The following is a 72,089-nucleotide window of genomic DNA, read 5'->3' as shown; positions in this document are numbered from 1 at the left end:
GTGGTTATGTGTCCTTTTGAGTCCAACTCAAGGTCCAGCTTACTGACCGGAACTCATCTTTCTGGTCACTGATTCCCCAGATTACCCATCATGTCTAAAATGTGTGTGTGTGAGTATAAAAGTTTTACTAAATGCACCATTTTAGCCATACTTATAAAAGTAAAATAATATTTGTAAATGCCTCACTTGGATCTAATATCTATGAATGGATGCCTACCGATCGACTCTGATTCCTTTTGGTTCCAACTGCAGGCAAATTAGTCATATTTACCAAAAAAAAATCTTTGTTAGGGAGACAGCAGAGCCTTTGATAGTGTCAAGGAACCACATTCAAAACCTCCTGGTCAGAAGAGAGAGAAACGGCTAACAAATTATTCATCCGATACAGTCACACTCCACTGCAGCTTTCACAACAGAAGTAGTTTCACATCCTGGAAAAAAATATGTAATTTCTGTAAGTTTGTTATTAACTGCTGTTAATGATTGAGAACTGACCAGTCCCCAAAATGTGTGAGAAAGGTTGAAATGCATTAAAATTCTGTTCCAGCAGCAGATTTGATCTTATAATGTGGTCTACGGTTTCAAATTTCATAATGATTTCTTTTCATGTAGCCTTTTGATATTTATGAAAAACAGACTGGATTTTTGTTGATCACCGATCAACATTTATGCTCATTAAAAAGTCACATTTTGCTTTTCAGAATCAAATGAGAAAATGATTAAGAACTACATTAAAAAGAATGAGGGGTCTGCAAATGGGGTAATGATTAGGTCAATCTCATAAAATTAATAAATAAATAAATTTGGCTTGTAACAATACAGAACCCTTTTATAAGGTTCCATAAATAACTATGCTGTAAAAGTGCTATATAGGGGTAACCAATTAGTTGGTTTTATTTTTTATTGACATGGCAAATTGTAGCAAAAACAACAGTGCTCTAAAGTTATTATAGCTGAATACATTAATAAATAACAATTGACATTGAACATGATATAGATGTAATGAAGACCAAGTTCCAGTGAAATATCTTAACCTATAGATATGATGTCTTTATGTCCATCATTTTGTGTGATAGTTTCTTTCTGCAGATGATGAGGTTATGGTACAGCATCTGAAATACACAATTGAGTTAAATGTGTCTTTTCCATTTGTTTATGTAATAACAGTTGTTTATGAAGTCCAAAATTAGCAAAAAAAAAATAACAGTATGTGAGCCCTTTACTGTGTTGAAAGGAAAAAGTGAGATAAAGCCATGGGATAGCATTAGTGTTTTTTTTGTGACTGAGTAGGCTATGTTTATACATAATGTAATTTTAAAAATATAACAATATTGATCATAAATGTAATATCTTTGTTACTTAGTGGAGAGAGGAACAGAGCTTCACAAGTACATCTGTTAAACTAAAAAGAGAAAAAGACATGATTGTTAGGAAACATAGACATTTTAAGAAATAAATAATTACCTGTTGCCAGTGTGTAATTGGATGGCTGAGCTTCAAAAAATCAATAATGACTCATTATTAATAAGGTGACTTTAACAGTTACCGATTTTAAAAACAAAAAGGCAGGAATAAAGAACCCTAAACAAAAAAAAAAGACCCATTTCAGCATAGGGTTCTTCAGAACGATACTACTACTACGTAAAGAACCTTTTTTTTTTTTACAGTGAAGGAACACAAAAACCAACCAATAATAACAAATATAACGATTCATTAATTATTATTTTTTTCAGAGGGGGCTGCCGCCTTTTATTCTCAAGTAAAAAACGCATAATTTAAGATTAACAATTTCAGACATACAAAGCAAATACATAAAATTAAGCAGTACAAATAAATGTGTGATATTTAAAACACAAAACAGTCTATTATTGTTATTAAATGTCTATAATGCAGTATTTATTTATCGTGTTTAAAGCTTTTATTTAAAGCTAATCATGGACACAAGAAATGAACTGTGTAACACTGTGACATGTTTTTTTGCCTAGCCGATACAAAAGTAAACTAATACCAAATTCTTCATTTATATTAGCATATTCACAAACGAGTAAATAACATTTGCATAATGTGCAACAGCCAATGACCATGAAGTCAGCTCCGCCCACCAGGAACGTGGAACTACTTCCTTCAGCAGGTGCGCTCGTGCACCGGACAACTGCAAAACTTTGCGTAAAGACACTTTAGTCTCATGTGCTTCCGTCAACTTCGTTTCTGTTAATTTCACACGTCTATTTACCGAGGCCGCGAGGATTTTCACCGAGACCGGATTGATGTTTACCGACATGGTGTCCAAGTTGACATCGCTTCAGCAGGAGCTCCTGAGCGCCTTGTTGGACTCGGGGGTCACTAAGGATGTGCTGGTCCAGGCGCTGGAGGATTTATGCCCGTGTCCCGCCGAATTCGGAATAAAAATGGAAAAACCCTTGTCCCCGGCTAGTGCCAACGGTGGCAGCGACTCCAACGATTCAAAGCCGGTGTTTCTGACACTGACCAGCGCGCAGGGGAAAGGCGGCAAACTGTCCGGTGATGAAGGCTCGGATGACGGGGATGACTTCGACACACCGCCGATCCTGCGCGAGCTGCAGTCTCTCAACACGGAGGAGGCGGCGGAGCAGCGCGCGGCGGTCGAGAGCATGCTGTCGTGAGTTATTAGATACAGATACTTGACTTTTCACTTCATTAACTAAATGTCATCTTATTAAAATATTAAATGCAAATAATGCAACGCATTAAATTACAATGTAGGCTATGACTTTTTTATTTCAGTCGCATTTAGAACAGTTGCGCAATAATGAGCAGCTCTATAATATAACCGCGTGCATGTCATTTCGCAGTAAAAACCTGCTATTTTTTTCCCTAAATCATTTATTTATTTTGTTTTATTTATGAAAATTTTCTTTTTGTTTTGCCCAATTTTTTTTAAATGAAATTATCTGAAAGCCTTGTGTTTCTTATTTCAGTAGTAGGCCTATTTTAATACTGTTTTAATTAGCCTACTAAATTATGCAATTTTAGGCTAGAAAAACGAATACATTTTTAATTTAAGCCAAAAAATTGTATAAAGAAGACAAGATAGGTATTGACGTAAAGTCAAAACGAAACCACGTGTAGTTGTTATTAATTTATTTCTATAAATCATCAACAGAAAGATACACAATGCCGTATGAATAGAGGGAAAAGATATCTAGTTATTCATTGTCCAAAGTTATAGTCTTAAATCAACATCCTCGAGCACACTAATGTGAGGGGTTATTTCCCCAAACAAACATTAGCGGATCCGTCAGACATTTTCATCTTTTTGTTTAAACTTGTTGAACCGATCACAAGCGATTTACTTGTTGTATGCCGAGTGCTCAAATTATTATTTCACAGGATTCTTACAATTATAATATTTATTATTTGTCGGCTACGTCAAATTAGAGGCATTTAAAATGATATAGGCTATGCTATAGCTATCAATGTCATGCATAGGCTAAATGGGGCCTATTATAACATTGTTATTTATTTCTTATTTTATTGAATGAATATATCCAGTTCTTCTATATACAATTATTAGTAAATAGTTATTAATCCAAAATAATCAACTCAGTATCGATTTAGGAGGGAAAATACTTTATTTCCTTTTTTGCTTTTTTTGGGTGGAAATTAAAATGTGTATTTAACATTTGAGACTAATAATGATTAACATTAATTGTTTTTATTATGTCTGAGTTACCTTTGAAATATTTTTGCTTGCTATTTTTATTTTTTAAATGAATATTCAATGTTATTGCATGTCAATTAGCCTATTTTTTAGACGTGTCGTGTGTAACGTTTATATATAAATATGTCTGGGCATTTCAAAACAAAAGGCATCATTTTACACAACCTGGCTAAAACACATAAACACGTAAAAACAATGGCGTGTTACCTGTGAATGCTGATAGTGGGTCGTGTCGTTGTCAGTGAGGACCCGTGGCGCGTGGCGCGGACTGTCAAAGGCTACATGCAGCAGCACAATATTCCCCAGCGCGAGGTGGTGGACGTGACGGGTCTCAATCAGTCTCACCTGTCGCAGCACCTGAATAAAGGCACACCGATGAAGACCACCAAACGAGCCGCGCTTTACACCTGGTATGTCCAGAAACAGCGCGAAATCGACAGACGTAAGTCAGCATCTGAATATAACGTTCAAATGTTTACCATGTCTAACGTAAGTTTGTTGAATATGCTTTGTTCCCCTTACAGGACACCACGCTTAAAAATAAATGAATCCCTTGATATATAAAACAATGCAGTAAATAATTATTTTATTTAGCCTATTATTACATTTGTTTAAAAATTATATTGCATATTATAAACGGTTACACTTTTTTTTTACGGTGTCATTGTTACGATGTATTTATATTTAAGTAGCCTACTGAGTAGTCTAGTATATAACTACATGTAGCTACTTACTATAGGGTTAGGGTTAATTGCATGTCATTATGCATAATTTACTGTTGTTACTATATGGTAAATACAAGTATATAAATGTTACCTTATTTACTTGTAAAACATGTATTGTTGTCTATTCCTGTTGCATTTTATTACATTACAAATACATACAGCATTACATACAATGTCTTTTATAAATGACGGTAAAACTTTATTTTATAGTATCCTTGTTACATATGTTACATTATTGTAATAACTACAAACTATGCATAATTACATGCAAATAACACTAAACCAAATCCCAATCCTAACCGTAAGCCTACCCCGTAATATTTGTTTTTAAAAAAAAATGCTGCCTTAAATTTTAAAGGATAATCAACTTGGATGTATAAGTCATTTCAACTTAAATTACATTAAACTGACTTTTAAAAAAATGAGTTAAAGCAATGTAAAAACATTTGTTGTCCTAATTTATTGATCAGGTAATTTTAAGTAGCCTACATGTAGTTAATTAATATTACAAAACTTAAATGCATAATTACACTGTAACACGGACACCTAAGTGTAACCTAAATGACCTACACCACATTTAATTAAATCTATATAAAAAGTCTTGGTAATACTTTACTTAAAGCCTTTATGTATTATAAAGGTATTCATAATGTACGTTGTAATACATTATATATTTTAATTAATAACTGTAACCACAGTTAAACTGCATTGTAATATTCACATATTCCTGTTACATCTGAAATTGGTTGTTGTTTGTCTTGTTTTAATGCATAATACTTTCCAAAGGTATATTATAATGTATTATAACTGTTGTTACAGTAATTCATGAGACCATACAATGCATTATAAGGTGCATTATTTATAAGGCATAATTATTGTATTACAAATACGTTTATAATGCATTATACATAAAAGCTTTTTTTGTGAATGTTTTTATTTAGTTATTTGTTAAATCCTCGTGTGTCTTAAACTTTGGTCTGATAATTTAGAAGATTATTTATTCAAAAATTTGTACACTGTATAATACATGTCGTTTTTTACTCGCTCTGAAATAGCCTACATTTATGAAGAACAGTCATTTTCAAGGTGAACATATGTAAATAAGCATAATTTATTAGTGCCACTGTGAAAGTATATGTATGTGTATGTATATATAATAATATATATATATTTAATTTAATTTAAATATATATATTACAAATGGGCTCTAATTTTCCATACAAAGGTGCATTGTATGTATAAATATATATATATATATATATATATATATATATATATATATATATATATATATATATATATATATATATATATATATATATATATATATATATATATATATATATATATATATATATATATATACACTCCGTCTGTAAGCCCCATACTTGGATCTAATATTATTACCATCCCCAAAATTACATCTTCATTATGGGCCTCCCCGTCCAAGCACTATCATGATTCTGCCTTACTCTGCCCCAATCGTGTCCCCCTCTTATTTCCGCAGAGTTCGACCGTGTTCAGGGCTCTGACCCCAGTGACTCAGGCAGTCAGGATCAGGTCCTGTTTTTTTTCCCAGAATTCAATCATACCGGACACAGTTCGGCCACTGCGGGAGGTTCTGGAGGACCAATCGGAGACGAGGGGGAGCCAGGCTCGAAGAGGATGAGACGAAACCGTTTCAAATGGGGTCCGGCATCTCAAGAGATACTTTACCAGGCTTATGAACGCCAGAAGAACCCCAGCAAAGAAGAGAGGGAGGCGCTGGTGGAGGAATGCAACAGGTATTGCTCTATCTCCATCTGTATTGTTGTCCGTTTCGGGGAAATTACACGGTGAACAATTGCGTCCACAGACATGCAACTGCAATTTAGTCTTATTAAAAAAAGTTTATATACAGATATTAATATCAGTTTTAGTTTTAGTAAAAAAATAAAATGTATTTACATTAAATATTTATACTTTAATAAAAAAGTAGTGCTAATCTTGTTTATATATATATAAACAAATTATATAATTTTTTTATGTTTTATCTATTTTTATGGCCCATTTTATAGATTACATACAATATATACTATGTCTTTTGTAAGTTACAGACACCACATTTATTTTAATGTTTATAAAATGTAAATGTTTTTATTTTTTATCATTTTTTATATTCTCATGTTTCTCAGACTTTGGTTGTGTAATTGTTTATTATTATTATTTATACTTTAAAACACAGTGGCACTCATGCATTAGATTTAGTTTGATTAAAAATATGTTTAATAATTACACCTCATTAATTAATTACATTTGTTTCTTTTTTTCCCCTTTTAGACAGTATAAGTTATACATTTTATTTGAACACATTTGATCTATTACAAACAGCAGTTAGTTATTTTTCGGGTTGTTTTCAGGGCAGAGTGTGTGCAGAGGGGTGTGTCTCCCTCTAAAGCTCATGGACTTGGATCTAACCTGGTCACGGAGGTTCGTGTGTACAACTGGTTCGCCAACCGGCGTAAGGAGGAAGCCTTCAGACAGAAGCTGGCTATGGACACGTACCCACCCCACAGCATGAACCCCCTGTTGTCCCATGTGTCGTCACACAACCACCACCATCACAGTACCTCCGATTCAAGTAAGATCTCACTGCTGTGTGCGTAATAATCACACAGAAAACAGAAGCACAGACTCTGTACACACCTGGTATTAACAAACGGGAAATGTTGGAAGTATTTTAGTATTATTTATAGCCTGTGCTATTATAGTTTTTAGTAATATTTGTCAATAATGTTTTTTATTTTTATTATTTTTAATATTACTTTGTAGGTTTAATTGAAAAGATTTTAGTTCAGTTTTTGTTTTTATTGATCTATTTCTAGCTAGTAATTTATACTTCAATTTAAATACATTTTTTCTTTATTTTTTTATCTAATATTTACACTTTATTTTTTTTATATATAGTTTTAGTTAATGATAATAACCCTGGTTCACAGCTGTATTTAAGCGTAATGGCCTGGTTTCACAGACAGGGCTTAGATTAAGGATAAGGCCTTAGTTAAATTAGGGCATTTAAGTAACTTTTATAAACGTGCCTTAGAAAAAAAAAACATTACTGGTGGGAATCTTTTAAGATATATTTTAAGATATGCCAGTGCAAGTTGCTTTCAGTTAAAAGAGCTCAAACATGTTGTGGGTCTGGGACTAGCTTAAGCCTTGTTTGTGAAAGCAGAGTTATGAGTGTTAATATCAGGTGTAAACAGGGTCACATATGGAGTAAGAGTGTGTGTGTGTTTCATTGGAATTCCTCCGTCCCATTGGTGTGAACAAAACACACAGCCACACCCGCAGACGCATGTGAGATACAAGGACATAAAATCTTTAAGGGTCAAACCAGGGTCAAGTCAAGGTTCGAGCTTTGTGTCTGGGAGGGTGTGTAACACAAATTTGCTCCCTCCGAAGATCGATAGCTTGTTGGAAAAAAAAGTATTTTAAGCCCAGAAGGATAATGCAGTAGCTTAAACCGATCATATAATAAAATCAAAATGCTTCGGCTTAACTTTTGGCAACTACAAAAAGACACTTTTTCTGCTGAAAAGCTGTAAACTGTCAGCCTGTGAAATGGACCGAATTCCACAGAATGTTTACAAATGGATTAATATTACGTCAAGCGAGTGAGTCAGAGAACAGTGTGTTTGCTCAAGCTGTGTGTTCTGCTACAGTCACTGACCTCCAACTGTTCAAAAGCTCTTTGATTGTATTTGTTTGCCCGGAGCAAGAAAATGCACAACATTTAGCATGATCAGTTTTCAGGCATATGTTTATGAGAATGCATTTAAGAAATAGACGGCCTCATAAAGGCCTTTCAGTGTTTGAACTGCAGACTCTTATCACTTTAGCTGCATTTACAACTACGCAACGAGGTCAAATAAAGATAGACAGAATCAGGTCAGTATGCGTCGACTGGCAGGTTTCTCTCCTTCTCAGCATTTTCAGTTACAAATTGGACATTTTTGTTGTCAAGGCATTAACTGTGGACATCATTACAGATGCGTTTCTTGTGTTTTCCGATTCAGAACTCAGGTACAGTCAACAAGGAACCAGTGAGGTCACTTCCTCCACGACCATCAGTCACCATGGTAGCAGCCAATCGGTATTGCAACAGGTGTCACCGGGTAGTCTGGACCACTGCCACGGCTTGTTATCGCCGGAATCCAAAATGGTAAAGAAAAAACTGTCACACCGTGCACGCTTTGACAAGTACGGGTCTACCTGCCCTTTTTTTCAACCATGTAATCGCAGAGATCAATGTACATTTTACAGACATGATTGATAAAGTCGCCTTTATTTGAAAACTGACTCAACTAGGTCAAAGAGAGCATTGATCTAGCATGTGCTTGTGCAGGCAGTCTGTTGAACACTGCAACCCTGCCTTTATTCACTTTTATGGCCCGTGTGAATTGCCCTACCCCCAATAAACATTTGTTATGTTATGTTAGTGCGCTCTCGACGTCCAAAAACAACGTTTTTCACCAGAGGAAAGGAACCACGTCCTTACTTGCAAAGTGTTTGTGTACCTTATATGTATTGACATTGTGTGTGTGTGTGTGTGTGTGTGTGTGTGTGTCCAGATCTCGGTCTCTGGTGGAGTCTTGCCTCCTGTGAGCACTTTGACCAACATTCATAGCCTGTCTCAGTCGTCTCATCATCATCAGCAAGCACAGAGCCTCATTATGAGCCTGGCCGCTCAAAGTGAGTGTATCACCATTTTATATCCTCCTCCTCTTCTTCATATCTTTGATCATAAACTCTGGGACGTACTATACACTGTAAAAAATATCCTATTAAATGTATGGTAAAAAAACTGCAGCTGTGGTTGCCAGAAATGAATACAGTGTTTCAGGTATTTCTAGATGGCATATTGGTGCTTGTATATATTCTTATTTTCCACTGTAATTATGAAGCAATTCATAGTTTTTCTTGCAAAAAACACAAATATGCAGTATTTACATATAATGCAATGTTAAACCGTTTACATTTTTTTACGGATATGGTAAGGTATCTTACCATTTTAGGAAAGGTGGTATTTGGACCTACACTGTCATTCATTTTTTTTCTGATTAGTCATCAAACGGAATTTCAAAAATAATTCAAACTCCAAACACTTTCCACTCCTTTCATTGGTATGACAAACAGATAGCCACGCCTCCAAACTCACGTCATTGGTTGAGACACTGTTGCTGGGCAGTACTATTCGGGACTCTTAAATGGAGCAATGTTTTGATTGCAGGAGCAACAGTCTGGATAAGCATCTTGCTGATCTAGTTAGATCTTATAAACATGTTTATAGCTAGCTACCTTACACATCTGGCTTAATGGCATTTAAAGGTCACTCTATCGCCCTCTGGAGTACTGGAGTGACTGACCACCACAGTAACACAAGAACATTTGATGCGTAGGTCAAGCATATGAGTCCATGTCTGCACACTTGCCTAAGCCAGTAAATGGACGTCATCCAATCATAACAGAGTTAATTTACTGTTTCATTTACAAGCCTTAAAGGTACAATAGCAAAATTCTAAAATGTGACAGTTCTGGTGCAAAAAGGACATTATAAATGGACTTAAAATGTGTGGATTTTGAAAAAATGTGGCTCCTTTAATTATTTTTTAATATATTTTTTATTTTATTGCAACATAACATGTTACAGAAATATTAGAGAATGTAAAAGAATACTAAACAGACAAAAAAAAGAAGATAAACAATTCATAGAAATTCCATATATGTGAAAAGTAGTACTGTGTGTGGGATCATAAATATCAGTGTTATTTTAGTATCATTGAGACACTATTATAGTTCTTTTTATTTTTATATGTTTCATTTTTATGTTAGTTTAGTACTAAAATGTTAGTAATTTAGTCTTTTTTGCCAATAAATTGTTTCTATATGTCTATGTAGTATAAAATATAGTCTATCTATATGTAATATGTCTATATCGTTTTTATACATTTTTATTACAGGTTTAGTTTAGGGTTTTTTTTAGTACATCAAGTGAAACTATATAAAAATAAGAAAAAATGAAAACAATGAGTTTAAGTTTTTTTATTTTATTTTTGTTAACTTTTATTATTTATTATTTCAAGTAATCAAGTAATTATTTCAAGTAATGAATAAATATATATATATATATATATATATATATATATATATATATATATATATATATATATATATATATATATATATATATATATATATATATATATATATATATATATATATATATATATATATATATATACTGTATATATACACTCACCTAAAGGATTATTAGGAACACCATACTAATACTGTGTTTGACCCCCTTTCGCCTTCAGAACCGCCTTAATTCTATGTGGCATTGATTCAACAAGGTGCTGAAAGCATTCTTTAGAAATGTTGGCCCATATTGATAGGGTAGCATCTTGCAGTTGATGGAGATTTGTGGGATGCACATCCAGGGCACGAAGCTCCCGTTCCACCACATCCCAAAGATGCTCTATTGGGTTGAGATCTGGTGACTGTGGGGGCCATTTTAGTACAGTGAACTCATTGTCATTTTCAAGAAACCAATTTGAAATGATTTGAGCTTTGTGACATGGTGCATTATCCTGCTGGAAGTAGCCATCAGAGGATGGGTACATGGTGGTCATAAAGGGATGGACATGGTCAGAAACAATGCTCAGGTAGGCCGTGGCATTTAAACGATGCCCAATTGGCACTAAGGGGCCTAAAGTGTGCCAAGAAAACATCCCCCACACCATTACACCACCACCACCACCAGCCTGCACAGTGGTAACAAGGCATGATGGATCCATGTTCTCATTCTGTTTACGCCAAATTCTGACTCTACCATCTGAATGTCTCAACAGAAATCGAGACTCATCAGACCAGGCAACATTTTTCCAGTCTTCAACTGTCCAATTTTGGTGAGCTCGTGCAAATTGTAGTCTCTTTTTCCTATTTGTAGTGGAGATGAGTGGTACCCGGTGGGGTCTTCTGGTGTTGTAGCCCATCCGCCTCAAGGTTGTGCGTGTTGTGGCTTCACAAATGCTTTGCTGCATACCTCGGTTGTAACGAGTGGTTATTTCAGTCAAAGTTGCTCTTCTTTCAGCTTGAATCAGTCGGCCCATTCTCCTCTGACCTCTAGCATCAACAAGGCATTTTCGCCCACAGGACTGCCGCATACTGGATGTTTTTCCCTTTTCACACCATTCTTTGTAAACCCTAGAAATGGTTGTGCATGAAAATCCCAGTAACTGAGCAGATTGTGAAATACTCAGACCGGTCCGTCTGGCACCAACCATGCCACGCTCAAAATTGCTTAAATCCCCTTTCTTTCCCATTCTGACATTCAGTTTGGAGTTCAGGAGATTGTCTTGACCAGGACCACACCCCTAAATGCATTGAAGCAACTGCCATGTGATTGGTTGATTAGATAATTGCATTAATGAGAAATTGAACAGGTGTTCCTAATAATCCTTTAGGTGAGTGTATATATCATATTTTTAAATGATATATATAGTCTAGTATAAAGGATTATTATTATTTGAATTATTTTCATTTTCAAATCTTTTAGAACAATTTGAACAATTAGTTATGACATTGACACGGTTTTTATATTTGGCCAGGTCTGGCATCTCCTCAGTCTCAGAGCGTGCCCGTCATCAACAGCGTTTCTGGACTCACCACCCTGCAGCCGATGCAGTTCCCACAGAACACCAGCCTAACGCAGCTGACCACAGCTCACCTCTCCCAGCAGCCCTTCACACAGTCGCACAGTAATTACCACTGCTTATCAAGGCAAAACATATTGTGATTCTGAACAACAATGTGCAAAACTCACATTCCGCTCGTCTTTTTCAGTGTACTCTACCAAACAAGAAGCAGCCCAGTTTTCCCATCCATCTCGATATACGACCATGGACACCAGCACCATCACACACCTGGGCTCCAGCAAGCAGGTCATACACTCGTTTCTTGTACTTTTTATCCACCTTACTTCTAACGTAAGAGCGGGTTCAGCCATTTGTAACTTGTACATAAACACTGGTTTGTAGTGCAAATAGTTGTACCGTTTATTCAATTTTGTTATTTTTCTAGTTATTTACCTATAGGCCCTGTTTACACCTGGCATTAAAGGGTTAGTTCACCCAAAAATGAAAATTCTGTCATTAATTACTTACCCTCATGTCGTTCAACACCCATAAGACCTCCGTTCGTTTTCGGAACACAAATGAAGATATTTTAGTTGAAATCTGATGGCTCTGAAAGGCCTCCATTGGCACAATGCACGGTTCACTCTCAAGACCCTTAAAAGGCACTAAAGACGTTGTTACAAAGTGCATCTAACCACAGTGGTTCTACAATAACTTTATGAATCGGCGAGAATAGTTTTTGTGCGAAAAAAACCCCTAAATAACGACTTATATAGTGATGACGATTTCAAAACATGGCTTCATGAAGCTTCGAAGCGTTATGAATCAGTGAGTCGAATGAGCAGTTTGGATCGCCAAATTTCAGCAGTTTGGCAGTTTGACACGCGATCCGAATCATGATTCGACTCACTGATTCATAACGCTTCGAAGCTTCATGAGGCTGTGTTTTGAAATCGTCATCACTATATAAGTCGTTATTTAGGGTTTTTTTGCGCACAAAAACTATTCTCGCCGATTCATAAAGTTATTGTAGAACCACTGTAGTGAGATGGACTTTGTAACGACGTCTTCAGTACCTTTTAAGGGTCTTGAGAGGAGTCTTAAGGGTCATTTAGGAGAAACTCTTAGTGGTAAGATAAAAGGTTTAGTGAATACGGCCCTTGGTGTAAACAGGAATGTGTCTGCCTCGTCTACTTGTGATCTGATCGACCACAACACATCTTATTACCTGGTGTAAACAGTAGAGGCTAATGCAAAACAAGGTGGTTACATTTTTATAAAGTGCTCAATGTTGCTATTTCTCTCTCTGCACATAAACAGTGTATATCTGTATTTGTGCTCATGATGGATAATCGTTACTCTCTGTTGTCATTGCAGTGTCCATTGCAGGCCTGGTGAACAAACGCAACCGAAGCGAGAACTTCCTCGGCAGCTTAGCAACAGCAGTCCGTGACCTCTGCATGTCTCAGTTACGTTGGTAACCTGTCAGCATGGAGAAACAATAGGAGCAGCACTGCCTCTGGATACTGCAACAAATGAAGAATAATGATTGATATATTACAGCTTTAAGCTATAATGGATGACAGAACAAACTGGCGGAACTCGCTAAGACGATTGAATACTGAGCCGAAGCTTTCACACCCATCGGTTTTAGGTGATGAAATCTTCAATGATACTGTACATACGGTTTAATGAGGAAATATGGTTTGTTGTTAAATACAAGGTCAAGTTTTCAGGCAAAGCAACAACAACAACAACAAAAAATAGTCAGTCGATCACGGATGAGATTTTGTTTTCCACGAGCATGTTTGAGATTTGAAATGTATCCCGTATTCTACAAGAAAATCATCACATTACTGTGTAAATTTTTCACAACATCAAAGTGGTCTTTCCATTTCAACGCATGGACTTGCACATACAAGTGATCCCAAAAGATGCTACAAATATAATTGCCTCTCAGGGATTGATTTCACACTACTCCATTGTAGCTAATATTATGAGAATGTGTATAACTGCCTAAAGGCTTTGCTATTTTTTATATATACATTTTGGAATCACCTCAATCATATTTATATTTGTGTAAATCGTACATAATACATTTTTGAAGAATACCTCCTGGCTTCAGTGCTCGTTTTTATTAGTTTAAGATGTGTTTATTTCTTTGATATTTTTTGGTCAAGTAATGTGCCATAGCAGAAAGATTCAGATTTCGGCCATGCTTTGCATAGAGAATGAGTTCACACACTAATGGAAACTTAGAGGTGTGAAGGAGGGGTGGAGACAGGACAGAGATGGGCAATAAAAGGGTGTGTATTTGTTTTCCATGCCCCATTAGGTCTATTTCCCTTGTTGTCTCACTGGTCAAAGGGCATGCAGGTATCATCTGAGGTCACTTTTAGGAAGTGAACAGGTGAAGTAATTTCCTTTTCGCTTCTCACATGACTTCTCTAGCATGTGATTGCAGTTTTTTTTCTCCATGGAAACTAAATTAACTAAAACAGCACCCTGGGGATTCATTTCTTAATGAAGCTAGTGCATGACTTCAAAAGTACACTGCACTGTTAGACCTTACCAGGCCTTTTTACAATAAAACACTGTCAACGCTGTTGCCAGTAATTTACTGTTAATTTTAATCGACTTTACAGTATGTTACTGTAAAAATACCATGCACTAAATTAAAACTCAAAGTGAAACTCATTTCATTTGCAGAAACCGACTGCCAACTGCCATTTAAATTTAAAAACTAATATTTATAATGTGCTAGTAATATTATTACTGTGAATTTATTTCATTTGAGTCCACTAACAAATATTTTAAATAAAGAGATTTTCACTGGATCAGCAATTACACAGTCACCGTCTGTTAAATAAAGCAACACGCAACATGTTTCTTGGTCTTCTGCTGGACTGAAGTACAGGCTCTACTCTTCAGCACAATGGTGACACACAAAAACTAAATTTTACAGTTAATTTTAAACAGTGTTGCCAGTATATTTCTGTTTTTTAACTTACAGTTTATTACTGTTAAAATACATTTAGTGGGTGTGTCATTTTATCTAACACCTTTAACCCTTTCAACCACACAGTAACATCCTGTGGTGTCCACACTACAAAGAGTAAAAGTAACATTCACCCTGGCTGAATCCAAAATCACCCCCTATTATTTGCCCTATTATTTGAGGGGACAGCCATTTGTAGTGGTGTCCAAAACCATAGTGGGCGGTATTGAGTGCACTCATTCAATCCCACAGTGTACAGCCAATCTACACTCAATGGCTGTCCGACTTCACATATTCGTTTTTATTCACTCCTTCAAGTGAACTATATTAGTGGATAACGTAGGGAATAGTGAATGAGGGCTTAGGGGGTGATTTTGGATTCAGCCCCAGTGTTGCAGTCAGATAATTAAAGGGTAACTTCAGTGATTTAGCATTAGGCTTTGTATCAGTAGAAACCCGGTAGTATATTCAAATGATGGTACTTTCCCCCCTCATATCCCCCTGAGACAAGAGAATTATGCATTTTATTTCTGGAAAAAATCCTCAGATGACACAAATATCGTCATTTTGCGTCATCGGAGGATTTTTTGGCCAGAGGCTAAAGACTACAGCCGCTAGATGGAGCTGTTCCGCATGTTATCAATCCGCCCATAGGGGATAGATCTCATGCACAGAATGTAAGACACAGACGGCCGCATGGACATTCATAACGGAGCAAAGTGAGTGTTTCAACTTTTCAATGAATTCCTGTGATAGTTTAGCTACCATATGCGATCAGAAAACGTGCCAGACTGGCGCTTAACGTTACCTCAGCTCTGCTCAGCTCTTCGTGATGAATGAAATCTGACACTGCTGCATCTGTGCCGTGTCTGTGCTCTAACTGAACGGAATTATTGTATTACTAGTATGAATATCAAAATGACGGTGTACGGAGTGGCCTCGTAGGGCAGCGAAGCAAGTGCATTCTGGGAGTTGTTGTCTTTCATCCACACAAAATAATTTCCCATTTCTACTACATAAATTACCCAGTTTAAATACAAAGCTTAATGCTAAATCACTGAAGTAACCCTTTAAGTGATGATTGAGCATTAATGATGAACACCTGCTGTTAAGCAGCATAATCACTGAAGAAAAGAGAAACAAGAAGAAGAGAAAAAAGAGAAACACAAGAACTACAACTAACATCCAGCCTTTACACATTATTACACTTATAACTAACCATTTGACTTTATTTTTGTCAGACGTCTACAGAAGCTCTTATTGAGTATTAACAGGTTTAGATGTTGATGTTTAAATTGAAAATGCTTGGTTTTAATGTCACCATTATGGAGATCAGTTGATTGGTTTGCTTTAGTTGAGCTCTTGACCCTTGATTTTTTTTCACAGTTTTTTCTCTGGCTGCTGTAACTGTGTTTTTGCAAACTACATTTGTTATGGGGAAGAAAAAAAAAATTGATCATTGAATGTTGATTGTTATGCATTGATGATTATTATAACCATCAACAAGTCTCTTGATTCAATTATCTCATCCAGTGTTTAATCCTTTATCAAAAGTGTTACATTATTAACAGACTTACAGCATCAATAGACACAGAGATATCACAAATCAGCCCATGAATCTCAACAATGGTGGCAATAAAAAAAAGATAATTCAGCTGCATCGTTTATTCATGCTGCAGTGCATGCTGGGAGTTTTGTACTATGCTGGTGCCCAGCATGATTGTGACATGAAACTTTTGATTGTCACCATTGTTGAGATTCATATGCTGATTGCTGATGTCTGTGTGTGTCCAAATGATGCAGAAGTTTTATGTACTGTATGATTTCAAATTCCTTCAAAATAACTGCTTCCTAGTGTAGAATCACAGAGCTACTATAATCAATAAATATCCAATTAAAATACCCATAAAATCAAAGATTAGACACTGGATGAGATCAGTGAGTCCATGATGATTGTGGCATCATCAAAACAGCCCAAAACGCCTGATCAACTTCCTCTTGGCTTTTATTACCCAGCAAACAAATACATACAACAAATAGTACCCAGAATGCATTGTTTTCTACGGTATATTACTGTTTTCATGGAAAATAGAGTTAGTTAGAATTTGGACGTTTTTTACAGCAAGGTTTAACAGTGTGTATCAGTCGTTGAAACTGAAGGAAACAGGTACTGATTTATTACTGAAATTGGCAGTGGTTCTGAATATTTACAAAGTCCAGTTCAGGTTCAGAAAAGAAAATAAGGAAAATATGCAATAATTAAATGTATTTAATGTGTAAATTGGATCACTCCTTGTGCAAAGTAATGATGCTGAAAATTCAGCATTGATCACAGGAATACATTACTTAATTTAAAATATGTTAGAATAGAAACAGTTATCCACATGATGTAAAATAAAATAATAATAAAAAAAATTCTGCAGTACTAGGCCGCTAATCGAATACAAATCTTATATATATATATATATATATATATATATTATTTTCACTACTAGTGGTTTTAGACATTTGAACTACACTATACGTATCAGATTTCAAATGGAGGACTGTGAGGGAAGAATACAGTAAGTAGAAGTTAAAGTATGGATCAGTCATACATTAAATTAACAATAGCATGCTGTACATTCCCTCAATAAAGTCTAAAAAAACACAGAAACAAAGCTAAATTATATGACTGTCCATACATACATTTTAGATAAATGTTGAGACTGAGATGTTTTGGCTCCTTCATTTAACAATAGTTCCTTTATTAGAGATAGAACACTGATCGCAGCAGCAAACATATTTTTGGTAAGAAGTTTACTGAAAAATTAACGTTCTGGGCTGGTCTGTGCATGAACAGAACCAACAGTACTGTAGGCCTAATTGTAATACATTAGCGATTAGCATAATAGCTTCTCCTGTAAAGTCCAGAGGCAGCAGAGGACACATGCTGAGACGTGGACAATAGAGGACAACGTGGAGGCGTGGAGCAATGAATGAGCAGAAGGAGCAAGTCGGCAGAAGAGATCTTATATCAGCTACTGCTGGGGTTAGAGGTCAGAAAGACAGGGGACAGAAAAGCTGACTTTACTCCTGTAACCCTCTGTTCTCTTCCCACACTGCCATAGCTTGTGCTAAAGGGATGTTCCAGATTCAACACAAGTTGCTTTATCAACAGATTACCACAGAAAATAATGTTTGAATCATGTCACTTAGTTTGTAGAAACAAACTTAGGCTACATTTTATTTACAGTACTGCATTTACATGAGGCAAGACATTCTGAAGGGGTTTAAAATCATAACTATGATGCTTATTTGTGTTTTGGTTGACAAACTGATATAGCTTCTTCTGTTTAAAAATGTGTTATATTTGAGCTGTAAGGTTTCAATTGTGTTTTATATGGTAAATTAATGGTCATGCATAGAACACGTGAGAGTGTTTTTCTTTAAACAGACCATTTCTTGTATTTTTGAACCTGTCATGGAAAAGATAATTTACCTGCGTTACATGGACATCACAGAGGGTCAAATATGATGTTGGCTTGATGAAATTAGAGAAAGGGCCATTTCCACCCCCGAGTCCAGCTATCAGGGGGTCCAGTGTGTGGGCCAAACTTCAGCCCACAGAGACCCCATACCGAGATCTTCTTGACTTAGGTTTAAACATGCTGAGTAAGGATATTGTCCATTCATCAAATGTTTTCAGGTCTACATTATAGTATATACAAAATGATATATATTTTAAAAAGAAAATATTACTTTTATTCTGCAAGGATGAATTCAATTGATCAAAAGTGACAGTAAAGGCTTTTAAATTGTTACAAAAGATTTCTATGTCAAATGCTGTTCTCTATTCAGGGTCTTTAGCGACCCGAGACGTCATTCACTACCCTCCTCCTCATTCATTTTATAAAGTTAGAACCTTCTAAGTATTCCTCAATCAATCAATTTTAAACAATATAACAAGAAAAAAATAATAAAATTATAATTGAATGCCTGTTTTTCCACTAGTTCTTTGTCAAAATTGTATAGGTTCGCTAACGACCCGATTGTACGTATTTTTTTTCCTGCACAACAATAAATGAATCTATAATGACAAAATAACTGCAATTCACCTTTATTCCCCAAGCTGGCAATGTCTAATACATAATAACGAAGTGACGTTTCACTCATAATTACTGCAGACTGAAAACGAAACCATAATAATCTGAAAAACTTGAAATGGCTGAGCGATTTACTGCAGAGTGTTACGACCGCTAGGGTTCAGCCGTAACAGAAAAAGGAAGAGAGTCCACACCAGAGAGAATTCTAAATAATAAGTTTTTATTTACAAAAATAAGGGTTTAGCGTCAGGGGCAGACAAGGCCAAAATAACAAACAAAACAAACTTCTTTTAGAAACTAATTTACCTATAACAAAAATAAAGAAAACAAAATACAGTTAGCTTCCCTATCTCCCTTTAGCATAAACAAGGTTCAAAATGAGGTATAAATAAATTGGCGTCAAACCCCCTACATCCCTTAAGTAGACAAAACAATGTTTAAAGAAAATAGATATAACATTGAGTGGCAAATAAATCAAGATATATTACCAGGTCAAAAATCAAACAATCAAACAAACAAACAAACATCAGGAAAAAACTGGAAAATCAAGGCTCACCAAATAAACAAACACTTCATAGTTTCACAGAAATACTATCAATCTCTCTGATAAGACTCTCTAATTCAAACGAAGCCCAAAAAAACCACGACGTACGACGACAAACAGAATGTCATGAAGACCGACGGCACAAAATGGCATGAAGCCCTGAATGAGTGTTTGGGGCGGTCCTTATATCTGGATCAGGTGCTTGGCTGGACCAATCTCAGTCTTCGGGTAATTAATAGATGAAACACCAATCTGCAACACAAACATACATCTACACACAGAGATAGACCGTATACACAACTAGTTGATAAAATAAAACTTCAAGATCATAACACCCCCACCCATAAAATAAAACACACCGTTTTACTGGTGGACACGGGATAGTGAATCAGCTATCACATTTTCAATACCTCTCTTATGCGAAATCTTCATATTGTAACTTTGACAGATAAGGGACCATCGCATTAAACGATGATTGGAATTACACATCTGTTGAAGAAACGTAAGAGGATTATGGTCAGTAAAAATGGTAACTGGGTGTACACTTGAACCGACATACACTTCGAAGTGTTGTAAGGCGAGGATCAATGCGAGAGCTTCTTTCTCTATGGTACTGTAGTTAATTTGATGTTTGAGGAACTTCTTTGAAAAGAAACTAATCGGATGACTCAAATCATCTTCACCGGTCTGTAATAACACAGCACCAGCACCAGTGCCACTAGCATCAACTTCAATCTGGAATGGTTTTTCAAAATGGGGTGCAACAAGTACAGGGGTACTACAGAGCAAAGTTTTCAGAGCGTCAAAAGCTGATTGACATTCAGAAGTCCACTTGAAAGATACTGCTTTACTCAGTAATTCAGTGAGAGGCCTAGCAACATCAGAAAAATTCTTACAAAAACAACGATAATAACCCGTCATTCCTAAAAATCGACGGAGTTCCCTTCTTGATTTTGGAATCGGAAAATCGAGGATGACCTGAACCTTTGAGTTCAAGGGACGAACTTGACCACTACCGACTTCTTTACCTAAATAGGTGACTGTGGCACAACCGAATTCACATTTCGCTAGATTCAAGGTAAGACTAGCATCTCTAAGACGTTTGAAGACTTCCTCTAAAGTTTTAAGATGTTCTTCCCAAGTGTTAGCATAACACACAACATCATCTAAATAAGCTTCACACCTTGACACATTGGCTAACACGACAGACATTAAACGCTGAAAAGTTGCTCCAGCATTTCGAAGGCCGAAAGGCATTACCCGGTATTGTAGAAATGCATCAGGGGTAGCAAAAGCCGAAATTTCGGACGCTCTTTCCGTGAGCGGCACCTGCCAATAACCTTTTAGCAGATCGAGTTTAGTCACAAATTTAGCATTTCCCACACGATCTACACAATCTTCCATGCGTGGAAGTGGGAAAGAATCAGCCTTAGTTAATAGATTCACTTTTCTATAATCTGTACAGAACCTTGAAGTACCATCTGGTTTGGGAACCAGAAGACAAGGTGAACACCACGGACTAGAACTAGGAACTGCCAAGCCGTTTTCAAGCAAATACTGAGTTTCTTGCCTCATCAGTTCTCTCTTAAGTGGGTTAACTCGATAAGCACTTTGTTTCACGGGTGCATGTGAATCGACATCAATGTCATGTTTTAACACGTGAGTTGTAGTAGGCGAGTCACTAAACAAAGTCGGATACCTCTCAATCAAATGTGTGATGTCAGCCTGGGCAGACACGGACAAATGCAACACTTTTGCAGAAAAGTTTAACAGAGTTTCAGAATTTGGTAACCGAGCAGTCGAAAAGGCGGCACTACTCATCTTCAAACCATCAATTTCTGGGGAATATTCTGAGAGTGATACATTAGCTGGGACGACAGTTACAACAGGAACTTTAGTCTCAGAGTTAGAGCGTGTCACATAGGCTTTCAGCATATTAATATGACAGACTCGGGACTTTCTCTTGCGATTTGGGGTGTCAACAACATAATCAGTTTCACTCAGTTTCTCTTTAATCTCGTAGGGACCAGAAAATTTTGCCTTAAGTGCCGAACCCGGCACAGGAAGTAAAACAAGAACTTTGTCTCCAATTTGAAACGAGCGTTGTACAGCTTTTTGATCATACCTAGCTTTCATTTGCTCTTGGGCAGAATCAAGAGAGCGTTTTGCCAGCAGGCATACTTTATGCAATCGCTCACGAAACGAACTAACGTAATCTAAAACATTCTGAGTGGGAGACGGATGGTCAGAAGAAAGAAATTGCTCTTGCAAAATCCTTAATGGACCACGCACAGTGTGCCCAAAGATCAATTCAGACGGACTAAAACCGAGAGAAGCTTGAGTTGTGGTTCGAATTGCAAACAGTAACAATGGAATTTCCTCATCCCATTCCTTCTGTTGTTCAACACAAAAAGTTCGGAGCATGGACTTGAGAGTTTGATGAAATCGTTCGATAGCACCTTGAGACTGAGGATGATACGCACTAGATACTTGATGCTTAATGTTTAATTTTTTTATTACTTTGGCGAACACTTTAGACATGAAATTGGTTCCTTGATCAGACTGAATGTATTTCGGAATTCCAAAAGTAGTACAGAATTTAACAATCGCTTTGACAATTGCATGAGCCTTAAGTGAACGTAGTGGTATCGCTTCAGGATACCTGGTCGACGTACACATTAAAGTTAACAAGTAGGAATTTCCAGATTTAGTTTTGGGTAACGGCCCAACACAATCAATCAAAATCCGCTCAAATGGTTCACCAAGTACAGGTATCGGTTTCAATGGCGCTGGGGGAATGACCTGATTGGGCTTACCAGATAACTGACACGCGTGACAAGATTTACAGAATTTAGCAACGTCAGATTTCATTGCAGGCCAAAAGAAATGCTTCAACAAACCATCATATGTTTTCCGAACACCTACGTGACCGGAAAGCTCATGGTCATGTGCCACACTCAGCACTTGTTCGCGAAAGGGTTTTGGAACGACGACTTGAACAACAGTGCCCCATTCATCCTTGACATGTGGAGACCACTTGCGCATAAGAACGCCGTCTTCAAAGTAGTAAGCCACGGGATGCTCTGGCAAAACGGTCGGCTCGACAACAGCTGCAACACAGTGAAACAGAGTTTGATCGGCACGTTGTGCCTCAATTAACATAGCTTTCCCAAATGGCAAATCAACATTAGGAAGTGCACACATTTTTAATTCAACTGAATCAACATTTTCCTTTGTCTCAGCAGAATTATCATCACACAAAAAAGTTTTGGACAGATCCACAGAGTCTTTAAATTTCTCAGCTTGAGCTCGCGTCACTACACAGGTACTAAAAACATCAGGAAACTCTCTCTCTAGCACATCTTCGTCAGGTGAAACAGGCACATCCATCACTTCAGGTAAACAGAACACTTTGTCACCTGCCAGATCATTTCCCAAAATGAGCGATACACCTTTAACAGGTAATTCAGTCCGAACAGCCAGTCTAACATTCCCCAAAACAATCTTAGAGCGCAAAAAGACATTATGCAAAGGAACTTTTACTACTGAAAGATCAATGCCTTGAACTAGTACATTGGTACCACAATTTGACTGTTCTGAAAATCGCAGCACACTCTCTAAAATAAAGGATTGCGCAGCACCTGTGTCACGGAGCATGCGAACAGGTTTCCTTTCGAATTCAGCTTCGTCAAGTGAAACAACACCATCAAAGATGAACGGCTCAAAAGTAGATTCAGTGGCTGTGTTCGAAGAGATCGGTTCAGAAGAAAAGATAGGTCGTTCAACTAATGCGACACTTTTAGAAGTGTTCGCTTTCTTGCCAGATTTACGTTTCAGAACAGGACAAGCAGCAATAAGATGCCCCACCTCATGGCAGTAAAAACATTCACGACTTTCACTACTGTCTGCACTTGAAACGTTCTTAGGCATCACTGTGATATCCTTAGAACTGTGAAATCGATCAGGGAAATTACGCTTTGCAGCTGAAAATATTACTTTATGAGTAAGCACGAACTCATCAGAAAAAACGGCAGCATCAGAAAGAGAAGACACTTTCTGCTCATTTAAGTAAACCACGATTTTCTCGGGTAAACAATTCTTAAACTCCTCCAACAACATTAGCTCCTTAAGCTGCTCAAACGTAACTACTTTGTTTGCCGTGCACCACTTATCAAACAAATTTGCTTTGTCTCTCGCAAATTCTACATAAGTTTGACTAGAGGTTTTCATATGACTACGGAACTTTTGTCGGTACGCTTCGGGAACTAATTCATAAGCACGCAAAACGGCAGTCTTCATTACATCATAATCAAGGCTTTGTTCAAGCGTTAATGCCGAACAAACTTCTTGTGCTTTGCCAACAAGTTTACATTGCAATAACAGCGGCCAAACGTTACGCGGCCACTTTAACGTGGCGGCAATTCGTTCAAACACAGTGAAGTAAGTGTCAACCTCGCTTTCTCGAAACAGTGGAACTAGTGAAATTTGGCGACTAATATCAAATTCAGGTGGACTTACTTGTGGGTTGCGTCGTGGTGCAGGGATAGGACTCGGAGTGGAAACGGCGATGGGTGACGACACAGGCACGCTTACCCCAGGCGCATCAGCAACTGAGGGGTGAACAGATGATTTAGTTTTGAGTTCAAGCTCCAGCTCTTTGAGCCTGATATCTCTCTTGGTTTCAAGCTCAACTGTGCGTGCATGCAACAGCTGACTCTGATATCGTTGCTTGCTCAACTCCACATCTAGTTCTTTCAGTTTGAGCGCCAGAAAGGGATCTCTCGGAGAAGGTAGATCGATGGGATCTATGCTGGCTAGCTCCTCAGGCTTGGGTTGCTCACCCTCACCCACGGAAACCGGCAACCGAAATGCAACACCCGCCGACTCACTCTCCTCTGGCAAAACTCCGTGCTCCACAAGGTGTCTATGAATCACCTCCTTAATCTCCCGTTTCACTGCACCACGAGGAACTGTAATCTGATACAAATCCGCGACTGCAAACAGATCATCTTTGCGGCAAATATCTAACTGTTCAGACGTAGGCTGAACCGCAAATTTGTCTAGCTCAAATTTCGAAGACATTCCAAATTCCCTCCCCCTTAAAGTGAAAACCGCTAGCCAAACAACAATATACAAAGCAAATTTCATTAGGTTTTATCACACGCAACGACGCCAATCCAATTGGTTTCGGAAAAACATCCGTTTTCGGACGAGCCCCCAAATTCTGTTACGACCGCTAGGGTTCAGCCGTAACAGAAAAAGGAAGAGAGTCCACACCAGAGAGAATTCTAAATAATAAGTTTTTATTTACAAAAATAAGGGTTTAGCGTCAGGGGCAGACAAGGCCAAAATAACAAACAAAACAAACTTCTTTTAGAAACTAATTTACCTATAACAAAAATAAAGAAAACAAAATACAGTTAGCTTCCCTATCTCCCTTTAGCATAAACAAGGTTCAAAATGAGGTATAAATAAATTGGCGTCAAACCCCCTACATCCCTTAAGTAGACAAAACAATGTTTAAAGAAAATAGATATAACATTGAGTGGCAAATAAATCAAGATATATTACCAGGTCAAAAATCAAACAATCAAACAAACAAACAAACATCAGGAAAAAACTGGAAAATCAAGGCTCACCAAATAAACAAACACTTCATAGTTTCACAGAAATACTATCAATCTCTCTGATAAGACTCTCTAATTCAAACGAAGCCCAAAAAAACCACAACGTACGACGACAAACAGAATGTCATGAAGACCGACGGCACAAAATGGCATGAAGCCCTGAATGAGTGTTTGGGGCGGTCCTTATATCTGGATCAGGTGCTTGGCTGGACCAATCTCAGTCTTCGGGTAATTAATAGATGAAACACCAATCTGCAACACAAACATACATCTACACACAGAGATAGACCGTATACACAACTAGTTGATAAAATAAAACTTCAAGATCATAACAAGAGCAAGTACTGAACGCAATCAGATATTAGAGTCACTGTCACTCGACGATGGATCTGGTGAAGGAGGCTGTCAGTGATCAAAATATTTATTTTCAAGACGTTGAAAATGAGTTTTGAGAATATGCGTGAGATTGCGAATATGAGCCAGATGCTGAATGTACTAGGAAATGAGTTCTGACAAGGACAGTGATGATGGTATAACACATCTGCTCAAACTGAACCCTTCCAAGCTCCAAAAGGTAACGAAATATGTTTTATTTTATCCTTCTGTAATTGTTTCTCTAATATCAGGAGTTTTATATATTATCGCGACAGGTGGAGATCTATTCATGTTAGATATAGATCCGGGTCGCTAAAGACCCAAATATGTAAGAATGTTTGGCAAAACAGTCATGAACCCGGTCACTCCACCACCGGGCACTTTAAATAGTACAATATCCAATTTTTACTGGAAAAAGAAAAAAGCTCGCATAAAACTATCCACTCTTCAAAGGTTAAAGAAATTTGGAGGACTTGGAGCACCCAACTTCTACCTTTACTTTATTTCTCAACAGCTAACTTACATCTACCACTGGATACACAACTCAAATCTCCAATGGTTAAATACTGAAAATGAACAGGTTCAACCATTAGACATAAAGCTTCTACCATTAATAGACAAATCAATAAAATCTCTCCCGGGTTATAAAAACAATAAGACTATTAATACCACCATGAATGCCTGGTGGAAGGTACATGATCTACTACATTGTAATTTGGAACCATCTGCCAACACACCAATATGGCATAACCCAATGTTTTTAATTAATAATAAAAGTTTTCATTTTTCCACATGGAGCCAAAGAGGAGTAACCAGCCTGGGCCACTACAATGAAGGCCTGTTCATGACCTTTGATCTTATTCAATCAAAATACAAGTTACCCGATCAAAATTACTTTCAATATATACAGTTAAAAGAGGTCATACGAAAATCAATTGGCCCTGGTAGTCTGAAAAATTGTAACTCTCCTATATACCAAACTATTAAATCTTTAAAACCAATTAAAATACTATCACAAATATATACATTTTTACAGTCAACAGAAAATAATATAGTCTTACCAATGCAAAAATGGGCTAATGACATAGGTACTGATCAAAATATCAACTGGCAAGAAGTTTGCAATAATATTTATTCTATGTCTTGTAATACCAGAATCCAATTGATTCAATATACGATTATACATAGAACACACATAACAACATACAAACTGCACCGCATGGGATATAATACAAATAACCATTGTACACACTGCCCAGCCTCCACTGATGATTATTTTCATGCATTCTGGCAGTGTCCACTTGTCCAGTCATTCTGGTCGGAGGTCATGAACAGGCTCTCAGATATCCTTGGGCTCAGCATCCCATTTTGTCCTATACTAGCTCTGCTGGGAGACATGTCTACATTACAGATTCCTAACCATTTCAAACCATTTATATTAATCTCACTGACTGTAGCAAAGAAACAAATTCTACTTAATTGGAAAGACAGAACGGAACTCTCAATAAATCAATGGTTAAAATTATTGTTAGTACACTCAAATTTGGAGCAATTAACTGCACTTGCACATAATATTGACACATTCAAACAAACTTGGTCCCCTCTTTCTCAATACTTAAACAGGAGAACTGATTCCTCTTTTTTATAAACTGTCATAAACTATGAGAAATGTGCCCTTCTTTATAACGTATAGCTCAGGCTATATCCTGTCACCCAGTGCCGATTACTCTTCATATCCTAGTTGAAATGTTACTGCCCTTAAATGTATCTCTTAAAAAAAATGCTTTTTTTTTTCTTTCTCTTCTCTCTTTTTTCCCCCCCTCTATCTATTATTATTATTATTAATGTATTTATTTATTTTTATTTACTTTACGTAATTTAATTTGTATTATCTTTCCAATGTGATAGTATTTGATATTTGGTACAAATTATAACAAACTATTAACAGATAAAAAAGTATTACTTACTATACTGTTCTACAATTATTTAGATTAGGTCTATAAGGTTTATATATTATATGTTTCATATGTTGTACTTTTATTTTTTTTTATTTTATATAATTGTTATTGCTATTATTGTTAGTGGTGGTAGCTGTATAGCTTAATATTTTTATTAATACAGAATAAGTTGTCCTCCCATTGTCTTTATTGATAATCTGAATCAAAAATGTTATATATATAAACAATTATAATTTATACTCTCGATAAGCTGTCTGGGTCTGGCGGCGACTCTAGTGCTGTCGGTGGGTGTGACTGGCGGGTCTTTTCGGCATGGGCATCTCTGGTTCGGTTGTAGGTTTGCCTGGTCCCTCCCTTAGCCATCTTTGCCGGCGGGCCATTCTCCCATTAAAAGTAACAGTAAAGGAGTGCTGTCTGGGTTGGATGTGGTGTCTCTGGCCGGGGAGCCGACTGGGGTACACCATGGTTTCAACCACAGATTACAATCTAAAAAAAAAAAAAAAGGGGCAACCAAATGATTCTATCTCCCAGGTCACAGCCAAACCAGATGAGCTTGGTTTGTAGGTGCCTGTCGTGGTGCCCCTGCATCCCTGGTGGAGGAAGATGCAGCAGAGCACAGAAGGTCAACTGCTGGTATGGGGGTTGGGTTCTGCCGGTGTCGGGGAGGGAGGCCAGGCTGATTAGAGAGGTGAGAATGGCATCTGTGTTGGGGGGCCTGTTGGCTATGCTCGACGTCGGTGGGGCAGTGGCTCCCAGACCCAGAGAGTGATATATATCCAAAAACTATAAAATTGATTCATCATCATTATTATTATTATTATTAATAATAATAATAATTATTTATTATATATATATTGTTATTTTGTATTGCTGTTATTGTTATTATTACTACTAATACTTCTGCTGCAACTACCATTGCTACTATTATTATTACTATCATTATAACTACTTTTACTACAATTATTATTATTTGGATTGTTTCGAAATTGATTTCTCAGTCAGTAACCCCATATTCATAAAAATAATTCAATAAATAAATAGTGAAGTCACTAATAACAACTCACGCTAAATTAACCTACTGCCTAAACTTATAAAGTACCTGTATAAAATATATTATCTATACATCTATATATTGTGCTGTTTTTCTTTCTTATTATTTTTATGTATATATATATATATATATATATATATATATATATATATATATATATATATATATATATATATATATATATATATATATATATATATATATATATATATATATATATATATATATATATATTATATATATATATATATATATATATATTATATATATATATATATATATATATTATATATATATAATATATATATATATATATATATATATATATATATATATATATATATATTATATATATATATATATATATATATATATATATATATATATATATATATATATATATATATATATATAAATATAAATGCATATATATATATATTTGTTTTCTCCCCCAAACTGTGTGTATATGTTTGTGCCTTGTCTCTCACTTTGTATAAGCAGCTGTGTGGTGTTAATAAAAAATAAAATAAAAAAAAGTCATGCGTTTAAGGGTTAAAAAAAAAAATTCCGCTAAATTTTAAGCAGCAGAACTGTTTTCAACATTGATAATAATAAGCAATGTTTCTTGAACACCAAATCATCAGAATGATTTCTGAAGGATCATGAGACAAAAAATGACTAAATTCAGCTTTGCCATCACAGGAATACATTTGAAAAATATATTTATACAGTATATTTCACAATATTACAATTTTACTGTATTTTTGATCACATAAATGTAGCCTTGGAGAGCATAACAGACTTATTTCAAAAACAAACTATAGAATATTGTAAATAAAATGCGCAGTAATCTACTAAAAGTCTACTTTGCATATAATGGATTCATTTGCACTTCAAAAAATTACGAAAAGAATTTATACGGCGCAGTGCTATTCCAGCGAATTCGCTCCACAGAGTCTTTTGGAGGGGAAAAAAACACTTGGAGGGGAAAATCCCCCATGGTGTGCCAAACTGTACCATATTGTTCTGAAACACTCACACAATTGCACCCTCTGATTTATGACCCTCTTTGGTCTCTAAAGCCATTTTTAGCTTTTGCCAGAAGATCTTAGTATCATCTCCAGGTTTGGGCCAGCGGAGGTAAGTTCGTTTCTTTACCAGCTTCCGCATCCTGTGGTACGGAGAGAGCTGATGTGTGGGAATATCCTCCAGGAACACCAGGATCAGCACATCCTTCTGCTCATCAAAGAGTCTGAAGCTCGCCACCTGCACCTCGCTTGAGCACCAGTTGCTCTTCAGGTAGTTCCTAGTGATCAGACAGATGGTCTTGCGGCTACTGTATATGCCATCAACGATGTTGTCTATTATTGGCCTTCCTGGTTCAAAGTCTCGGTGGTGAAGGCACAATCTCCAGCCCTGATCTCCTTCTAATTTGGGAATGAGTTCCTCCATTACCCAAGGCTCATCTTCGGTGTTGTAGGAAATGAAGGCGTCGTACTGGGACGTTGAACCGCTCTGCTTCTTCTTGCTGTCGTAAAGGAAGGCCAAGAGGAGGTAGTACGCATAAATCACCTGATAGCGCAGAAACTGCCAGATAAACGACAAGAGGAGGGTGAGAATGACAACAATACTGCTGCAAAGAAAGCAGATGAAGTCGATGTTCAAGGTGCAGGATTCGGTGTTGAAAGAAGACACGCTCATGCCTCGTAAGGAACGAGGATAGCTACACATGTACAAGTTGAAATAAAGCACCTGAGTAGAATTACTTTTAACGGCCCAGTCAATGAAGAACTCGTTGTGACAGTCGCAAGTGAACGTGTTTTTCTGCAAGTCGAGGACTTGTAGTCGAGGCAGTGACATAATCAGAGTTTTGTTGATCGTGTCAATCTCATTGCCCGGGGCTTTTAGGGTCGAGAGTCTGGAGAGATTTGCATGCAGCAGGAAATTCAGTGAGCGAAGCCCCGTTCTCGATAGGATGAGTTTGGTCAGCCTCGGAATGGGGTGGAAGCACTCGGCTGGGATCGAGTTGTCTTCAGACAGTGGGTTCTTGGAGAGATCCAGGAACCAGAGCTGGGGGCTGTACTTGAATGTATCAGGATGTAGGTGTTCAAGATCGGTGTTTCCAACGTAAAACATTTCCAAGGAGGATAAACCTTGAAGCAGATTTGAGGGTATTTTGCCAATTCCACGACGTAGACTGTGAAGGGCCAATACCTTGAGTTGCTTCAGCTCCTTAAAAGGAGGGTTTCTCAATTTATTATCTGCAAATGAAATGCTGTTGGCGAACAAATACAGATTTTGGAGGTTAGGCATGCCTGAGAACACATGCGGGTGTCTGGTTAATGTTTTAGCTGTTATTTTGTTTGATGACAGAAACAGAGAGGTCAGGTTCTTCAGGTCTTCGAAAGCATAGGCCTCGATCTCTGAAATCTGATTGTCTTGTAAGCTCAAACTGTTTAACTGTGACAAATTTCTAAAAGTGTGTTTTTCTATTTTGCTCAGCTTATTAAAACTTAATTGCAGATCCTTCAGGGAATATGGCCCATTGCTGAAAGCATCGCCGATGCTTAGCAGGTCATTTGTTCCAAGCTTTAGCAATTCAAGACTCGTGAGGTCCTTGAACAAACAGGATCTAAGGAGTGAGATTTTGTTACCATACAAGTACAGAGTTTTCACCTGTGTTAAATTGGCAAAGTCTTCACAGGTGAGCTCCTTGATGCTGTTTCTACTGAGATCTATGAACTCAAGAGTGGAGAGAATTTGAAAGGAGTTTGTTATTCGAGTCAGTTTATTGATTTGCAGAAGCAGTTTTTTTAGTTGTGTAAAATCTCTGAACATACTCTGTGATAACATGGATATTTCGTTTTCTCCTAAATCTAATTCCGTCAGGTTAGAACAGGGATCAAACATGTTGGCGGTGAGTTGTTTTATTTTGGTAGAAATAAGCCGTACAACTCTTAGCGTTGGAGAACATGCGTTCAGCAGAAGGTTGGTCTTGTTTAGCTCAACGTTTCTATTAAGCCTGATTTTATTCAATGAATTCTTGAAGCTTGAAAGCACATTGGCAACACTCTGAGGCGACATACGAACATCCATGAAGTATAATGTCTGCACTGAGGTCAAGTACGTCTTTTCTGTAACATTCCACATCATGGTTCCATTTCGACCACAATAGGATAAATCGAGGTGATTAAGGGATGGAAATATATTATCAGTGAGCTGAAATGTTGCGAAAGGGTTGTCGGAAAAATCAAGCTTTTTTAATGACAAGGGCTTTGTTGACATTTCATTTGAGTTGAAAGCATCAAAATTGTTGCTTCCGATGTAGAGTTCCTCCAAATATGGTGATGCAAGAACCGGCTTGACTTGGTCTATGTAATGGAGGTGGTTTTTCGTTAGGTTTAACACCTTTAAATTCTGAAGTGTGCTGAAAGCTGACTCTTCGATGTCTTTGATATTGTTGCCATCCAGACGTAGCTCCAGAAGGTTGCTTAGGCCGTGTAGCATCCCGCTTGAGACGGCTTCCAGTCTGTTGCTGGCCAGATTGAGATGGGTCAAGTTGGAAAGATAGTCAAGTGCGCCCTCTTGAATTTGTGAGATCTTATTGTTGGATATGTTCAAGTGCTGCAAGTTTGACAAATGCCCAAAGTCTCCAATCTGGATTTGTGCAAAAGCATTGAAGGAAATATCTAAAATCCAGGTATTTCTGGGTATTGACGGAATCCTAAAAAAGCCCATTTTGTAGCAAAGCACTTTTGGATTGGTGTCTCTAAGGGGAGTGCTGATTGTGCAGTTTTTAAAGGAAAATGCACTAGACGGGGAAATTAAACCACAAAGGGCAACATATAATGTGATTTGTTTTAGTGTTCCCATGTTATTTCTTTTTTCATTTCAAACAGAAGATCCACTGGATTAGCCTTGATAAAATAAAATACAAATCTTTGAAATGTATTTATTCTGTGACCTTCACCCAGCAGTGTTTGGCATTGAATTTCCTACAAGTAAAAAAAATAATAAAATAATTATTCAAATTTGACCACATTTAAAAAAAAAAAAACATAATGTACTGTAATACATTGCAGTAAAGTGGGAAATTACACTGAAGTGAATCGGTAAATAAACAATTAAATCAAAATATATATCAAAAGATTGATTTTATACTGTAAAATGACGAGACAAACTCAACCTTTTGCAAAGATAATAGAGAAACACAACCTGCAATACTTCATTCCATCAGCGTAAACAAAAGCAAAAGAATCATTCTTTGTTTCCTGTAGTTTTACTTCAGACAGTGGCAAAAATACAGTTCTTTATCAAAAACACACCAGTGTGTGATAAATATATAGCCACATTGACTTACTTAGCAAAATCAGTATAATCTATAAAATCAATTTATCAATATAGAATAGAATGCCTCCAACCGTAGTTGCTGATATACAGAAATTATACTCACTCACAAAGGTTCATCTCTTCAGTGAGTCTTTGTCTGCTAAAACCTTGAAAAAAGGCGGGTCTTATGTTATGTTGTACAGCAGGAAGTGAAGTAATCTATGGAAGGGGAAGAAAAAAAACAGAAGTAAAACCTGTATACATCCACAAATGTTATAAACCAATAGCTTCACACGTAATGCGACACCTGTGGCATATGGACCTAACCTGATTCTGATCAGAAAAGTGTTCATTGTCATTTCGTGTTTTATTTTGGTAGATTTTAGCCGTACAACTCTTAGCGTTGGATAACATATGCGTTCAGCAGAAGGTTGGTTTTGTTTAGCTCAACGTTTCCATTAAGCCTGATTTTATTCAATGAATTCTTGAAGCTTGAAAGCACATTGGAAACACTCTTGAGGCGACATACGAACATCCCTGAAGTATAATGTTTGAAGTACATTTTTTTTCCTTCTTCTTTTTTTTTTTCCTTTCATCATGATTCATCATTTTCATCAGATTTGTGTGCTTCTGTGTTGTCTTATGGGATACCTCATAGCCAGTATGAGATGGCACTGCTGTCATTCTTCTTCTTTCGATGTGACCAACTTGAAGACAACGAGCCACACAGACAGTGCAGTCAGTAAGATTACTCTCAGTCACACGAGATGTTGTTCCCTCTACTCTATTTCCTCCAGTCATAGGAAGAGTTTTATTTTAGTTAATGATTTATTGCTTTGGAATGTTGTGTTTAAACTCCAAAGGGATTAAAATCTCAAAATCACCTGTTCAATGCTACAAGATAAAAAAATATTATCTCCAAAATCAAAAAATATGATCTCCAAAAGAATGTATAAATTAATAATGTTAATGTTATCTTTTACTGTACTAAAATAACTTTTAGGTCTATACATAAACTAATCAGGCATAACATTATGACCACTGACAGGTGAAGTGAACACTGATTATCTATTCATCACGGCCCCTGTTAGTGGGTGGGATATATTAGGCAGCAAGTGAACATTTTGTCCTCAAAACTGTTGTGTTAGAAGCAGGAAAAATAGGCAAGCGTAAGGATTTGAGCGAGTTTGACAAAGGCCAAATTGTGATGGCAACGACTGGGTCAGAGCATCTCTAAAACTGCAGCTCTTGTGGGGTGTTCCCGGTCTGCAGTGGTCAGAATCTATCAAAAGTGGTCCAAGGAAGGAGCAGACCATTCAGGGTGCCCATGCAGACCCCTGTCCACCATTGAAAGTGCCTACAGTGGGCGTGTGAGCATCAGAACTGGACCATGGAGCAATGGAAGAAGGTGGCCTGGTCTGATGAATCACGTTCTCTTTTACATAGGTGGATGGCCGGGTGCGTGTGTGTCGCTTACCTGGAGAACACATGGCACCAGGATACACTATGGGAAGAAGGCAAGCCGACGGAGGCAGTGTGATGCTTTAGCAATGTCCTGCTGGGAAGCCTTGGGTCCTGCCACCAGTGGTGTAGTGGTGCCTGGAGAAGTGGGTATGCTCTTAATTTATGCCCCCAATTTTTTTTTAAAGTGGCACAGCAATAGATGAACATCCTGTGTTATAAACAGTGACATGTAAGACTAGTCTTGCATATTTAGTTCACCCGAAAATGAGCCAGTAGTATTTGCACATTGTCTCTTGACTTTTGCTGCTTGACGATCACTATGACATTAGTATTAGCCACGGAAGAGGTGCAGATTTTGCAATCAATACTGGCATACAGACAATAGAGACAACATAATTATACATTTTGACTATTCCTTATTCCAGGGGTTTTCAAACCTGTCAAACAACTATTCTCTCACCTTGCAAGTAGTCTCTGCCAGTAGTTTATTTTGTGAACTATCTCTTGGAATGGCTCATTTGCAACAGATAGTGTAGGCCTGAGTGTGCCAACATTAATGCAATTTGCAAATATTACTGGTCCTACGCAGGCCTAATGAATGAATATAAGATATATTCAGGATGAGGCAAGCATGGTGTCAGAGATTAGTTTATTTATTTATTTTTTTAAATATCATCATCTTTCAAAGAATTCAACAAAATATTCTAAACAATATGTTAAACTATTATACAGGGTTTGACATTAACTTTTTTGCTCAGCAGTCACTGTGGCTCGTGGTTTTCCAAAGTTACTAGCCACTCAGCATTTTCTCTGGCCACAATTTTGCTGTTTGGAAATTACATTTTATATGATTAAAGTTGACTTTGGCATGCTTAAATTACTTGATTTTGAGTAATTTTACTTGATTTAAAAGATTTAAAACCCTTTCAAACTTTCAAATGCAGAGTGACCACCCAAATCAAGACTACATTGCATATCAGCTGGTATGTGCAGGTGGGCAAGGGGTGGACAATATGAGCATAGGCTAATATGATAAATTTTATATGATATGAGTTATTTTTTAGGCTATATAAAAGAACAAAAAAGCAAATTACAAAAACAATAGTAGCCTAAATTAAAAAATAAAATAAAATCAGATAGGCCTATAGAAGGTTTATTTAACACCTGTAGCCTAGTTGTTTGATTAACATTAATGACAGACAGGTATTTAATTGGGCTGCTGAATAAATCGACGTAATATTGACACATATCCAGTTATTACCCACCTGTTTGCGTACACTTAAGCCATAACCGACTGTGTTCTTGTGAGATACTCCACACGATGGACATTTTGAATATTCAGGCGCAAGGAGAACTGATCGCGCGTGCAACAGAGAGAGAGCGCACGTGAGAGAGCGCTTCTGTTGTGTGTCATTCGGCGCGTGAATTGTAATTTTGTGATACGACGTTATATACATATAATTATAAATTATGTGCTGGACTGTCATGGCTAATGCAGAACACTGCTGAATCTGCGCATCAGAGGGGATTTAAAAGTGGGTATACGCAATGCCGACTGATAAAGAAGTGGGCACTACACCAGTGCCTGCCACCCATGTTACTTTGACACGTGCACCTACCTAAGCATTGTTTTGGCAGCAAAAGGGATATATTAGGCCAAAAGGCGTAAATGTATATTCTTAGATATGTGTATTTAATTATTTATTTAGCCTATCGGTTGATAATGATTCCAGTTACATTGAAATGTATTATCAATGTAGGCTACAATAAATGTGGTAGAAAAAAATCAGGAGTTTATAGGAGATTAACAAGAAAGATGGATGTTTAAAAAAAGGGTTAAAAAGGAAACAGCGCTCTCTTGTGGTCGACAAAAGAAACCAAAAAGGCGTAATAGTTGAACCCCGAGAGCGTGTTACTTATAAATTCAAGATCGATTAGTCACGTCTTACACTGTTTCAATGGACGCCTTTGACTTGTTTAGAAAGCTTGGGACTGGAGCGAAGTTTGATCTGAAAAGGTTTGCTAAAGATGCAGAGAGGTTTAAGGTAGGTTTTGATACAAAGTACACAATAAAGTTAACGTAAGCTGGGCTGTTGTTTTATAAAACGGAAGAAATAAGTGAATTTCGTCTTGAAATGCTGCCACATGGCTAACATGTGTTCCCATTTCCCATTGGATGTCTCTGGAAAGGCTAGTGTTAATCAGAATGAACCCAACACAACGCTAATGGAGTGCCTTAACAAACAGTGTGAGATAGTAATGGACATTTTAAACATCATTGGTTTGGTTGCTGCAGGGTACAGCCTATAGAAACAAGAATGCTGGTTGTTACTGTACTTAAGTAGAAAATAAACACATGTTCACTTGATCACTATTAATTCTTGTGTAACTCTCCTGTCAGGTAGTGAAATCTAAGAACAAGGGCAGCTCACAACAGCTGGCTGGAATCAGTTTTTTTGGCACAGAGACACAAGAGAACAAGTCTCTGGAGTCCAGACTGAGTGAAGATGATGGTGAAGAAGAGAGTGATGAAGAGCAGGCCTCTGGTAAACGGAATCGGACTGAAGTGGGTGAGCCAGTGAAGGCAGATCGGAAGAAAAAGAAAGGAGCTAAGAGAAAATCCGAAGGCAAGTCATCTTTCAATCTCTTCAGATTGCTAGCAATTCTATTATGGTTTTCAAGAAGTTCTTTCTTCCTACTTTTCGGAAACAGACACAGAAACTGAAAAGAGCGAGGGCGAAGGGATCCAATGGATGTCATCGCAAGACACAGCGAAAGACCCCAAGATGGAGTCCAAAGACAAGCTCTCTTTGAAAAGACTAAAGCAGCTTCATCAGGAGAAGGTACACAGTGTTAATATTGCTTTTTACACCACATTTCATTCGTCTGTGGTCAACAACAGATGATTATTTTTCTTTAATAGGGCTGATTAAAATTCTGTCCGATGCTAATAATTTTCATGTTATGGATGGTAAAAGTTGATACTGTTTTAGCGAAATTAATTGCAACACTGAAATCTAAATCGTTTTTATTTTATTTATTTAGATTTAATGCTACAAGTTAATTTAGACATCACAACATTATAATGTACAGTATTAAAAATTAATATTAATTTTGATATTTGCAAGTTACAGTGTTTTTAAATTATGAAGAAGCAATATTATTATATATAATACTGTTTTAAAAGATTAACTTTGTTAAAATGCGGGAATGAACATCAGAGTTACAAAAAACAATAATAATAATAATAATAACAGCCAATCTATCTTTAATCTTTAATATCTTTCATAAAAATCTGTCAGTTGTAATATTGTCATATTTCTTTCGCAAATAGAGGATGTGTCCTATAGGATCTATGCTACTGATTTGATATGATCACATGATTAAACTAAAGCCCATTATTGTTGTGTTTTAGGTGAATCGGATACGGCACCAAAACCGGATTAACGTGCACGGAACAGACATTCCAGATCCTGTTTCCACTTTTGAGGAACTGCAGAAGGAGTATGATCTGGACCCACGAATCATTCAAAACATCCAGGCAGCGGGTTTCGAAACCCCCACACCCATTCAGATGCAGGCCATTCCTCTCATGATGCATGTATGACATGTTTCTGTTGCATCAGATATAAATGTTTGTTTTTCTGATCCTAAATTGAGTGTTTTGATTCCATTGATCCGTTTGTTTTAGAAAAGGGAGATCCTGGCATGTGCTCCTACAGGCTCGGGTAAAACTATGGCCTTCTGTCTGCCCCTGCTGGCCCACCTTCGCCAGCCCCTCAACAAGGGTTTCAGAGCCCTCATCATCTCCCCCACCAGAGAGCTCGCCACTCAGGTAAACGTTCAGCCCCTTAAAGGTAGTGGAGGTCATTTTTGGAGAGGCTAGCTTTGAAAGCATTAGATAAAGCTTTGGAGCAAACAAAAGCGTCATGAGAGACTGCTTTAAGCTACCTCATGTCTCGGCACATAACATTATAATGATAATGTACATAAACAACTTTAAGACCACTGACCTGTAGTACCACCAGATAAATTTAGCGTTGATAGTGTGCCATTAAAATGCAGAAATTCAAGTCACGATCCGAGTATAAGGTCACAGGTTTCCATCTCTTCCAAATGACAGTAGTTATGGCGTGAACGCAGCATAACCTCGTTGTTTTGGTTCAGGAGGAACTGTAAACGGTGGCTGCTTTTTCGGTTGCGATGCTCGTGACTGATTTCTGTCTAACTCTGCAATTACAATCAAAGAAGCTGTCTATATTGTGCCATATCTATACTGTCAGCGTACTCTTTCATTATACAACACAATTGACAAGAAAAGCAGCAGTAAATTGGATCTAATGCTATACTGGTTATGCTCTTATACTATACTGGGTCGTGAGACTGGTTATAATCTTTTGAAATCAAACTGTCTTGCATTATTATGTTAGCAATTTCACAACCAAAATAACTCCATAGCGGCATCTGGAGTCCAAGTTGTATGCTCTCAATGGCAAATGTATGCTGTTTCCTATACATATGATAGAAATATGATTCAGCATATAATTACATTTAATAACTGAATAGTGTCAACTTTAACTTGTTCATAAAACTGCTTAACTAAATGTATTGAAAAAAACAAATACATTGAATTGAGTGTGCAAACATTGAAATGTTCAAACATTATTTGACAAATGTTTCTATAAAAAAAAAATTCTAAAATAAGAGAGGAAAACATTTGACAAGGAAGGGATGTGGATTTGAAGATGTAAAATGAACAGTCAGAACCTTATTAGTTCAAAATATGTGTGGACAAAGTTTGCAGTTTTTTTCAGGCATAAAATACATAAATCTCTCGTCTCAGGGGGATATGAAGGGGGGGGGGGCGATCATTCGAATATACTACCGGGTTTCTACTGATACAAAGCTTAATGCTAAATTGCTGAAGTAACCCTTTAAGTATTGTGATAATATCGTATCATGGGCCTCTGGCGATTCTCAACCCTACTATCAGGATGTGAAGAGACCAGCATAACAAAATCACTACCCTGCCTTGAAGTTGATAATTGTTGTAGACCACATCAAGTAAGCTACATGTTGCTGACTGTTTTATATTTATTTTATGACTTACTTTTTTTTTTATATATCTCTAGACTCACAGAGAGATGCTGAAACTGTCAGAAGGAGTGGGCTTCAGAGTTCACATGATCAATAAAGGAGTTGAAGCTGTGAAGAAATATGGGCCAAAGTCAGCAAAGAAGTTTGGTATGTTTTGGCACAAAGGCTCTATGAACTGTCATATTAATGGTATATTTCTATCATGACAACTCTTGGAAGAGTTTATTCAAGTCACCTTTATTTAAAGGTCCCATGGCATGGATTTTTTATTTTATAATGTATTCTGAGGTGTACTTATATTGTTAGTATGATTTTTACATCATAAAATGTCAATTTAGAAATAAAAGGCATTTTTTTTCTATACTGATGCTTGCCCTCTGGCTGAATGCCCTGTTTCAAGGGGCGTGTCTGCTGTGAGACTTCAAAAACACTGACTCACAAGATAGAAAACACAAAAACACCGTTCTATGTCGGCAGAGAGAGAAGCCACAGCGTGTGCACGAATAATAAAGTTCTGTGAACTTGAATAATTAGCTACACATCAGAAATCACTGGTCACAGATCAGAAGGAACTGAAAAAAGAATTCTGTTTTCATTTGTACATCCAAACACAGAGAAACTGCCAGCATTCACTCGTTCACAAGCCATGATCTCTCGAGGAGAAAAAAAAAAATATGGCGCTCGCATGGGCGTGCCAAATTATCTGGGCGGAAAATTCAAGATCAGCTCGTCTGGGCTGTCATTTTCTCAATGGCAGAGAAAGACACCCAGAACTCGGTTTAAACCGATAAAAATTTCTAGCCACTTGGGGACAATATTCAGGCTAGGGGAACTCGTTCAACAACTCATTGATGTTGAAAAACCTCATAAAAGGAACATTTCATGCCATGGGACCTTTCATATATAGTGATTTAAACAATACAGGTTGTTTCTAAGCAGCTTACCAGTGATAACCAGGAAAATGATTCAATGATGCAAACAGAGTTAATTTCGGCTGTAGCAGCTCTAAAAGAAAACAGTGTCATTGTTCCGCTGAAGTCTGTCCACTGTTTGTTCAGTTCCGTTGTAAAGATCATCAATTATTAAATTAGTTAATTTCATCTATAGGATGGTACTGGATATGACAATGTTAGGGACGTAACGGTACATGTATTTGTACAGAATATTTTCGGTACAGGTCTTTTTAGTTCAGTAAGCATGTGTACCGAACAAATACAGTGTTTGCACCACTGCACGGTTAATCGTTAAAAGAGATCGCAATCTCAATTCAAATACCCGCACAATCTCATTCCTAAATGACAACAATTCTCCTGTCTATTAAACCTTTGACAAAATCACACCAGAACATTCAGATCTGCGCTGGCGCTGAGTCAGAGCGCAGTTGTCATGTTTAGGTATGAAGCAGCTTTTTCAACCACACAGTATCGTTATTTCTGTCTTACAATATTTTTTTATCACAGAAGTACTGGGATAAATGTTTACAGTTCAGATATAAATACTGATGTCTACGGTAGTGATCAAAATAGAGCAAATCACCATTTGAAAGTAAACTTGGTGCTTCAAATAATGATTATCATTACATCGTTACACCAGTAGGTGACGACAAAGTGACTGTTAAAAATGTATTTGTGATTGAATCATTCAAGACATTTGTTCAAAAACACTGATTCGTCCAGTAATGAAACAATGCTGCGTTTCAGTTCGTTTTTATTATGCACTTCACTTGCTAACTTCCCTCCGCTTCGTTCTCTTGGATGTGTGTCATTACTGTTGCATGAGTGCCCACTACTGGCGGAACCTTTGCAATGAACTGAACTGGAACGTCCTAAGCCCTTGATCACTTGCAATCCACTATGGAGTAGGGATGGGTTGCGATTTTCGAATATTTGATTAGTTGATTTAAATATAGAATATCGAATAGTTTGTGCGATTATCGTCCCCAAAAAATCCCCATGTTTTCGGTGCTGATGTGGTGGTGACACGTGTTCACGTAACCATAGGGTGGCGCTGCCAATAACGCACCTAAAAGCTGTCAGTCAGCTCTCAGGGTGTTTTATACTGGGCACATTTGCTGTGGTCCGAGCGTGATTCTTCCCTGCGCCTCCGCAGCATTGGTCTGGTTTCACACTCAACTTGAACCCTGGTGCTTTTGCGTTCATCTAACATCATCACAAACGGGCACGGGCATGATAGAAAACAGAACGTGGGTCAAATATATTAGGCTTTTTTAAATTAATTTGGTGCTATTATGCGTAGCTGAGTAAACGACACTTGGGTTTACTGTACGTGTGCCGCTTGAAGGCTGCTTTGCTGCTTGCAAACAGACTCTTTTGAGGAGACAGTGAATTGCCATTCATTTGCTGCCCTGATTGCACTCTATGCGCGAATACACTGCAGGCTCACTCTCGCGATCGTATCTCAGGTAAATCATCAACACTATCATCCCTTACATGTATGTTATTGAACTAATGACATTGTAATCAGCGAAAACGTGTGCGCTGGTTACTTTTCTTCCTGAACAAGTGCACACCCGAGTGTTGCTTTCACATTCACGTGAGTCGCGGAACAGTTCGAGTGCAAACAAACTTAGGTTGTGTTCTCGGGTTCAGTAACTCGGTGCACACCAAGCTCTGTATGAAAGCTTTCGCATTAGCAATTTTTAAAGAGCACCTATCATGGCATTTATAATGTTCCAAATATTGTTTTAGAAGTCCCCAACAACAGTTTTGCATGCATGCAATGACAAAAAAGACTTTAGTTTTCTTATAATATGCATTTATTTTTACCTGTTTTGACAGCGATTCTCAAATGATTCCTTTAGTGATTCACTTTTCAAAACCCTGCCTTTACGTGACGCTAATCTGCGGTGATTGGTCCGATGACCCAGTCAGTTGTGATTGGTATAGTCTGTGCAGATATTTTCGGAAACGGAACGGCCATCAAAGTCTTATAGTGACAGTAATTTGTTAATATGTGTCAGGAGTTATGAATATGAAAACCGCGTCGGGACCGTTTGATTGTAATATGAGCCTCAGCTGATCTCATTCATAAAAAAACTCCTCTATTCTCCTCACGAAGACTCGCGACAAATCAACATCCCTCAGGGCTTTTAGTTCAAAAGTGTGCAGATGAGGAGACATATGGATAGATTCTCATATGTCTGTGTCAAATTTCTAAACAGAGGAGTATTTTTTATTCAATACTTCCTCAAAATGCGCAGATGTAGCCTAATCATGAGCGATTGAGTCTCTTATGTGTTGTTTTCAATTCATACTGGCAGCCGGAGGGCGCTCTGTGCACATGTAGTCCATGTACAGACAGACGAAGAAGAAACATGTGCCATAATAGAAGTCCATAATAAAAGCTTCCTGAGATCGCGAAACATACATTTGACGACTAATAAACACTCAATCGCGACGATGTATGGTTTGTCTTCAAGCCACTTAGTCTTCAAATGCTCATCCTTGGGCAGATGAAAAAAGTTTGCTTTTGAGTGGCCCTTCAGAACACAGCGTCTCGTCGCCATGATGTTTTCTAGTTTTCACTGGCGTCTTGGAGCGCAATAAGTGGGCGTATCGTATTCAAATAACTTGACAAGTTGACGTCATCTAGTCAGAGAAAAAGCTTCGGTCTTCTAACGATTCTTAAAAATGACTCAGAGTCGACTCTTACTTTTGAAAGAAAATAACTATATATACGGTGCACTGTCATATTTCAAACTATGCAGGATGTTTTTGTTCACTTAGATCTATGTTACACACTACATGAAAGGTACATTTCAAAATTCCATGATAGGTGCTCTTTAATGCGAACTGTGCCCTATTTCGAATAGGGATGGGCAACAGTGGTCGAGTAATCGAGTACTCGAACGTGACAGCGATCATCGATCATGAGAACGATGATCGCCCTGAAAAATATATATTTGTCTCTTTTTTTATTGGTTATTGCGTCGTTTTGCGCGGTACCGGAGGTCTGATTGGTTAGCGTTATACAGCCTCCAGACCGCGGCGAAATAAAGTGAAACTGAGGCGTGCACTGCAGTGATGTCTGGAATCACTGTGATCATTAAATGGTTAGTGCAAGATGTGCAGCGCCAATCTGTCAAAGCCTACATAGCATTATAATGAGAACACAATGGAAATAGAAAGCTGTAAATGATCTGTGCTTAGTTCCCCGTGTATCAGCTGATCCACAGAGAAACTAGCGAGAACACTCAGACTAGCGCGTGAAGTTCATGTGCGCATTCGCGTCCTTTTCTGAAGATGCACGTTGTAAGATACTTTTATGTTTTCTATATCTGATTAATCTAATATAAGAACCGTTTGGTTGAGCTTAATAAGCTAGAAAAGCGCTGCCGTTATACCGGCTGTTGTTCATTCTCTTCAGTTTCAGCTCAAACGCATATTTCATGCTCGACATGATGGTTTAGAGACGGTCATATTCTTTTTAGATAGGCTATTTCCTTCTCAGAATCATTGATATTAGTAATGCAGCAGTGCTAAACTGTTCTCGTATTTTTTAACAGTAGACCTAGTTTATTTAAAGTTGTTTTTCGCTATGAGTTCGAAAACGCGCAGTGATGTTTGTAAACGCTTCGATCATGAATAATAAAATTAAGTGCATGATGTGCAGAGTCAATCTGTCAAAGCATTATAATGAGAACAGGATTTTAATAAAATGTTGTTTCTGTGTGCTTTCGTTGTCCGTGTATCAGCGTTGTTAAGGGAAGAGCGCATTCAAAATGTTCCGTTTCAAACCCTTCGCCTGTAAAATCTAGCACGCTGAAGTTCACGTGCGCATTCACGTCCTTTTGTGTTGATTTATGTCGTAATAGGTTCATAATAATCTTCATTTTAATATTGATATAGGGTGCGTTTGGTTGAGTTTATTAACCAGCTAGCAAGCTCTGCAGGGTGGTGTTATTTCACAGTTTCAGCTCAAAGGCAATGCGCGATATTACTGACTTGGTTATTTGAGACGGTCATTTTATAAAAGATGTTTCTTTTTCAAAGACATTTATGCATCATAATCTAGCAGTTATTTTTTGTTTTATATGTTCATGTTTTCATATACCCGTTTTCATGTCACGTTTGTATTTGTCAACAACCATTTTCATAACAGTATTTTCATTTTCTCAATGACGGACAGGCCCCGCCCCCTGCACATGCCCCGCCCCCAATTACTCGAGTACTCGTTTTTGAGACCTATCGATGATCGAAATGAGAAATTGACAAAAATGCCCATCCCTAATTTCGAACTAAACTGCCAGTGTAAAAACGCCCTGAGACAACAGAAGAAGAACACATTGTCTCACACGCACACTGTAGACTTGGCATATAACGGTTACGGTAACTTGGGCCGATGTCAAATAACAGTCATATGTTTCAGCATGTTACAATAATTATATGGCTTGAGTTAATACAGGGAGTGCAGAATTATTAGGCACGTTGATTTTCTGATCATATTTTTTTTCCAGGCACATTTGACCAATTCCAAACCACAGTAATCCTAATAACTACTATTGATTTAGTATTTAATAATGTATAAGTGATATATAATTGTTCATGAAGGCTGGAAATGAAAAACACCTTATATTCAGGTGTGCAGAATTATTAGGCATGTTTTCTTTTACAGATAAATTGAGCCAAAAAAGAGATTTAACTCAGACTGAAAAGTCAAAAAGTATTAAATGCCCATGAGAAGGATGCAATACTAATGCAATACTAGACATTGCAGTTAAGGCATGACCATTGGACAGTGAAATGCTCGTTGGGTCAGCAGGGTCAGACAAAAACATGTGGCGGAGAAAAGACACCTGTTAACTGCAAAAGAATTAAGAATTAAGGTGAAGAGTTAAGGGTGAAACCATCAGGAACCCTTTGGTCTCCAGCGCCACCATTTTCCAGAGCTGCAACCTACCTGGAGTCTCCAGAAGTGCAAGGTGTCAGGATCTCAGAGACTTCAGTTAGGTAAAGAATCCTAAAAAATGACCCCCACTAGATAAGAATCACAAGCTGAAGTGTTGTAAAATACATGAAGAAGGTTTTTTTATAGGCTTTATGGACAGATAGGTTGAGAGTGACTCTTGAAGGACCAGCACCACATCCTCTTGCACCACTGTTTGAAGAATTCATCTTCCAGAATCTGGCAGTACGTTTTGGGAGTTCATTTTAGTCCATCCTGAAGTCCGTTTTGCAGAGATGGACTAAAAATGAACTCCCAAAACGTACTGCCAGATTCTGGAAGATGAATTCTTCAAACAGTGGTACTAGAGGATGTGGTGCTGGTCCTTCAAGAGTCACTCTCAACCTATCTGTCCATAAAGCCTATAAAAAAACCTTCTTCATGTATTTTACAACACTTCAGCTTGTGATTCTTATCTAGTGGGGGTCATTTTTTAGGATTCTTTACCTAACTGAAGTCTCTGAGATCCTGACACCTTGCACTTCTGGAGACTCCAGGTAGGTTGCAGCTTTGGAAAATGGTGGCGCTGGAGACTAAAGGGTTCCTGATGGTTTCACCCTTAATTCTTCACCTTAATTCTTAATTCTTTTGCAGTTAACAGGTGTCTTTTCTTCACCACCGATTAGATTAAAATTCGATTAATTCCCAGCGACCATCGAATATTATTTTAGCTTGAAATGCCCATCCCTACTATGGAGTTTATTTTAATTTTTTGCTTTACGAAATAGTTTAATGCAGCATTCTATGTGTATATAGGTGTGTTTGGGTTGTTTTAAAAAATAATTAAAATATAGAGTTGTTTGTGTTGGGGTAAATTAAATCCGGTATGTGATGACGTCACAATCATGTTAATTGTGGTATATGAATCTTCCTGAAGTGTACACATGAAGCAGAGGAAGTGTACACATCAAGGGCGCTCCCAAGTGCAATACACTTCAAAATGGTGGCAGGGATTCCCCCGAGGGGAAGTGCTTAGGGAAGTTTGCAAGTGCGTGTCTTAAAGTGGAGTGGAACGCAGCACAAGTGAAGTCATTGAATCATTCATTCAAACTGTTTTTTTTTATTTTATTTTATTTTTTATCCAGATTAATTAAATATTTTAAATCGACTGCAGCATTTACATTTTGTCAGAACCTCTAGTAAAATATTTTTTAGTTTTCTGTTCAGAATTGTGATCGTGATTCGAAAATCATGATTCTCAATTTATTCATAATTGTGCAGCTCTACTGCATGTGTGGAACTTTAATTTAAAACTTCTAGTTTCTAGTTCTTCATTTTACAAAACAATATCGATTCTTAAATATCAAGATTGTTGTTTTTTTTGTCAATGCTGTTTTAGTTGGTTGGAATAAAACCTTCACTAGACGTTATAATGCACACCTCCCTTTTAATAATTACAAGAAGCTTAGTATTTTATTAATTTTGAAAATAAACAGTCTTCATTTCCAAATTCTGTTCATTTGATCAGGAAATTCAAGCAATAAATGCTCTTTTGACGTTCTTTAATGTGGCGTGACAGATCGCTGTATAGATGCCTCAGTTCAAGCGGCAGCAGAGCACGAGTGAACGCGATCATCTCTACCTCTTTACTGCTAGTTATTGCATGAAACAAACATGAATGAACATCACTTCTCATGTAATCGCTGTGTTTCAGTGTAATCAGTGTTTTGACCGTGCGAAGATATCAATAAAACGGCTTATAAAGAATGTCATGTAGCATTACATTTACCATAGGCAAGTCATACAGCTTGTTAATTTGCTGGAAAAATGAACTCGAGAGAAGAGTATTTTCACTATATTAGCCTATATATTCATTATATTTTACTTAACCAGTAATGGTGTCATAATTATTTAAAGCATGTTCAAATAAATCTTTCATGAAACCAAGTTATGAAAGCCACTGTTAATTATTCTATTTCAACAACGAATTGGAGTAGAAACATATTTAGACGTTGACGTAAAAACTGGCTTATGTGCAATTGACATGTTTTCATAATTGTTTTATTTTATTTAAGTGTTGATGATTATATCTAAAAATACATAGCAATTAAATGTAATAGTTTTGTTTGTTGGTAAGTGTAGCCTTTATTATAGTAATGTGCAAGTAATGGGGCTCCTTATATTGTTTACAGCATTAGCTGAGAGATTTTTTTTTTTATCCTTTTGTTTTCCAGATATATTGGTGACGACCCCTAACAGATTGATATATTTATTAAATCAAGACCCTCCTGCGATCAACTTAAGTAGGTGAGTGATTTGCAAAAGCTCTGTGGTTTAGTTTAAGAAGAAAACATCTCAAGGAGCTTCAGGTTCGCCATCATACACAGGAAATCAGGAGCTTCTTCTCTAGCGTGAATGTTTGTTTGCTGTGTGTAGTGTGGAGTGGCTGGTGGTGGATGAGTCTGATAAGCTCTTTGAGGATGGTAAGTCGGGTTTCAGAGAGCAGCTAGCCACCATCTTCTTGGCCTGCTCTTCTCCCAAAAACCGCCGGGTTCTCTTCAGTGCAACCTTCGCCACAGACGTAGAGCAATGGTGCAAACTCAACCTAGACAACCTAGTGTCTGTCAACATTGGACCCAGGTATTGAAACACTCCTTTCACATCATGTTATTTGCGTTCAGTTACGAGCTGAAGTTGTAATGCTTATTTTGTGGTAAAAATTATAAAACTATTTTGGTTGGAAGCTTGTAAAGACAGCAATAGGACAAAATACATCAATGCATTGTTCATTTTAATACGATAAAATGGATTTTTTTTTTTTTTTAAAGTTAAAATCACTGTAATGCATACCCTCAATTGCTTTAATAAATAATTGTAAGAGGTTTAACTATGGTAACAACATGTTGAAATGAAACTCTGCTCTAGTAGGGTTGAATTAAACATACCTGATGGTTTCCGCCCTCAGGAACTCAGCAGCTGACACTGTGGAGCAGCAGCTGCTGTTTGTGGGTGCAGAAAATGGAAAGCTGCTTGCCATGAGGAACCTTATAAAGCAGGTCAGTGAAGTTCTTCAAATATCAGGTCTTGCATCATAGTAAAAAAAGAAACAAAGATCCTGAATTTCATCAGTCAAGCGCATCATAAGGAGAAGTGAGTTTTTAGCTCTAGAATTAATCATCATTATTAATCATCATTTCATTTCAGGGGTTTTTGCCGCCAGTGTTGGTGTTTGTTCAGTCTATTGACCGAGCCCGAGAGCTCTTCCATGAGCTGGTGTACGAGGGAATAAACGTGGACGTGATCCATGCAGATCGTACACAACAGCAGGTGATTAGACAGAACCAGGTTTTCATTAAAATAACGACATTAATCATTAATGTGTTAACATTAATTATGCATAACTTATATTATAGTGACTATAAAATACTATATTAAGTACATGTAACAACAGGTAGTGGGATACGCTTTATTTTAAGGTGTCTTAGTACTCAAATGTATAATTACAGTGTAACAGAGTAATATTAAGTAACTACATGTACTTACAACAGGGTTAAGATACGGGTTTGGTTTAGTGTTAGTTGCATGTAATTATGCATATTTTATAGTTATTACTATAGTAACTACATTTAACACCTGTAACAATGACACTGTAAAATAGTGTTACCTAGGGCTGTCAGTAACAAATAATCAAATAACATAATTGGTTCAAATAGAGTATCAAAAGCAAGTAATCATGGTTTTATTCGAGCGGTACTGTTAAAATACATAATGTAATATACATAAACATGATCAACTTACACCGATCAGGCATAACATTATGATCCTAATATTGTGTTGGTCCACCTTTTGCTGCCAAAACAGCCCTGACCCGTCAAGGCTTGGACGCCACTAGACCCCTGAAGGTGTGCTGTGGTATCTGGCACTAAGATGTTAGCAGCAGATCATTTTAGAAGTTGCGAGGTGGGGCCTCCATGGATCGGACTTGTTTGTTCAGCACATCACACAGATGCTCGATTGGTTTGAGATCTGGGGAATTTGGAGGCCAAGTCAACACCTCAAACTCGTGCTCCTCAATCTATTCCTGAACCATTTTTGCTTTGTGGCAGGCGCATTATCTGCTGAAAGAGGCCACAGCCACCAGGGAATACTGTTTCCTTGAAAGGGTGTACATGGTCTGCAACAATGCTTAGGTTGTTGGTACGAAACATCCACATGGATGGCAGGACCCAAGGTTTCCCAGCAAAACATGGCCCAAAGCATTACACTGCTTCTGCTGGCTTGCCTTCATGGGCACCCTGACTGGTCTGCGGCTATGCAGCCCCATACACAACAAACTGTGATGCACTGTGTATTCTGACACCTTTCTATCAGAACCAGCATTAACTTCTTGAGCGATTTGAGCTACAGTAATTCGTCTGTTTGATCAGACCACACAGGCCAACCTTTGCTCCCCATGTGCATCAATGAGCCTTGGCCGCCCATGACCCTATCGCCGGTTCACCATTGTTCCTTCCTTAGACCACTGTAGACCGGGAACACCCCACAAGAGCTGCAGTTTTGGAGATGCTCTGACCCAGTCGTCTAGCCATCACAATTTGGCCCTTGTCAAACTCGCTCAAATCCTTACGCTTGCCAATTTTTCCTTTTTGTAACAACTTTGAGGACGAAATGTTCACTTGCTGCCTGATATATCCCACCCACTAACAGCTGCCATGAAGAAGAGATAATCAGTGTTATTCACGTCACCTGTCAGTGGTCATAATGTTATGCCTGATCTGTGTGTGTACATTATGTATTATAACAAATGTCTGCAGAGGGCGCCAACAGCCTGGTGTTACACTTGAGTAGATCAAATCCTTGTTTAATTTTGTCCTAACAACATTTAATTCAAATGTCAACATAATCTTTAATCTTTGGCCACTTCTTTACGATAGAAATGCTACAGCCACTGTAATTTCTTGAACAAGAACATGTGGACATCATAACAGCGGAGCATAACAAACTCGGAGTGAGGGCTTGAAATCACAATGAACAACAATTTGTATATTTAGAAACATTTATGTATTCTCCTGTGTTGGCATAGGTTTATAAATGATTTACATTACAAATCTGGTGAAATGGCGCACGTTGGGTTTTCTGCTCTGCAAAAGTAAAATTCTCTTGATAAACACTTCCAGAGGATGTGAAGAGTCGGTGGTTATAATACAGCAGTATAACCTTTTAATGACTTCTTCTCAAATCTCTGTTAGGTATAAATGGGATATACAAAACACTTATCTATTAAAGATGGGGCCGTACTCCTCCTGTTGTAGGAGACCTCCAAAACAAAATTAGGAAACTTGTAAATGATAACAGTGCAACACTTTGCTATGAAACAAAAGGGTAAAATGTTCAATTAATCGAGATTTTTATTTTTGGTCAAATCGTTACTGCCCTAGTTTTTGCCCATTCATATGACATAATAAAATAATTTCTATTCCCCTGGGCTTTCCTGGTCTCTCATTAGAGGGACAATGTTGTGAGCAGTTTCCGTTCAGGGAAGATCTGGGTGCTGATCTGCACGGCTCTGCTGGCTCGTGGAATCGACTTCAAGGGCATCAACCTGGTTGTCAACTATGACTTTCCTACCACTGCAGTGGAATACATCCACCGGATCGGTTAGTCCATTGTAGTTGAGTAGAGAATATGAATTCATGTCATTTTAACTTTATTATACTAAGCTGGGTGCTTTGTTTTCTTATAGGGCGAACAGGAAGAGCAGGACACAAAGGAAAGGCAATAACTTTCTTCACAGAGGATGACAAACCTCTCCTTCGCAGGTAATAACAGCACAGTTGTCACATGGTTAAATCATCATTTGAGATTTCAGGGGCATCAGTTTTCTTGTGGCAAATGATTGCATGAACTTCTAACTTATTTTTGTTGTTATGGATCAGCATTGCTACTGTCATAAAGAAGGCTGGATGTCCTGTCCCCGACTACATGATCGGGTTGAAGAAAATCAAACGGTGAGGTGACACCATTATATTTTAGGCTATAGGCATGTGTTTTTCCTCAATGCCACATGCTTTTGTAGTTTATTTTTAACATATTATTCCACTGTCAAATCAGTGTACTTTCAGTTCCTTTTTACTGTGGTTAAAGCATGACTATTCTTTATGAACACTATTGTTTCCATCAAATGTCACAATATAAGACCTCTAATTTCTCTTCTCCCCACAGCAAATTGAAACGTCAGCTTGCGACAAAACCACCCAGACGGTCAACTATTCGCACAACGCCTCGCATGCTCTTTGAGAAGAATCTCGGCAAGGGAAAAAGGTTTGTTCTGGATCCCAGTGGAAAGTGTTTGTTTCAGCCTCAGAGAGTTAAAAGAACAGGATCACATTGTTTGAGTTAATTATGGTGGTTTTTGATCTTCACATTTTTTACTTTCACTGTTAATTTTCAGGAAAAAACGAAAAGCTCCAGCAAAAGAAGCAGAAGCGTCAGAAGTAATTTCTAACAGCTGATTTGGCACACCGTACAGACTGATGTTTTTTTTTAATCCACCTTATTGTCTTTAATAAACTGAATGTTTACCAGTGTGTGTGTGTGGTTTTATTGTTGTGACCATCTACCGACGATGGAACAGAGCTTGTTGAAACCTGTAGTGCTCTTCCAGTTTATAGCACATAAAACTTAACCACCAAGTACTGGAAGAGGGTCCATAGAATGATTTATGTTTTTAAGATGAGGCGGGCTTTTAAAAACAGGTGCAAGTCAAACTCCTAATGCCAATCTCTGGTTTACATACTTGACATATAAACTGATGTGGCTTAGAGACTCGATCTCGTCACGTTGAGTTTGAAGCATCAAGCTATTTTTCTGTCCTCACCTCACAATGCTGTGAGCACAGCCAATCAGAACATACTTGAGTAAGGTTTTCGACCAATGAGATTTCATTGCATTCTGGGTCCATTTGGACACTGTTGACCATAAGCTTATTAAAGAGTTTCCAAATAAAACTATCAATTTTATTTATTGGGGAATGCACAAAAGTTAAGATTTTGTATGTTACAGATTTTGTATTATAACTATTTTATTAAATTTTCTAATTTTTATTACTTAAATTTAGAAATTCCATGAAATTTTAAATAAACTACAGGGTCATGGGTGGCCAAGGCTCATTGATGCACGTGGGGAGCGAAGGCTAGCCCGTGTGGTCTGATCAAACAGACGAGCTACTGTAGCTCAAATTGCTCAAGAAGTTAATGCTGGTTCTGATAGAAAGGTGTCAGAATACACAGTGCATCGCAGATTGTTGCTTATAGGGCTGCATAGCCACAGACCAGTCAGGGTGCCCATGCTGACCCCTGTCCACCACTGAAAGCACCAACAGTGGACATGTGAGCATCAGAACTGGACCACGGAGCAATGGAAGAAGGTGGCCTGATCTGATGAATCACGTTTTCTTTTACATTACGTGGATGGCCGGGTGCGTGTGCGTCATTTACCTGGGGAACACATGGCACCAGGATGCACTATGGGAAGAAGGCAAGCCGGCGGAGGCAGTGTGAAGCTTTGGGCAATTCCCAAGGTTTCTGCTGGGAATGGGTCCTGCCATCCATGTTAATGTTACTTTGACACGTACCACCTACCTTAGCATTGTTGCAGACCATGTACAGCCTTTCATGGAAACGGTATTCCCTGGTGGGTGTGGCTCTTTCAGCAGATAATACGCCCTGCCACAAAGCAAAAATGGTTAAGGAATGGTTTGAGGAGCAAAACAACGAGTTTGAGGTGTTGATTTGCCCTCCAAATTCCCCAGATTTCAATCCAATCGAGCATCTCTGGGATGTGCTGAACAAACAAGTCCGATCCATGGAGGCTCCACCTCACAAGGACTCAAAGGATCTGCTGTTATCTTGGTGCCAGATACCACAGCACACCTTCAGGGGTCTAGTGGAGTCCATGCCTCGAAGGGTAAGGGCTGTTTTGACAGCAAAAGGGGGACCAACACAATTGTAGGTATATATTGAATATTGATATCAATGGATTATATTAAATCTGTTTGACTACCCAAAAATATTAAAAAATTAAATACTGTAATTAAGCATAACATCAAGTGAATTGATCAGTTGCCCTGGTCAAAGTGAAGTAGTTATATCTCTTAAAACTAAAACAAACAAACAAAAAAATATTATTTGAATAGTCTTGGCTCAAAAACTATGAAACAAAAATATAAATTGGCCATAGGGAAAGTCCCTAACGTTTAGTGTGTAGCAAGACATTATGCCGGTATTGTGACATACGGCCACATATGTGTTATATATATATATATTATCGCTAAATGTATAGCCTTCAAATTTAGCATATAACATTTAAACAAGACAAACAATCCATTATAGCTTGACTCAGCAGCTTTGAGTCTTGAGGCAGAATCAGGCCTTCAGTTTCCCTTTAATGTTGGACTGTTTGAAAGGCACAAAGAAGCAGTCAAGCAATAATGGACAGAAATCAGAATTCCTGAGTGGCTCCTTTTCTCCTTTGTAATTATTAGCCATATCACCCTGTAGCCCAGGGCTGGTTGCCCTCTGAAGCTAAGCAGGGTTGCACCATTTGAGGAGCTCATCCTGGCATTCTGGAGGGTGCAGACTCAGAGGACAACAAGTGTCCCATGTGAGAGGATTCTTTCAAAGGCTGGAGAAATTATATGTAAAAAAAAAAGAAGTCAGCTAACTCCTTCAACAGCAGAGCAAATAATATTTCTGAATAAAAATGTTATGTAACAAATGTTGTGGAAAAAACATTGTGGCTTTTTTCATTTTATTAATGTTTATTTTTCATGACCACAAGAAAACTATAGTTATTCACAATGAGGAGGCTACAGGTTACAAAACCAAGATCATGTAGTTGTCAGACAGATTTTTTATTTTATTTTTTAACATGGACCATTGTCAAGGTATTTCAGATCAACACATGCAAGTGACCACTAGATGTCGCCGTAGAGACGGGTGTCGGATTGATTCAAAGCTTCGAAACAATATGGCACATTTGCTTCAAATGTTTCAGTGCTTCACGAAGCCTCGGTCTGCCCATCACTAATAATTAGTCATGATTAACCAACATTAAACAATATTAAGTCAGTGAGCTGCTGCTGAAAGTTGATGTCTTTAGGACATCTTGTTTCTCCCTCTCCAGCTGCACTAAGTCCTGACTACAACCAGACATTCTCTGACATGGGTGGACTGGGAGATGGTCGGTGTCTGCCAATGGGAGGTGAACCTGATTGCTCCTGGTTCAGGTTCAGGCGTCCCTACTCCTCCGTGGAGGTCAATACCACCACAAATCCCATCTGAGGCCAAGTATTGGACAGTGCCTTTTCTTCTTCTGGTGTAAGGGGGGAGTCATTGGGCCCAACACCTGTTTTATTAATTGTTGATCTCTGCAGTAGGCTACCCTTGAGGCTTGCAAAGTCCTGCCACTTCTCCCTGACCTCCTTCACTGATATTTGAATGCCCCTGTTTGCAGTTAGTTTTATAGCAATATCCTCCCAGATTTTTTGTTTTTGTTAATTTGTATGACTACCATTAAATATGCTGAAAATTCTGTTTGTTTACCTCCACCTCCTGTAAAATAACATTAGTTTCCTCTTTTTGAAAAATGTATTTTCTTTGGGGGTTTTTTTTGTCTCCACCAAGGAGACTACACTCTAAAAAACTTAAAAGTTAAGTTAAAGTTAAAAACAACCCAAGTAGGGTTGAAAATTGACTAACCCAGCTATTGGGTTGTTTTAACTCAAAGATTGGGTTGTTTTAACCCAGCAATTGGGTTGTTTTATACAAACATAGCCCCTCTGGAATTTAGAGCCAATGACTGAAAAGGATTTCAAACTGTTGTCATAACTGTGCTTGACAAGTAACAGGTGATTTGATTGGTTTATGTTTGCTATGGTGGGCGGGGCAATCATTCAAATCAAGACTGCACCAGAAAGCTGCATGGTAAGTAGCCTGGCACACCAAATCTAACTAAACTATTATAAGGATGATACATCTATAAAAATAAAAAAACATGCACATAAACACTATGCATAATTTCTGTCTTGATGGCATCCATCAGAAATAATGCTGTTAGTTTGGTATATGAACATATTTTTTGGAAAAGTGATGTTTTTCTTGACGACCCAATTTACCTTAACCCACTGAGGTAAAATGGGCCACATGGTTTCAGCTAAAATGGGCCAGCCTCTGTGTCACTCACAAACACACATACATGTGTGTGAGTGTGTGTGAGGGTGTGTCGATGTGCAAGTGTGTGGGTGCGTGTGTATGTGTGCCCACACACATATGTTGGTGCAACAACATTATGAGGACTCTCCATATTGGCGTAATGGTTTTTATACGCAACCGTATTTTCTATCCCCCTACACTGCCCCTACCCATAAACCCAACCATCACAGGAAACATTCTGCATTTTTACTTTTTTAATAAAACATTGTTTAGTATGTTTTTAAAGCAATTAGATTTACAGGGACATTTAGAATATCCTCATAAACCACCTTGATGTTGTAATACCAGTGTAATTGGTAAATGTCATTATTCAAATTTGTGTCCTCATAAATCACATAAACAAGCACACACCGACACACACACACACACACACACACACACACACACACCACTGAGCAATGATCTATGCTGTTCCAAAATTGACTTTTTAAATTGCACATTTGAATATGTGGGTTTGCACCCAAAATGTTTTTTTGTTTTTTTAATGGCATGTTTTAATGTTTGTTTAATGCAGTTTAGATTTATGTGGCTACATAATATAAAAATTTATGATAAATCACTATTTCCCTTTGCAGTTTGACTGGCCCATTGGTTACCTGAAACTGCTCATGCAAAAAAAGTTGGCACAGCTGATGTTTCAAGAACTGTAGGGCCTTAATTAATATATATATTTTTTTTACTTAATTTCAACACAACATTATCAAAAACAGTCATTTATAATCATAAAAACACATGGAAAAGGCATATATGGTATTGTATTATTGTCCCAAGCGATTTACCAAAAAGTGGCCCAATTTAGCTGATATCACCCCATATAAGTTTTATTTTATGGGTACTAGTCAGAGAGGAAACTGTTGAAATGATTGCGTGCTCATTCAGTAGAGGGTTGAGTTGATTTTGGTTTTTGGTTTGGCTCATCATTACATCCTGTTTTTGCAGTTTCATTTTTTGTGCAGAACTTGCGGCCGTTTCACACCGCAAGTGTGAGCTATGAGGTGCCACGAAGGATTTAAATCAAACTTCGCTTACGTTGTGATCTACTTCTGGTGGGGCAACTGCTCGTGAACACTTCGGTTCTGTGGACGGCAGCGTAAACGCTCCTTAGACGACACCCAGACTGCACTGTTTTGTTCTGCTGTAGTTCTGTGACTGACCATTCTGTTATTTTATTTGTTTTTGTGTTTCACGCTCATGCTGGTGGCCTAGGGAAGGATGGCTAGCCCGAGCCGTCATGTAAAATGAGATGTACTCTTAACAGTGCATGTTTAGCCCCACTGATTGTTATATCGCCACCGGCAGCATGTGTGTCCTGTTATTTGGGATCATTTCCCTTCAATCCTCACTCCTTCAAGGAAGGGCGTGGAAATGTTTTGTTTAATGTTTTGATTTGAGTTCTTCCAGTTGTGTTCAGTTTTTCATTAATTTAGTTCTTGTATTTTGTGATTTAATTTGAAAACCTATTTAATTGTTTTCATTTGTATTGTTTATTTTCTTCCCTTTTTGGTTTTATCTTTTTTTTTTTTTCCCCTCTTGCCGCTCCATGGTTGGTATTGGTTCATATGCTCGCCGTGAACCTAATTTAATCTCTGCCTGACTCCTGTGGCCAGTGGGTGGCACAGGGTTCTTTTGTTGCAAGAATTTTTTCTCATACAATTTGTCTTTGTTTAATGTGTTTAAGTGTGTTCTTATATTTGGTTTCTTTTTGTTTACTCAGGAGATGAAGGCCCCCAGTGAGGGAAGCTAGCTGCTTTTGCCCTGTGTGTGGTGGTGTTTCTCACAGAGTGTTTGCCATTTTGACCCCTGCGTTTTCCTCACTTAGAGTGTGTGTGCAGTGTGAGTGGTTGTGTGGAGCATAAATGGGTGAGTGGTGTGTCGTTAAGATGCTCACTGTCCAGCTAGCTGCCCAATGGTAAGCCTCAACCAGAAGGTTCTTTTGTTTTTCTTTTATTTTTATTATTTTTTTCTTTTCTTTGGTTGGTCAATAGTTTTCTACATTTTAACTAAATGTGAAATAAAGTTATTTTTGTATTTATATCTACGTCTCTTGTCGTTAGTGGTGTGCCCTATATTGGGTTTGAATTTCCTCGGGGTGGCGTAGTCGCAGTGGCGTGCACAGACCTCCTCAGGGGCAGGGGCAGAAGGACCAAAAAGGGCACTAAAAAATAACAAGAATCTAATGTATTTTTTAAATAATTTAAATTCATTTATTTATGACATAAATCACCTGTATTTAAAGCAGTACGCATCTGTCTGTTGTGTTTTTAAATATTTTAACAAAAAAAAAGGGGGGGGGGGTACATTTTGTTCCCCACTGACTTTCAATATATGGTTAAAACCATTCTTAAAAATATTCCATATTTCCTTGGCATTCTATGAAAAGATATTGATTCAAATACAATGCATAACACATCTAACAAAAACAGGAAAATTATGATAATATTACTAAATATATATATAATTATTTACTTTGCTAAACTAAACAGTGAGAATCAAGCAGGTAATTATGAGGAATTCATGTTCAGTTTTTGTTGATGTTGTAAGCCTGTATTATAAGTATGAAAGTATTAGCTATCATGAAATAGGTAACATTTTACAATACAATTTCATTAGTTAACTACATTTGTTAACATGAACTAATAATAAACTGACCTTCTACAGCAGTTATTAATCTTATATTAATTTAGTTTATATTAATTTCAACATTTACTAATACATTATTAAAATCAAAAGTTGTATGTTATATTAGTTAATGCACTGTCAAGTAACATGAACAAACAATGAACAGCTGTATTTTTATTATTTAACATTAAAATATTAATATGCAATAACAAATGTATTGCTCATGGTTAGTTCATGTTGGTTAATACATTAACTTTACAAATGAGAACTTCATGCAAGTGTTACCATGATATCAAATATATAAATTTAGAGTTTGACATGGACTTTTTCATTTCATTCATTTTTCATTTTTCTAGATGTATTTCCCCGAGCTAATAACACGAGCACGTGCTATGGTCTTGGATAAAAACAAATTGAATGACATTGTCAGACTCAGAATGCTGCTGCTGAACTCAAGACTCGAGTTATGCTTTTATTATAATTAAGCATAACTTGCACGCTCCCGCAACCTTTACAGTAGCGTGGTGGTAGGATAAATATACATTTTCTGTATTAGCTTACCTGCTGATCGTGTAGTTTGAAAACTCGCGCGGCTAATTACTGTGCTGTGCGCAGGCTGCGTGCATAGAGCTGAAAAGGTAACTCCGCCTACCGATCCACCTCCGCCAAAAAAAAATTAATAAAAAAATACTTTTTGTAATATTGTTAGTGGTAAAATGGTATAGAAGCGTATTGTTATTTATTAAAATATTTATAATAATAGTAATAAATATTATTTACTATTACCAGTGAGGGGCACTACATTTTGAGACAAAAGAGGCAGGGGCTTGGGGCTTGGGGCTTGGGGCTTGGGGCTTGGGGCTTGGGGCTTGACCCCCCCCCCCCCCCCCCCCCGCCCCCCCACATAGGCCTACGTCGTACACTCGACGCAGAAGTATAATTGGCCTTAAAGCTACACTGTGTGATATTTTCCCCCATCTAGTGGTGAACTTGTATATGACCATCCAGTGAATTTTAGTTTCTGTTCTGTTCAATTCCGATTTCGTTTTAACTCCTACGGTGGCCGATTTAGTCCAAGATTAATATGGCTTCCAGTTCGACCTCGTCCACATTCGACACGGTGCCTGTGGGATATTCTGTGCGCAGTGGGATGGTTGGAACTCAACTGGCCTAATTATTCGGCTAGAAAGAACTGCAGCTAATCCAGAGTGAACTTTGATGATAGTAATGTTTATTCAGTCATCCAATTGCAAGGCATAAACAGGTTTGCATGGATATGTACATAAATGTGGTTTCTGTGAGAGAACAAATTAGGATGGTAAATATACATGATAATGACATGACAGAATATACAAAGTTAAGAACTGTATAACTATACTTATAAGTTACATTTGTATAATGTAACCGTAAACCAGAGCTTATTGTACCACATATAGGCGCTAAATGCAGCTGCATTAAAAGGAGCAGAGCTGCCGCTGCTAACAAGCGGTGTCCGGTTACAAAAGTGTGTGCGCAGGTTTAGCTCTGTATAACAAGTGTTAATATGCCGATCAGACCTGATACATATTTCCATCAACATACATTACAAGCAAATATTTTCTATAAACGAATAAACATTGTTAATAACTGAATGATTATTCAAATAGGTGAGCATTACGCTATTGTATGTTGACACAAAAATACTTCTGAGGTAACATCAACTGAATTACATGATGACACACTCTGAAACACATCCACAATGACAATAACTATTATTACTTACGGAGTTATTAACGCACAGAAATACCACACAAGGAAAAACAGACTTTTGAGGAATAAACAAGCCAGGAAAACTCTGTATAACTCTGTTACTGGAGCTGCTGAGATGAAAACTCTCTGCGCATGCACCAGACAAGTCTGAACAAGTTGACGCGCACAGTGTTAAAACCGGTTAAAACGCCAAAGGCGAAGCTTGAATTTACGGGTATGTCCCTCTTTGGCTAATGTACTTTCAAGATGGAGGGGCAACATGGCGACCACCGTTAGATCCCATTACCTTATGTATTTTCAATGGCATATTATAAACTTACGAGAATACTTTATTACTTGAAAGAAGTAAATATACATTAATGAGCACATATATTTTTGAAAGAACTAAGTGTTTTTAGCTAAGAATAGACTAAAAAAGTTACACAGTGTAGCTTTAAGTGAGCATTAGGCTTGTTTGAGATGAGCGAAATCTGCGCAGAACCGATCACCGGTGATCAGCGCGAGATGCATGCCGGTTAGAAAAGTGTCCGAGGGCGGTCCGCCTTGCTCTGATGTCATGCCGACGTATGTCAAAAAACTCTCGCGAGCGAAAGGCGGATGTGTCGGATTCTGCAGTCGAGCGCAGCTGCTCTCCACCGACTGCGCGGAGCAAAAGCATGATGGGAAACGACTTCCTGACGACACAGCTTAATGCTTATTGGTTTAAACAACCGTGATGTATGGTTCTTTTTCAAAATGTTTGATTTTAAAACTCTGATATCATGTTTTTATGTGTGAATATTCCCAAACTCTCTAACAAAGGCGATCTCTCTGTGGGTTATGTGATTGTTGTCATATTTATAAAAATATATATATAAAAACATGTATGTAGGCCTAATTAAAGTAAAAATGATTGATAAACACGTCTTTCGAATGGAAATAAATAACAAAAACTTTGGGTGTCTTGTTCATAATATTTATTTTCATATAAAAGTAACAGAACTTAAATTACATCCAGTTTATCAGCAACAAAGCGCACGAGTGTGAATCCCGCGATATCCGCCTTTGATCTCGCAGGTGTCGGATCCACTACGAGAAGAGAGAACTGTCCGTCTTGCCTGCACTTTTTTCACTCCTCCCCTCACTGCAGCCGCCTAGTCTCGGCTGAATTTCAGGCGAGGCGAGGCGAGGCGCATCTCAAACAAGCCTAATGCTGGAAAAGTGGGCAGAGCCCGGCGGACACAGAGGGGACGTACCGAGGGCGGGGCTGAGCAGAGGGCGTGCACCTGAGACCCGCAGGGACGGGTTGATTGACTGCTGTCAGACTCGGGAGTCGCAGAGATGCAGAATGACTGGAGTGACGCCAGCTTTGCAACAGAGCGGTCATTCTCCTACCTTCACCTGAATTGGAGGAGGGTGGATTGTCTGTTACAGACACAAACCCGGAGCCTTATCATTAGGCTTGTTTGAGATGAGCGAAATCTGCGCAGAACCGATCACCGGTGATCAGCGCGAGATGCATTCCGGTTAGAAATGTGTCCGAGGGCGGTCCGCCTTGCTCTGATGTCATGCCGACGTATGTCAAAAAACTCTCGCGAGCGAAAGGCGGATGTGTCGGATGTGTCGGATTTTGCAGTCGAGCGCAGCTGCTCTCCACAGACTGCGCGGAGCAAAAGCATGATGGGAAACTATGGAGTCAAAATAGGGCCACATATATCTGCAAAATAACACAATGTTTTGCAAACAAAAAATATGTTTTGCAAAAAAAAAAAAGTTTTGCAAAAAAAAAAATAATAATTTTGCAAAAAAAAATAGAATATTGAGAAAAAAATGCTTTTTTGCAAGTAAAAAAATAGTAATTGCAAAAGAAAAGTTACCACTGAGAGGAAAAATAAAGTTTAGCAAAGTAAAACTTGCAGCATTGACTTTGCAACACCTTTGCGCCGCTCCTTTAAATCCGCGTTTCCGTCATCCGTGCCTCTGAGGCGCAAGCTTTCCTTTGCGCTTCATTTTTCTTTGCGCCTCGCTTTGTGTCCCTGATTTGACGTGGGGGAGGGGTCAAGAGGTTGGGGTGTGTACATGGGTGTGTACAAGGGACGAAGGCGCGTCCTTCTCGTTACGTCATCAGCGCGAGCCCCAGACCGTATGGATCTCGAGACCTCTGTGTGTCATTCTGCTGCATATCATCTAACTGTCTTTGAACACAAGAATATATTGGGCATGATTAATTGCATACATTTTTTTAATCATGTGTTTTTTTTTAATTAATGAGTTAAATTGACAGCTCTACTTGTAACACTTTACCCCAACACTGATGATGTGTCAGACAGATTCAAGAAATGATTCCTGATGTAGTTTGGTTAGTTAAAATAGCTGAGAGCTGCATGCATGCAACATGGGTATTTATAACCCTTACACCAGAATGCTAGACATCGATGGATCATCCTCTGCATAGAAAGTGAATGAGATTGGGCAAATTAATTGAGACAGCGAGAGATCAGCACAGTTGCTCAGCCTCAAGGGCGAGTGGCCAAATTTAAGTCAGATTGTATTGATTGACGTAACGAGAAGGACGCGCCTTCGTCCCTTGTACACACCCATGTACACACCCCAACCTCTTGACCCCTCCCCCACGTCAAATCAGGGACACAAAGCGAGGCGCAAAGAAAAATGAAGCGCAAAGGAAAGCTTGCGCCTCAGAGGCACGGATGACGGAAACGCAGATTTAAAGGAGCGGCGCAAAGGTGTTGCAAAGTCAATGCTGCAAGTTTTACTTTGCTAAACTTTATTTTTCCTCTCAGTGGTAACTTTTCTTTTGCAATTACTATTTTTTTACTTGCAAAAAAGCATTTTTTTCTCAATATTCAATTTTTTTTTGCAAAATTATTATTATTTTTTTGCAAAACTTTTTTTTTTTGCAAAACATATTTTTTGTTTGCAAAACATTGTGTTATTTTGCAGATATATGTGGCCCTATTTTGACTCCATAGGAAACGACTTGCTGACGACACAGCTTAATGCTTATTGGTTTAAACAACCGTGATGTATGGTTCTTTTTCAAAATGTTTGATTTTAAAACTCTGATATCATGTTTTTATGTGTGAATATTCCCAAACTCTCTAACAAAGGCGATCTCTCTGTGGGTTATGTGATTGTTGTCATATTTATAAAAAAAAAAAAAAATATATATATATATATATATATATATATATATATATATATATATATATATATATATATATATATATATATATATATACAAACATGTATGTAGGCCTAATTAAAGTAAAAATGATTGATAAACACGTCTTTCGAATGGAAATAAATAACAAAAACTTTGGGTGTCTTGTTCATAATATTTATTTTCATATAAAAGTAACAGAAATTAAATTACATCCAGTTTATCAGCAACAAAGCGCACGAGTGTGAATCCCGCTATATCCGCCTTTGATCTCGCAGGTGTCTGATCCACTACGAGAAGAGAGAACTGTCCGTCTTGCCTGCACTTTTTTCACTCCTCCCCTCACTGCAGCCGCCTAGTCTCGGCTGAATTTCAGGCGAGGCGAGGCGCATCTCAAACAAGCCTAATGCGAGCCGCTGCTCAAACTGCGTTAACTCCCGATGCAGACGATGCTAGTGAAGCAGCCGCGCAAGAGAACTGACCTAATCTATCTGCGTCCGCGGCAACCACTTGCGTGTCAGGGTTTGAAAGCGCGTCTCATCTATGAAAATTATCTGTAGGCCTACACATGACGGGCGGCAATAATAATCGCAAGAAAAGCCTGACGTGTACTGACAACTGCATTATTTAACCGTATTTTCTTCAATACAATGTTAAAGCAAGTGTCAAGTCAGTTTCATTCATAATGTTTACTTCATGTAACATGACAGTTCATACTGGAGTGTAGTGTTAATTTCGTCAGACGAGACGAGACTAAATATGTTCGTTAACGACCTTTTTTTCCGTGACGAAGACGAGACGATGACGAGACTGCACCAATGTCCAAAAACACTGACTAAGACTAAATTAACATGCATTATTGTTGACGAAAAAGGACGAGACTAAAATGTTTTGCATAAAATAAAAACTAAGATAAAATCTCTCTTCATTTTCGTCTACAATCGTGTCTACTTTTTCATTATGAGATGAATATTCAGCTGTTCAAAATATTCAGAAAGAGTTCCCGCTGTTGCTGGAGTACAGGTCTCTCTCAGACTCCGCCTGTCATCTCGCGGCCGCGCGCGTGTGGTCACGTGGTTCCCGGAGCGCTCAATACCTCTAGCGCTGTGTCCGTATATTTGAATGGCTTAAGCCGCGTAAGTTACACAACAGCTTCACTATACAGGTGTTTGCAGCAATTTTTGGTAAACCGTACAGCATAGTGTGCGTCAGCCACATTTACAGTATCATTTTATTATGGAGTGGTAGAGATACAAAATTGTTAACATTAATATTAATGTTTTTCTTGTATTTAGCCCTCAGGTATTCCTTACTAATTAAGTCACACTTGTACTCATTGATGGTCAAATGTGACCATACACCTTAACTATTTTAAAAATAAATAGCCTATATTTTAATTCAATAATATTTATTGAATATTTTGAGGAGATCTTTTGGTACTAAATACTATTTGTGCAATGCTTATGGTCCATTAATGACCACTTAAAATATTTTTCTTCTAATATTTGTATTATTTATATTACAATTAGTGTATTAATTAAGGTTAAAATAGAGAATTCCACTGCAAAGAGGCAAATTAGAGCCATTTTGTGGCTGGAAAAATAAAAAAATTCACTTGTAATGCCATTCCCCACTGGTGCCCATATGGCTCTTTAATAAATATACATGAAGTCTAGTTGCTCAAAAGATCATAACTGATCATAACTGCTTACTTATTTGGGAAATTTTTAAATGTTAATAATAGCGAATAGTAAAGAATGCAAGCAAATATAATATAACCCCAAAAAAGTGTAAAAAACTTATTTTTCCTTATATGTACAGTAGGCAATATACATATGAATTCATACTGAATCAAGATCGAAATCAATATTTGTGCCCATCGTCTCATAAGCTAATGCTGATTTTAGGCATCTATGGCAGCTGTAAATCAACCAGTTAGCTATGGTGTTGTTGCACATTATGCAGGTTATATGTACTTTATGTAACTTATTTTGCCACAAAATATATTGAGTTTTCCTTTGACTAAAGCTAGACTAAAATGACGAGACTTTTGGTCGACTAAAACTTGACTAAGATACCTTGAGTTGTCGTTTGACTAAAACTAGACTAAAATGACGAGACTTTTAGTCGACTAAAACTTGACTAACAAAAAAAGATATGTGAATGACTTAATATGACTAAAACTAACAAGGAGATTTGGCACAAGACTAAGACTAAGACTAAATTAAAAATGGGTGACAAAATTAACACTACTGGAGTGAAGCCGTTCTCATCGTGTGATTGGGGGAAACATTTCTGAGGGCGTGGTGAGCTCGTGCCAGGGGCGCGGATAGTGAGCCGTTGGAGGTACCATCCTACGTCACGATGTACCACAACGTCCAATAGGAAAATTCAACTGCAGTAGCTACCGTTCAACCTTAAGAGGGCAGCACTTTGGCGGTTTTACACCATATTTTATAGAATTAAAACACTTTATACTCAAATGTCAAAACATTTACTCGAATCAATGAACAGCATTAATAAAGCCCCATTATTACAGATCATTAACTAAAAAAAGTTGGTTTAGGGTTTAGTTACCCTTTAACGTCAGAGGCGTAGCAAGCTTTTCAAAAGTGTGGGGGACGGAAGTGGTTTGTTTGTTAACAATAAAAACGATGAATACAATGACAGAAGGGTACAAAAGGTATAACATACAAGATAAAAAAAACGAGGTATGTATGTATATATATATATATATATATATCTTGTCTTATATATATATATATACATACCTCGTATTTTTTTTAACCCCAGTGTTCGGTTGGGTTCTGTTGGCTTGTCACATCAGTTTTTTGCTATTCTATTCTTAGGCGACGGGAACAGAAAGAGGTTAAGGAGAAAAAAAAAATGCTTAAAAGACTTGAAAAACCTTACTTAAACTTAAAACTTTACTTAAAAAAACCTTGTACACATTCCTAGTGTATAGTATAATATAAAATAAATATATAAAGATTTACACTGGCAGCTCAGAGCTGTACAGCAGCATTTAAGTATGAAATTTAATGAATAGATGTAAAAATAAAACACTACATAAACTTCACTATAAAATATACATTGATTCTTATTAAAGCTACTGTATTAATGTTTTTCAGTCAACAACAGAGAGTGCTTTTCTATGTCTATTGTAGTTTTATTAACATTAAAGTCCCCATAGTAGGAAATAATATGGAAGTCAATGGCTACCATCAACCGTCTGTGTTCAACAGAAGAAATTAATACAGGTTTGGAACAACATTAGATGAGTAAAGAATTACATAATTTTAGAGGCTAACTGTCCCTAAGGGCTGCGCTGCTGTCAATTTAAATATATGACACACGCAAATTTACTTTCACTTTACACATAACCAGGGCCGTTTGAGGGAATTTGGGGGCCCCAAGCAAAATGGACATGGAGGCCCCCCCAATACCCCCCCCCACACACACACACACACACACACACACACACACACACACCCGCATGAACGCAAAGCCGACAGGAACCACAGCATATGCCATAAAGTTTAAGTTCACCCACACTTTATATAAATAAAAAAGGTTTACAGTGCAAATACTGCTGTTGCATATAATGTGCATAAAATTTGAACATTTTCAACAATTAAACATTTGCAAAAAAACACCATTGTACCATTAAAAAATATTTTGTAAACCTTTAAGAAACCATTTTTAAAACATCTATAAACATTACATAGTTAGACGGACCAGGTATTCCTAACACTTTGGGAATACTTAAGGGTTACTAGTTGGTTTGTAAACTGTCTATAAACATTATCTGGATGGTTATTATAAAGTTGCAACAGATGACTATAATACCTTGTTAAATAGTTAATAGTTAATGCGCAGGTTATGAGCGCGTTGTTGATGTTAGAGCTCCGTCGAATTGATTCATAATCCTTGATTTTCTCCTTATCACTCGCTTACAAACGATTATTTTCTATTATTTACAGCGTGTGAATATATCTCCGATACGATTCTCTATAAAAAACAATCGGATTGCTTTGATATCACTACTTATATCCGAACTTCCGCTACTAACCGTAGCCCGCTAGCATTGCACGCGTGGTAGCTTATTTACACCGGTAGCCCGCTAGCATTGCACGAGTGGTAGCTTATTTACACCGGTAGCCCGCTAGCATTGCACGCGTGGTAGCTTATTTACACCGGTAGCCCGCTAGCATTGCACGCGTGGTAGCTTATTTACACCGGTAGCCCGCTAGCATTGCACGCGTGGTAGCTTATTTACACCGGTAGCCCGCTAGCATTGCACGCGTGGTAGCTTATTTACACCGGTAGCCCGCTAGCATTGCACGCGTGGTAACTTATTTACACCGGTCACCACTGAAACCGACAATTCGTCATCGCAGCACATCTGCTACAATGACGAATAACTCGGATGTGTGTCTAATGTTACCTTTGAGTGCAGGCGAGGACACGTTCGAGCTGCATTCGGTGCAGTTGGAGCTGGAGTCGTTGGAGAAGCAGATTAGCGATCTACTAGAGAGACAAGCCGTGCTGAGAGAGCGACGATCAGCGCTTGAAACATCACGCGCCGATGCGGTTAGTAACCTCTTGACTCCGACCTCGTCTACTCCGTGTGTTTCTCTGCACAGGACCAAAGCACCCAGGACGCGATCATCATCCCTGGTTTCGTTCACTCCGGCGCCGACACGACCCTGGGTGCTTCCACAGCGGAAGACGCGAGCCAGGACCAGAGCTAGGACCTCTCCGCCCCTCCCGGTCTTCGAGATCTCCACCCGGAACCGCTTCTCCCCTCTTCGCGAGACGGAACGCGACGCTGTGGTCATCGGTACTTCCATCGTCCGACATGTCCACGCTACCTCAGGTAAAGGCAAGGTTATCACTCACTGCTTTCCTGGTGCTCGTGTTCTCGATGTCGCTGCGCAGGTTCCCGAGATCCTGAACGGTGACGAGCGCATCGGAGCTGTCGTGCTGCACGCGGGAACGAACGACACCAGGCTGCGGCAGACGGAGGTTCTGAAGAAGGACTACAGGAGCCTGATCGAGACGGTGCGCAGAACATCGCCTGAAGCAACGATCATCGTGTCTGGACCGCTTCCCACGTACCGACTAGGACATGAAAAGTTCAGTAGATTATTTGCTCTAAATGAATGGTTAATGTCATGGTGTAATGAACAGAAGCTGCTCTTTGTAAATAATTGGAATCTGTTTTGGGAGCGACTTAGGCTCTTCCGTCCTGATGGCCTTCACCCCAGCAGAATCGGAGCGGCTCTTCTGTCGGACAACATCTCCAGAGCGCTGCACACCACCATATGACTAGTAAGTCAAAGTCCAAATCACAGTATTTGCTGTCCTAACTTAACTGACATAAGTACCAATGTAGAACATTATATAGAAACTGTGTCTGAACATAACTGTGTAGAACATTATATAGAAACTGTGTCTATTCCTCGTTTAGTGAGGTCAAACATTAAATCTACTGTAAGATCTAGGAAAAATCTATCTGTGATTAAACCAGAAAATCTCAATATTAGTGAACAAAAACAATGCTGTCCAAACTTAATTGACATAAGTACCAATGTAGAACATTATAAAGAAACTGTGTCTGAACATAACTGTGTAGAACATTATATAGAAACTGTGTCTGAACATAACTGTGTAGAACATTATATAGAAACTGTGTCTATTCCTCGTTTAGTGAGGTCAAACATTAAATCTACTGTAGGATCTAGGAAAAATCTAATTGTGATTAAACCAGAAAATCTCAATATTAGTGAACAAAAACAATTTCTAAAACTAGGTCTTCTAAACATTAGATCGCTCACACCTAAGGCGGTTATTGTAAATGAAATGGTCACAGATAATAGTTTCGATGTACTTTGCCTTACTGAAACCTGGCTTAAGCCAAATGATTATTTCGGTCTAAATGAGTCTACTCCGCCAGGATACTGTTATAAGCATGAGCCCCGTCTGATTGGTCGTGGCGGGGGTGTTGCAACAATCTATAGAGATATTCTTAATGTTACTCAGAAAACAGGTCACAGGTTTAATTCGTTTGAAGTACTAGTGCTAAATGTTACGCTCTTAAATGTAAGAAAGAAATCCGTATTATCTCTAGCCTTGGCTACTGTGTATAGACCTCCAGGGCCCTATGCTGATTTCTTAAAAGAGTTTGCAGACTTTCTCTCAGATCTATTGGTCAACGTCGATAAAGCATTAATTGTTGGCGATTTTAACATACACGTAGATAACACAAATGATGCATTAGGGGCTGCATTTACAGATCTATTAAACTCCTTTGGGGTTAAGCAAAACGTCACTGGTCCCACTCATCGTCTTAATCACACACTAGATTTAATTATATCACATGGAACCAACCCAACCGACATAGATATTATACCGCAAAGTGATGATGTCACTGACCATTACATGGTAACTTGCATACTGCGTACTGCTGAAATCTGTCATGTTGCGCCACGTTATCGTCCAGGCAGAACAATCCTTCCAACCACTATAGATAGATTCTCAAATAGCTTACCTGATCTGGCTCAGCTGCTCAGTGAACCCAAACAAACAGATGAACTAGAGGAAATGGCTAGCAGTATGAGCACGATTTTATCTAGCACATTAGAAATTGTTGCACCAATTAGATTAAAAAAGGTAAGAGAGAAAACAAAAGCACCATGGTACAACAGTGCTACACATGTTATCAAGAGAGAAACTCGTAACTTCGAGCGTAAATGGAAACAAACAAATTTAGAGGTCTTTAGAATCGCGTGGAAAGATAGTATGTCACGTTATAAAAAGGCCCTAAAAGCAGCCAGGGCTGAGCATCTCCGCAAAATAATAGAAAATAATCAAAATAACCCAAGGTTTTTATTTAACACCGTGGCTAGACTAACAAATAAACAAACATCGCCTGAGCAAAATATTCCGTTACAGTTTAGTAGTAATGATTTTATGAATTTCTTCACTGAGAAAATAGAAAGCATCAGAAACAAAATTGTAAATGTACAATCTTTAATGATGTCTTATGATTCAACCGCAACTATCGCCCGTCAAGAACTACTACACCGCTTTACAACTATAGGACAGGAAGAGCTAAATAAACTTATCATTGCATCTAAACCAACAACATGTTTATTAGATCCAATACCCACTAAACTACTGAAAGAGTTGTTACCTGTAGTGGAAGAGCCTCTTCTCAATATTATTAACTCATCTTTATCTTTAGGTCATGTTCCAAGAATATTCAAGTTGGCAGTCATAAAACCTCTCATTAAGAAGCCACAATTAGATCATAACAACCTAGCAAATTACAGACCAATTTCAAATCTTCCATTTATGTCTAAAATACTAGAAAAAGTTGTGTCCGCTCAATTGTGCGCTTTCTTGCAAGAAAATGATATCTATGAAAAATTTCAATCAGGATTCAGGCCGCATCATAGCACAGAAACTGCACTCGTTAAAATCACAAATGATTTACTTCTAGCTTCTGACCAAGGCTGTATCTCAATACTACTTCTACTCGATCTCAGTGCTGCGTTTGATACTATAGATCATAAAATACTATTAGATCGACTTCAAAATTATACTGGTGTTCAGGGACAGGCATTAAACTGGTTTAGATCGTACTTATCAGACCGCTACCATTTTGTCTGTCTAAATGGGGAAAAATCAAAGATGACGTCAGTAGACTATGGGGTGCCGCAAGGATCCGTGCTAGGCCCTCTGCTATTCTCTATATATATGCTGCCACTTGGTAATATTATAAGAAAACATGGAATTAATTTCCACTGTTATGCTGATGACACTCAATTATATATTTCATCACGACCGGATGAAAACGCTAAATTATCTAAACTGACAGCGTGTGTTGAAGATATTAAATACTGGATGATGTGTAATTTTCTGCTATTAAATTCAGATAAAACGGAGGTGTTACTTATTGGTCCAAAAAACTGCCCACAAAACCTCTCGCAATACAATTTTACCTTGGAAGGATGTCCTGTCACTTTATCCACTACAGTAAAAGACCTGGGTGTTATATTAGACCGTAACCTGACATTCGAAAGTCATATTTCATATGTTACAAGAACGGCATTTTTCCATCTTAGAAACATTGCTAAGCTACGTAACATGCTATCTATTTCTGATGCAGAAAAGTTAGTTCATGCATTCATGACCTCGAGATTAGATTACTGTAATGCTTTATTAGCTGGTTGTCCTGCATCCTCAATAAACAAACTACAGTTAGTCCAAAACGCGGCTGCTAGAGTTCTTACTAGGTCAAGAAAATATGATCATATAACACCAATTTTATCATCTCTACACTGGTTACCTGTGAAGTTCCGTATCAATTACAAAGTATTGCTACTAACCTATAAAGCCCTAAATGGTTTAGCTCCAGTGTATCTAACGGATCTTCTATCGCCCTACAATCCATCGCGCTCTTTAAGATCACTAAACTCTAGGCTTCTGGTCATTCCTAGGATATCTAAGTCCACTAAAGGAAGGAGGGCTTTTTCACATTTAGCTCCTAAACTCTGGAATAGTCTTCCTGATATTGTTCGAGGTTCAGACTCGCTGTCCCAGTTTAAAACTAGATTAAAGACGCATCTCTTTAGCCAAGCATTCACATTATAATTATCTTTTTATACTACAGTTAAATCGGATCAAAAGCATTAATATAATATTCTGAACAGCAGCTACGCTAATCATTTCCCATCTGCTTTTCTG

The 72,089-nt window shown here is 37.8% G+C and overlaps 3 protein-coding genes across 7 annotated transcripts; 2 read left to right on the top strand and 1 right to left on the bottom strand.

The window, feature by feature from the left end:
- The first annotated feature begins 2,147 nt into the window (after nt 1-2,147).
- hnf1bb (HNF1 homeobox Bb) lies at nt 2,148-14,946 on the top strand. 2 transcript variants are annotated; one of them, XM_079834707.1, is made up of 10 exons: nt 2,148-2,638; nt 3,943-4,142; nt 5,933-6,209; nt 6,825-7,045; nt 8,484-8,629; nt 9,039-9,159; nt 11,319-11,375; nt 12,078-12,227; nt 12,313-12,410; nt 13,482-14,946. In XM_079834707.1, exons 1-10 carry the CDS (start codon nt 2,268-2,270, stop codon nt 13,500-13,502), a joined length of 1,662 nt encoding a protein of 553 aa, XP_079690833.1. In that variant the 5' UTR covers nt 2,148-2,267; the 3' UTR covers nt 13,503-14,946. The 2 variants fall into 2 exon arrangements, with proteins under 2 accessions (XP_079690833.1, XP_079690834.1); XM_079834708.1 differs by lacking the exon at nt 11,319-11,375.
- Nucleotides 14,947-29,434: 14,488 nt separating this feature from the next.
- tlr22 (toll-like receptor 22) lies at nt 29,435-33,253 on the bottom strand. Its single transcript, XM_079835049.1, has 2 exons — nt 33,196-33,253; nt 29,435-32,737 (listed from the first exon to the last, which is right to left on the bottom strand). Exon 2 carries the CDS (start codon nt 32,613-32,615, stop codon nt 29,778-29,780), a length of 2,838 nt encoding a protein of 945 aa, XP_079691175.1. The 5' UTR covers nt 32,616-32,737; nt 33,196-33,253; the 3' UTR covers nt 29,435-29,777.
- A 115-nt stretch (nt 33,254-33,368) lies between these two features.
- Nucleotides 33,369-52,123, top strand: LOC307137616 (putative ATP-dependent RNA helicase DDX52). Of its 4 annotated transcripts, none has more exons than XM_079835390.1 (15): nt 33,369-34,678; nt 36,937-37,162; nt 37,248-37,378; nt 37,951-38,136; nt 38,227-38,370; nt 39,668-39,779; nt 47,771-47,843; nt 47,973-48,176; nt 48,502-48,592; nt 48,741-48,863; nt 51,043-51,193; nt 51,280-51,355; nt 51,473-51,544; nt 51,759-51,857; nt 51,988-52,123. In XM_079835390.1, exons 1-15 carry the CDS (start codon nt 34,493-34,495, stop codon nt 52,046-52,048), a joined length of 1,935 nt encoding a protein of 644 aa, XP_079691516.1. In that variant the 5' UTR covers nt 33,369-34,492; the 3' UTR covers nt 52,049-52,123. The 4 variants fall into 4 exon arrangements, with proteins under 4 accessions (XP_079691516.1, XP_079691519.1, XP_079691517.1 ...); XM_079835393.1 differs by lacking the exon at nt 33,369-34,678 and adding an exon at nt 35,817-36,070; XM_079835391.1 differs by lacking the exon at nt 33,369-34,678 and adding an exon at nt 36,441-36,580.
- Nucleotides 52,124-72,089: the final 19,966 nt, after the last annotated feature.

The sequence above is a fragment of the Gobio gobio genome, assembly GCF_949357685.1.
Source record: "Gobio gobio genome assembly, chromosome: 14".
Taxonomy (NCBI): domain Eukaryota; kingdom Metazoa; phylum Chordata; class Actinopteri; order Cypriniformes; family Gobionidae; genus Gobio; species Gobio gobio.
Note: the sequence above shows the minus strand (reverse complement) of the source record. Positions and strands in the feature narration are given on the sequence as shown.

What these genes read in the sequence shown, in the direction of transcription:
- hnf1bb (XM_079834707.1), top strand. Translation starts at nt 2,268, where the DNA reads ATGTTTACCGACATGGTGTCCAAGTTGACATCGCTTCAGCAGGAGCTC. An exon ending in TCACAGTACCTCCGATTCAA is followed by an intron (nt 7,046 to 8,483) that starts GTAAGATCTCAC and finishes TTTCCGATTCAG; the next exon opens with AACTCAGGTACAGTCAACAA. An exon ending in ACCTGGGCTCCAGCAAGCAG is followed by an intron (nt 12,411 to 13,481) that starts GTCATACACTCG and finishes TTGTCATTGCAG; the next exon opens with TGTCCATTGCAGGCCTGGTG.
- tlr22 (XM_079835049.1), bottom strand. Translation starts at nt 32,615, where the DNA reads ATGGGAACACTAAAACAAATCACATTATATGTTGCCCTTTGTGGTTTA.
- LOC307137616 (XM_079835390.1), top strand. Translation starts at nt 34,493, where the DNA reads ATGAATCACGTTCTCTTTTACATAGGTGGATGGCCGGGTGCGTGTGTG. An exon ending in CAGATCGTACACAACAGCAG is followed by an intron (nt 48,864 to 51,042) that starts GTGATTAGACAG and finishes GTCTCTCATTAG; the next exon opens with AGGGACAATGTTGTGAGCAG. An exon ending in GGGTTGAAGAAAATCAAACG is followed by an intron (nt 51,545 to 51,758) that starts GTGAGGTGACAC and finishes TTCTCCCCACAG; the next exon opens with CAAATTGAAACGTCAGCTTG.